Raw genomic sequence first — 72,089 nt, 5'->3', positions numbered from 1 at the left:
GTTGCACGGGAGACTGTGAAAAGTGTTCATATGTAGTAAAAACCTGAGAAATCCGTCCATTTTCGTCATTTGTTATCGAATCGACGTAAAGCTAGATCGTCACATTGGCCGCTCTGCTCTCTGAAACGGTTGTACTTATTGTCTGCAAAGCTATGTCGCGTACTGCGGTATTCGGAGACACTAAAAGCATCATAGTAGAACACAGATGAAGCTTCTAAGTTGATGTAATAGCCAGTAAGAAGTAGTACAATTCAAGTTTTAGGTATCGATTATTGACTTCTTAGCTGGCTTTGGTGTCTTGGACATGAGCTATTACCTTAAGATTCTGCATGAAAGTAGGACTAGCAGCCGAGTTGCACGGGAGACTGTGAAAAGTGTTCATATGTAGTAAAAACCTGAGAAATCCGTCCATTTTCGTCATTTGTTATCGAATCGACTTAAAGCCAGATCGTCACATTGGCCGCTCCTCTCTGAAACTGTTGTACTTATCTTCTGCAAAGCTATGTCGCGTGCTGCGGTATGTGGACACACTAATAGCACCATAGTAGAACAGAGATGAAGCTTTTAAGTTGATGTAATAGCCAGTAAGAAGAAGTACAATTCAAGTTTTAGGTATCGATTATTGACTTTTTAGCTGGCTTTGGTGCCTTGGACATGAGCGAGGACCTTAAGATTCTGCGTGAGAGGAGGACTAGCAGCCGAGTTGCACGGGAGAATGTGAAAAGTGTTCATATGTAGTAAAAACCTGAGAAATCCGTCCGTTTTCGTCATTTGTTATCGAATCGACTTAAAGCCAGATCGTCACATTGACCGCTCTTCTCTCTGAAACGGTTGTACTTATCGTCTACAAAGCTATGTCGCGTTCTGCTGTATGCTGAGACACTAAAAGCACCAAAGTAGAACACAGATGAAGCATCTAAGTTGATGTAATAGCCAGTAAGAAGTAGTCCAATTCAAGTTTTAGTTATCGATTATTGACTTTTTAGCTGGCTTTGGTGACTTGGACATGAGCTAGGACCTTAAGATTCTGCATGAAAGGAGGACTAGCAACCGAGTTGCACGGGAGAATGTGAAAAGTGTTCATATGTAATAAAAACCTGAGAAATCCGTCCGTTTTCGTCATTTGTTATCGAATCGACTTAAAGCCAGATCGTCACTTTGGCCGCTCTTCTCTCTGAAACGGTTGTACTTATCGTCTACAAAGCTATGTCGCGTGCTGCGGTATGCGGAGACACCAAAAGCACCATAGTAGAACACAGATGAAGATTCTAAATTGATGTAATAGCCAGTAAGAAGTAGTACAATTCAAGTTTTAGGTATCGATTATTGACTTCTTAGCTGGCTTTGGTGCCTTGGACATGAGCTATTACCTTAAGATTCTGCATGAAAGTAGGACTAGCAGCCGAGTTGCACGGGAGAATTTGAAAAGTGTTCATATGTAGTAAAAACCTGAGAAATCCGTCCGTTTTCGTCATTTGTTATTGAATCGACTTAAAGCCAGATCGTCACATTGGCCGCTCTTCTCTCTGAAACGATTGTACTTATCGTCTGCAAAGCTGTGTCGCGTGCTGCGGTATGCGGAGAAACTAAAAGCACCGTAGTAGAACACAGATGAAGCTTCTAAGTTGATGTAATAGCCAGTAAGAAGTTAGGTATCGATTATTGACTTTTTAGCTGGCTTTGGTGCCTTGGACATGAGCTATTACCTTAACATTCTGCATGAAAGGAGGACTAGCAGCCGCGTTGCTCGGGAGAATGTGAAAAGTGTTCATATGTAGTAAAAACCTGAGAAATCCGTCCGGTTTCGTCATTTGTTATCGAATCGACTTAAAGCCAGATCGTCACGTTGGCCGCTCTTCTCTCTGAAACGGTTGTACTTATCGTCTGCAAAGCTATGTCGCGTGCTGCGGTATTCGGAGACACTAAAAGCACCATAGTAGAACACAGATGAAGCTCCTAAGATGATGTAATAGCCAGTAAGAAGTAGTACAATTCAAGTTTTAGGTAATGAATATTGACCTTTTAGCTGGCTTTGGTGCCTTGGACATGAGCTAGGACCTTAAGATTCTGCATGAAAGGAGGACTAGCAGCCGAGTTGCACGAGAGAATGTGAAAAGTGTTCATATGTAGTAAAAACCTGAGAAATCCGTCCGTTTTCGTCATTTGCTATCGAATCGACTCAAAGCCAGATCGTCACATTGGCCGCTCTTCTCTCTGAAACGGTTGTACATATCGTCTGCAAAGCTATGTCGCGTACTGCGGTATTCGGAGACACTAAAAGCACCATAGTAGAACACAAATGAAGCTCCTAAGATGATGTAATAGCCAGTAAGAAGTAGTACAATTCAAGTTGTAGGTATCGGTTATTGACTTTTTAGCTGGCTTTGGTGCCTTGGACATGAGCTAGGACCTTAAGATTCTGCATGAAAGGAGGACTAGCAGCCGACTTGCACGGGAGAATGTGAAAAGTGTTCATATGTAGTAAAACCCTTAGAAATCCGTCCGTTTTCGTCATTTGTTATCGAATGGACTTAAAGCCAGATCGTCACATTGGCTGCTCTTCGCTCTGAAACGGTTGTACTTATCGTCTGCAAAGCTATGCCGCGTGCTGCGCTACGCGGAGGCACTAAAAGCACCATAGTAGAACACGGATGAAGCTTCTAAGTTGATGTAATAGCCAGTAAGAAGTAGTACAATTCAAGTTTTAGGTATAGATTATTGACTTCTTAGTTGGCTTTGGTGCCTTGGACATGAGCTATTACCTTAAGATTCTGCATGAAAGTAGGACTAGCAGCCGAGTTGCACGGGAGAATTTGAAAAGTGTTCATATGTAGTAAAAACCTGAGAAATCCGTCCGTTTTCGTCATTTGTTATCGAATCGACTTAAAGCCAGATCGTCACATTGGCCGCTCTTCTCTCTGAAACGGTTGTACTTATCGTCTGCAAAGCTGTGTCGCGTGCTGCGGTATGCGGAGAAACTAAAAGCACCGTAGTAGAACACAGATGAAGCTTCTAAGTTGATGTAATTGCAAGTAAGAAGTTAGGTATCGATTATTGACTTTTTAGCTGGCTTTGGTGCCTTTGACATGAGCTAGGACCTTAACATTCTGCATGAAAGGAGGACTAGCAGCCGAGTTGCACGAGAGAATGTGAAAAGTGTTCATATGTAGTAAAAACCTGAGAAATCCGTCCGTTTTCGTCATTTGCTATCGAATCGACTTAAAGCCAGATCGTCACATTGGCCGCTCTTCTCTCTGAAACGGTTGTACGTATCGTCTGCAAAGCTATGTCGCGTACTGCGGTATTCGGAGACACTAAAAGCACCATAGTAGAACACAGATGAAGCTTCTAAGATGATGTAATAGCCAGTAAGAAGTAGTACAATTCAAGTTTTAGGTAATGAATATTGACCTTTTAGCTGGCTTTGGTGCCTTGGACATGAGCTAGGACCTTAACATTCTGCATGAAAAGAGGACTAGCAGCCGAGTTGCACGAGAGAATATGAAAAGTGTTCATATGTAGTAAAAACCTGAGAAATCGGTCCGTTTTCGTCATTTGCTATCGAATCGACTTAAAGCCAGATCGTCACTTTGGCCGCTCTTCTCTCTGAAACGGTTGTACGTATCGTCTGCAAAGCTATGTCGCGTACTGCGGTATTCGGAGACACTAAAAGCACCATAGTAGAACACAGATGAAGCTCCTAAGATGATGTAATAGCCAGTAAGAAGTAGTACAATTCAAGTTTTAGGTAATGAATATTGACCTTTTAGCTGGCTTTGGTGCCTTGGACATGAGCTAGGACCTTAAGATTCTGCATGAAAGGAGGACTAGCAGCCGAGTTGCACGAGAGAATGTGAAAAGTTTTCATATGTTGTAAAAACCTGAGAAATCCGTCCGTTTTCGTCATTTGTTATCGAATCGACTTAAAGCCAGATCATCACATTGGCCGCTCTTCTCTCTGAAACGGTTGTATTTATCGTCTGCAAAGCTATGTCGCGTGCTGTGGTATGCGGAGACACTAAAACCACCATAGTAGAACACAGATCAAGCTTCTAAGTTGATGTAATAGCCAGTAAGAAGTAGTACAGTTCAAGTTTTAGGTATTGAATATTGACCTTTTAGCTGGCTTTGGTGCCTTGGACATGAGCAAGGACCTTAAGATTCTGCATGAAAGGAGGACTAGCAGCCGAGTTGCACGGGAGACTGTGAAAAGTGTTCATATGTAGTAAAAACCTGAGAAATCCGTCCATTTTCGTCATTTGTTATCGAATCGACGTAAAGCTAGATCGTCACATTGGCCGCTCTGCTCTCTGAAACGGTTGTACTTATTGTCTGCAAAGCTATGTCGCGTACTGCGGTATTCGGAGACACTAAAAGCATCATAGTAGAACACAGATGAAGCTTCTAAGTTGATGTAATAGCCAGTAAGAAGTAGTACAATTCAAGTTTTAGGTATCGATTATTGACTTCTTAGCTGGCTTTGGTGTCTTGGACATGAGCTATTACCTTAAGATTCTGCATGAAAGTAGGACTAGCAGCCGAGTTGCACGGGAGACTGTGAAAAGTGTTCATATGTAGTAAAAACCTGAGAAATCCGTCCATTTTCGTCATTTGTTATCGAATCGACTTAAAGCCAGATCGTCACATTGGCCGCTCCTCTCTGAAACTGTTGTACTTATCTTCTGCAAAGCTATGTCGCGTGCTGCGGTATGTGGACACACTAATAGCACCATAGTAGAACAGAGATGAAGCTTTTAAGTTGATGTAATAGCCAGTAAGAAGAAGTACAATTCAAGTTTTAGGTATCGATTATTGACTTTTTAGCTGGCTTTGGTGCCTTGGACATGAGCGAGGACCTTAAGATTCTGCGTGAGAGGAGGACTAGCAGCCGAGTTGCACGGGAGAATGTGAAAAGTGTTCATATGTAGTAAAAACCTGAGAAATCCGTCCGTTTTCGTCATTTGTTATCGAATCGACTTAAAGCCAGATCGTCACATTGACCGCTCTTCTCTCTGAAACGGTTGTACTTATCGTCTACAAAGCTATGTCGCGTTCTGCTGTATGCTGAGACACTAAAAGCACCATAGTAGAACACAGATGAAGCATCTAAGTTGATGTAATAGCCAGTAAGAAGTAGTCCAATTCAAGTTTTAGTTATCGATTATTGACTTTTTAGCTGGCTTTGGTGACTTGGACATGAGCTAGGACCTTAAGATTCTGCATGAAAGGAGGACTAGCAACCGAGTTGCACGGGAGAATGTGAAAAGTGTTCATATGTAATAAAAACCTGAGAAATCCGTCCGTTTTCGTCATTTGTTATCGAATCGACTTAAAGCCAGATCGTCACTTTGGCCGCTCTTCTCTCTGAAACGGTTGTACTTATCGTCTACAAAGCTATGTCGCGTGCTGCGGTATGCGGAGACACCAAAAGCACCATAGTAGAACACAGATGAAGATTCTAAATTGATGTAATAGCCAGTAAGAAGTAGTACAATTCAAGTTTTAGGTATCGATTATTGACTTCTTAGCTGGCTTTGGTGCCTTGGACATGAGCTATTACCTTAAGATTCTGCATGAAAGTAGGACTAGCAGCCGAGTTGCACGGGAGAATTTGAAAAGTGTTCATATGTAGTAAAAACCTGAGAAATCCGTCCGTTTTCGTCATTTGTTATTGAATCGACTTAAAGCCAGATCGTCACATTGGACGCTCTTCTCTCTGAAACGATTGTACTTATCGTCTGCAAAGCTGTGTCGCGTGCTGCGGTATGCGGAGAAACTAAAAGCACCGTAGTAGAACACAGATGAAGCTTCTAAGTTGATGTAATAGCCAGTAAGAAGTTAGGTATCGATTATTGACTTTTTAGCTGGCTTTGGTGCCTTGGACATGAGCTAGGACCTTAACATTCTGCATGAAAGGAGGACTAGCAGCCGCGTTGCTCGGGAGAATGTGAAAAGTGTTCATATGTAGTAAAAACCTGAGAAATCCGTCCGGTTTCGTCATTTGTTATCGAATCGACTTAAAGCCAGATCGTCACGTTGGCCGCTCTTCTCTCTGAAACGGTTGTACTTATCGTCTGCAAAGCTATGTCGCGTGCTGCGGTATTCGGGGACACTAAAAGCACCATAGTAGAACACAGATGAAGCTCCTAAGATGATGTAATAGCCAGTAAGAAGTAGTACAATTCAAGTTTTAGGTAATGAATATTGACCTTTTAGCTGGCTTTGGTGCCTTGGACATGAGCTAGGACCTTAAGATTCTGCATGAAAGGAGGACTAGCAGCCGAGTTGCACGAGAGAATGTGAAAAGTGTTCATATGTAGTAAAAACCTGAGAAATCCGTCCGTTTTCGTCATTTGCTATCGAATCGACTCAAAGCCAGATCGTCACATTGGCCGCTCTTCTCTCTGAAACGGTTGTACATATCGTCTGCAAAGCTATGTCGCGTACTGCGGTATTCGGAGACACTAAAAGCACCATAGTAGAACACAAATGAAGCTCCTAAGATGATGTAATAGCCAGTAAGAAGTAGTACAATTCAAGTTGTAGGTATAGATTATTGACTTCTTAGTTGGCTTTGGTGCCTTGGACATGAGCTATTACCTTAAGATTCTGCATGAAAGTAGGACTAGCAGCCGAGTTGCACGGGAGAATTTGAAAAGTGTTCATATGTAGTAAAAACCTGAGAAATCCGTCCGTTTTCGTCATTTGTTATCGAATCGACTTAAAGCCAGATCGTCACATTGGCCGCTCTTCTCTCTGAAACGGTTGTACTTATCGTCTGCAAAGCTGTGTCGCGTGCTGCGGTATGCGGAGAAACTAAAAGCACCGTAGTAGAACACAGATGAAGCTTCTAAGTTGATGTAATTGCAAGTAAGAAGTTAGGTATCGATTATTGACTTTTTAGCTGGCTTTGGTGCCTTTGACATGAGCTAGGACCTTAACATTCTGCATGAAAGGAGGACTAGCAGCCGAGTTGCACGAGAGAATGTGAAAAGTGTTCATATGTAGTAAAAACCTGAGAAATCCGTCCGTTTTCGTCATTTGCTATCGAATCGACTTAAAGCCAGATCGTCACATTGGCCGCTCTTCTCTCTGAAACGGTTGTACGTATCGTCTGCAAAGCTATGTCGCGTACTGCGGTATTCGGAGACACTAAAAGCACCATAGTAGAACACAGATGAAGCTTCTAAGATGATGTAATAGCCAGTAAGAAGTAGTACAATTCAAGTTTTAGGTAATGAATATTGACCTTTTAGCTGGCTTTGGTGCCTTGGACATGAGCTAGGACCTTAAGATTCTGCATGAAAGGATGACTAGCAGCCGAGTTGCACGGGAGAATGTGAAAAGTTTTCATATGCAGTAAAAACCTGAGAAATCCGTCCGTTTTCGTCATTTGTTATCGAATCGACTTAAAGCCAGATCGTCACATTGGCCGCTCTTCTCTCTGAAACGATTGTATTTATCGTCTGCAAAGCTATGTCGCGTGCTGCGGTATGCGGAGACACTAAAAGCACCATAGTAGAACACAGATCAAGCTTCTAAGTTGATGTAATAGCCAGTAAGAAGTAGTACAGTTCAAGTTTTAGGTATTGAATATTGACCTTTTAGCTGGCTTTGGTGCCTTGGACATGAGCAAGGACCTTAAGATTCTGCATGAAAGGAGGACTAGCAGCCGAGTTGCACGGGAGACTGTGAAAAGTGTTCATATGTAGTAAAAACCTGAGAAATCCGTCCATTTTCGTCATTTGTTTTCGAATCGACATAAAGCCAGATCGTCACATTGGCCGCTCTGCTCTCTGAAACGGTTGTACTTATTGTCTGCAAAGCTATGTCGCGTACTGCGGTATTCGGAGACACTAAAAGCACCATAGTAGACCACAGATGAAACTCCTAAGATGATGTAATAGCCAGTAAGAAGTAGTACAATTCAAGTTGTAGGTATCGGTTATTGACTTTTTAGCTGGCTTTGTTGCCTTGGACATGAGCGAGGACCTTAAGATTCTGCATGAAAGGAGGACTAGCAGCCGACTTGCACGGGAGAATGTGAAAAGTGTTCGCATGTAGTAAAAACCTGAGAAATCCGTCCGTTTTCGTCATTTGTTATCGAATCGAGTTAAAGCCAGATCGTCTCATTGGCCGCTCTTCTCTCTGAAACGGTTGTACTTATCGTCTGCAAAGCTATGTCGCAAGCTGCGCTAATCGGAGGCACTAAAAGCACCATAGTAGAACACAGATGAAGCTTCTAAGTTGATGTAATAGCCAGTAAGAAGTAGTACAATTCAAGTTTTAGGTATCGATTATTGACTTCTTAGCTGGCTTTGGTGCCTTGGACATGAGCTATTACCTTAAGATTCTGCATGAAAGTAGGACTAGCAGCCGAGTTGCACGGAAGACTGTGAAAAGTGTTCATATGTAGTAAAAACCTGAGAAATCCGTCCATTTTCGTCATTTGTTATCGAATCGACTTAAAGCCAGATCGTCACATTGGCCGCTCTTCTCTCTGAAACGGTTGTACTTATCTTCTGCAAAGCTATGTCGCGTGCTGCGGTATGTGGACACACTAATAGCACGATAGTAGAACAGAGATTAAGCTTCTAAGTTGATGTAATAGCCAGTAAGAAGAAGTAGAATTCAAGTTTTAGGTATCGATTATTGACTTTTTAGCTGGCTTTGGTGCCTTGGACATGAGCAAGGATTTTAAGATTCTGCATGAAAGGAGGACTAGCAGCCGAGTTGCACGGGAGAATGTGAAAAGTGTTCATATGTAGTAAAAACCTGAGAAATCCGTCCGTTTTCGTCATTTGTTATCGAATCGACTTAAAGCCAGATCGTAACATTGGCCGCTCTTCTCTCTGAAACGGTTGTACTTATCGTCTGCACAGCTATGTCGCGTGCTGCTGTATGCTGAGACAGTAAAAGCACCATAGTAGAACACAGATGAAGCATCTAAGTTGATGTAATAGCCAGTAAGAAGTAGTCCAATTCAAGTTTCAGGTATCGATTATTGACTTTTTAGCTGGCTTTGGTGACTTGGACATGAGCTAGGACCTTAAGATTCTGCATGAAAGGAGGACTAGCAACCGAGTTGCACGGGAGAATGTGAAAAGTGTTGATATGTAATAAAAACCTGAGAAATCCGTCCGTTTTCGTCATTTGTTATCGAATCGACTTAAAGCCAGATCGTCACTTTGGCCGCTCTTCTCTCTGAAACGGTTGTACTTATCGTCTGCAAAGCTATGTCGCAAGCTGCGCTAATCGGAGGCACTAAATGCACCATAGTAGAACACAGATGAAGCTTCTAAGTTGATGTAATAGCCAGTAAGAAGTAGTACAATTCAAGTTTTAGGTAATGAATATTGACCTTTTAGCTGGCTTTGGTGCCTTGGACATGAGCTAGGACCTTAAGATTCTGCATGAAAGGAGGAGTAGCAGCCGAGTTGCACGAGAGAATGTGAAAAGTGTTCATATGTGGTAAAAACCTGAGAAATCCGTCCGTTTTCGTCATTTGCTATCGAATCGACTTAAAGCCAGATCGTCACATTGGCCGCTCTTCTCTCTGAAACGGTTGTACGTATCGTCTGCAAAGCTATGTCGCGTACTGCGGTATTCGGAGACACTAAAAGCACCATAGTAGAACACAGGTGAAGCTCCTAAGATGATGTAATAGCCAGTAAGAAGTAGTACAATTCAAGTTGTAGGTATCGGTTATTGACTTTTTAGCTGGCTTTGGTGCCTTGGACATGAGCTAGGACCTTAAGATTCTGCATGAAAGGAGGACTAGCAGCCGACTTGCACGGGAGAATGTGAAAAGTGTTCATATGTAGTAAAAACCTTAGAAATCCGTCCGTTTTCGTCATTTGTTATCGAATGGACTTAATGCCAGATCGTCACATTGGCTGCTCTTCGCTCTGAAACGGTTGTACTTATCGTCTGCAAAGCTATGCCGCGTGCTGCGCTACGCGGAGGCACTAAAAGCATCATAGTAGAACACGGATGAAGCTTCTAAGTTGATGTAATAGCCAGTAAGAAGTAGTACAATTCAAGTTTTAGGTATCGATTATTGACTTCTTAGCTGGCTTTGGTGCCTTGGACATCAGCTATTACCTTAAGATTCTGCATGAAAGTAGGACTAGCAGCCGAGTTGCACGGGAGAATTTGAAAAGTGTTCATATGTAGTAAAAACCTGAGAAATCCGTCCGTTTTCGTCATTTGTTATCGAATCGACTTAAAGCCAGATCGTCACATTGGCCGCTCTTCTCTCTGAAACGGTTGTACTTATCGTCTGCAAAGCTGTGTCGCGTGCTGCGGTATGCGGAGAAACTAAAAGCACCGTAGTAGAACACAGATGAAGCTTCTAAGTTGATGTAATAGCAAGTAAGAAGTTAGGTATCGATTATTGACTTTTTTACTGGCTTTGGTGCCTTGGACATGAGCTAGGACCTTAACATTCTGCATGAAAGGAGGACTAGCAGCCGAGTTGCACGAGAGAATGTGAAAAGTGTTCATATGTAGTAAAAACCTGAGAAATCCGTCCGTTTTCGTCATTTGCTATCGAATCGACTTAAAGCCAGATCGTCACATTGGCCGCTCTTCTCTCTGAAACGGTTGTACGTATCGTCTGCAAAGCTATGTCGCGTACTGCGGTATTCGGAGACACTAAAAGCACCATAGTAGAACACAGATGAAGCTTCTAAGATGATGTAATAGCCAGTAAGAAGTAGTAGAATTCAAGTTTTAGGTATCGATTTTTGACTTTTTAGTTGGCTTTGGTGCCTTGGACATCAGCTAGGACCTTAAGATTCTGCATGAAAGGAGGACTAGCTGCCGAGTAGCACGGGAAAATGTGAAAAGTGTTCATATGTAGTAAAAATCTGAGTAATCCGTCCGTTTTCGTCATTTGTTATCGAATCGACTTAAAGCCAGATCGGCACATTGGCCGCTCTTCTCTCTGAAACGGTTGTATTTATCGTCTGCAAAGCTATGTCGCGTGCTGCGGTATGCGGAGACACTAAAAGCACCATAGTAGAACACAGATCAAGCTTCTAAGTTGATGTAATAGCCAGTAAGAAGCAGTACAGTTCAAGTTTTAGGTATTGAATATTGACCTTTTAGCTGGCTTTGGTGCCTTGGACATGAGCAAGGACCTTAAGATTCTGCATGAAAGGAGGACTAGCAGCCGAGTTGCACGGGAGACTGTGAAAAGTGTTCATATGTAGTAAAAACCTGAGAAATCCGTCCATTTTCGTCATTTGTTATCGAATCGACGTAAAGCCAGATCGTCACATTGGCCGCTCTGCTCTCTGAAACGGTTGTACTTATTGTCTGCAAAGCTATGTCGCGTACTGCGGTATTCGGAGACACTAAAAGCACCATAGTAGAACACAGATGAAGCTTCTAAGTTGATGTAATAGCCAGTAAGAAGTAGTACAATTCAAGTTTTAGGTATCGATTATTGAATTCTTAGCTGGCTTTGGTGCCTTGGACATGAGCTATTACCTTAAGATTCTGCATGAAAGTAGGACTAGCAGCCGAGTTGCACGGGAGAATTTGAAAAGTGTTCATATGTAGTAAAAACCTGAGAAATCCGTCCGTTTTCGTCATTTGTTATCGAATCGACTTAAAGCCAGATCGTCACATTGGCCGCTCTTCTCTCTGAAACGGTTGTACTTATCGTCTGCAAAGCTGTGTCGCGTGCTGCGGTATGCGGAGAAACTAAAAGCACCGTAGTAGAACACAGATGAAGCTTCTAAGTTGATGTAATAGCAAGTAAGAAGTTAGGTATCGATTATTGACTTTTTAGCTGGCTTTGGTGCCTTGGACATGAGCTAGGACCTTAACATTCTGCTTGAAAGGAGGACTAGCAGCCGAGTTGCACGAGAGAATGTGAAAAGTGTTCATATGTAGTAAAAACCTGAGAAATCCGTCCGTTTTCGTCATTTGCTATCGAATCGACTTAAAGCCAGATCGTCACATTGGCCGCTCTTCTCTCTGAAACGGTTGTACGTATCGTCTGCAAAGCTATGTCGCGTACTGCGGTATTCGGAGACACTAAAAGCACCATAGTAGAACACAGATGAAGCTTCTAAGATGATGTAATAGCCAGTAAGAAGTAGTAGAATTCAAGTTTTAGGTATCGATTTTTGACTTTTTAGTTGGCTTTGGTGCCTTGGACATCAGCTAGGACCTTAAGATTCTGCATGAAAGGAGGACTAGCTGCCGAGTAGCACGGGAAAATGTGAAAAGTGTTCATATGTAGTAAAAATCTGAGTAATCCGTCCGTTTTCGTCATTTGTTATCGAATCGACTTAAAGCCAGATCGTCACATTGGCCGCTCTTCTCTCTGAAACGGTTGTATTTATCGTCTGCAAAGCTATGTCGCAAGCTGCGCTAATCGGAGGCACTAAAAGCACCATAGTAGAACAGAGATTAAGCTTCTAAGTTGATGTAATAGCCAGTAAGAAGAAGTAGAATTCAAGTTTTAGGTATCGATTATTGACTTTTTAGCTGGCTTTGGTGCCTTGGACATGAGCAAGGATTTTAAGATTCTGCATGAAAGGAGGACTAGCAGCCGAGTTGCACGGGAGAATGTGAAAAGTGTTCATATGTAGTAAAAACCTGAGAAATCCGTCCGTTTTCGTCATTTGTTATCGAATCCACTTAAAGCCAGATCGTCACATTGGCCGCTCTTCTCTCTGAAACGGATGTACTTATCGTCTGCACAGCTATGTCGCGTGCTGCTGTATGCTGAGACACTAAAAGCAATATAGTAGAACACAGATGATGCATCTAAGTTGATGTAATAGCCAGTAAGAAGTAGTCCAATTCAAGTTTTAGGTATCGATTATTGACTTTTTAGCTGGCTTTGGTGACTTGGACATGAGCTAGGACCTTAAGATTCTGCATGAAAGGACGACTAGCAACCGAGTTGCACGGGAGAATGTGAAAAGTTTTCATATGTAATAAAAACCTGAGAAATCCGTCCGTTTTCGTCATTTGTTATCGAATCGACTTAAAGCCAGATCGTCACTTTGGCCGCTCTTCTCTCTGAAACGGTTGTACTTATCGTCTGCAAAGCTATGTCGCGTGCTGCGGTATGCGGAGACACTAAAAGCACCATAGTAGAACACACATGAAGCTTCTAAGTTGATGTAATAGCCAGTAAGAAGTAGTCCAATTCAAGTTTTACGTATCGATTATTGACTTTTTTGCTGGCTTTGGTGCCTTGGACATGAGCTAGGACCTCAAGATTCTGCATAAAAGGAGGACTAGCAGCCCAGTTGCACGGGAGAATGTGAAAAGTGCTCATATGTAGTAAAAACCTCAGAAATCCGTCCGTTTTCGTCATTTCTTATCGAATCAACTTAAAGCCAGATCGTCACATTGGCCGCTCTTCTCTCTGAAACGGTTGTACCTTTCGTCTGCAAAGCTATGTCGCGTGCTGCGGTATGCGGAGACAGTAAAAGCACCATAGTAGAACACATATGAAGCTTCAAAGTTGATGTAATAGCCAGTAACAAGTAGTACAGTTCAAGTTTTAGGTATCGATTATTGACTTTTTAGCTGGCTTTGGTGCATTGGACATGAGCTAGGACCTTAACGTTCTGCATGAAAGGAGGACTAGCAGCCGAGTTGCATGGGAGAATGTGAAAAGTGTTCATATGTAGTAAAATCCTTGTAAATCCGTCCGTTTTCGTCATTTGTTATCGAATCGACTTATAGCTAGATCGTCACATTGGCCACTCTTCTCCGTGAAACGGTTGTACTTATCGTCTGCAAAGCTATGTCGCGTGCTGCGGTATGAGGAGACACTAAAATCATCATAGTAGAACACAGCTGAAGCTTCTAAGTTGGTGTAATAGCCAGTAAGAAGTAGTACAATTCACGTTTTAGGTATCGATTATTGACTTTTTAGCTGGCTTTGGTGCTTTGGACATGAGCTAGGACCTTGAGATTCTGCGTGAAAGGAGGACTAGCAGCAGAGTTGCACGGGAGAATGTGAAAAGTGTTCGCATGTAGTAAAAACCTGAGAAATCCGTCCGTTTTCGTCATTTGTTATCGAATCGACTTAAAGCCAGATCGTCACATTGGCCGCTCTTCTCTCTGAAACGGTTGTGCTTATCGTCTGCAAAACTATGTCGCGTGGTGCGGTATGCGGAGAAACTAAAAGCACCGTAGTAGAACACAGATGAAGTTTCTAAGTTGATGTAATAGCCAGTAAGAAGTAGTACAGTTCAAGTTTTAGGTATCGATTATTGACTTTTTAGTTGGCTTTGGTGACTTGGACATGAGCTAGGACCTTAAGATTCTGCATGAAAGGAGGACTAGAAACCGAGTTGCACGGGAGAATGTGAAAAGTGTTCATATGTAATAAAAACCTGAGAAATCCGTCCGTTTTCGTCATTTGTTATCGAATCGACTTAAAGCCAGATCGTCACATTGGCCGCTCTTCTCTCTGAAACGGTTGTACTTATCGTCTGCAAAGCTGTGTCGCGTGCTGCGGTATGCGGAGAAACTAAAAGCACCGTAGTAGGACACAGATGAAGCTTCTAAGTTGATGTAATAGCAAGTAAGAAGTTAGGTATCGATTATTGACTTTTTTGCTGGCTTTGGTGCCTTGGACATGAGCTAGGACCTTAACATTCTGCATGAAAGGAGGACTAGCAGCCGAGTTGCACGAGAGAATGTGAAAAGTGTTCATATGTAGTAAAAACCTGAGAAATCCGTCCGTTTTCGTCATTTGCTATCGAATCGACTTAAAGCCAGATCGTCACATTGGCCGCTCTTCTCTCTGAAACGGTTGTACGTATCGTCTGCAAAGCTATGTCGCGTACTGCGGTATTCGGAGACACTAAAAGCACCATAGTAGAACACAGATGAAGCTTCTAAGATGATGTAATAGCCAGTAAGAAGTAGTAGAATTCAAGTTTTAGGTATCGATTTTTGACTTTTTAGTTGGCTTTGGTGACTTGGACATCACCTAGGACCTTAAGATTCTGCATGAAAGGAGGACTAGCTGCCGAGTAGCACGGGAAAATGTGAAAAGTGTTCATATGTAGTAAAAATCTGAGTAATCCGTCCGTTTTCGTCATTTGTTATCGAATCGACTTAAAGCCAGATCGGCACATTGGCCGCTCTTCTCTCTGAAACGGTTGTATTTATCGTCTGCAAAGCTATGTCGCGTGCTGCGGTATGCGGAGACACTAAAAGCACCATAGTAGAACACAGATCAAGCTTCTAAGTTGATGTAATAGCCAGTAAGAAGCAGTACAGTTCAAGTTTTAGGTATTGAATATTGACCTTTTAGCTGGCTTTGGTGCCTTGGACATGAGCAAGGACCTTAAGATTCTGCATGAAAGGAGGACTAGCAGCCGAGTTGCACGGGAGACTGTGAAAAGTGTTCATATGTAGTAAAAACCTGAGAAATCCGTCCATTTTCGTCATTTGTTATCGAATCGACGTAAAGCCAGATCGTCACATTGGCCGCTCTGCTCTCTGAAACGGTTGTACTTATTGTCTGCAAAGCTATGTCGCGTACTGCGGTATTCGGAGACACTAAAAGCACCATAGTAGAACACAGATGAAGCTTCTAAGTTGATGTAATAGCCAGTAAGAAGTAGTACAATTCAAGTTTTAGGTATCGATTATTGAATTCTTAGCTGGCTTTGGTGCCTTGGACATGAGCTATTACCTTAAGATTCTGCATGAAAGTAGGACTAGCAGCCGAGTTGCACGGGAGAATTTGAAAAGTGTTCATATGTAGTAAAAACCTGAGAAATCCGTCCGTTTTCGTCATTTGTTATCGAATCGACTTAAAGCCAGATCGTCACATTGGCCGCTCTTCTCTCTGAAACGGTTGTACTTATCGTCTGCAAAGCTGTGTCGCGTGCTGCGGTATGCGGAGAAACTAAAAGCACCGTTGTAGAACACAGATGAAGCTTCTAAGTTGATGTAATAGCAAGTAAGAAGTTAGGTATCGATTATTGACTTTTTAGCTGGCTTTGGTGCCTTGGACATGAGCTAGGACCTTAACATTCTGCTTGAAAGGAGGACTAGCAGCCGAGTTGCACGAGAGAATGTGAAAAGTGTTCATATGTAGTAAAAACCTGAGAAATCCGTCCGTTTTCGTCATTTGCTATCGAATCGACTTAAAGCCAGATCGCCACATTGGCCGCTCTTCTCTCTCAAACGGTTGTACGTATCGTCTGCAAAGCTATGTCGCGTACTGCGGTATTCGGAGACACTAAAAGCACCATAGTAGAACACAGATGAAGCTTCTAAGATGATGTAATAGCCAGTAAGAAGTAGTACAATTCAATTTTTAGGTAATGAATATTGACCTTTTAGCTGGCTTTGGTGCCTTGGACATGAGCTAGGACCTTAAGATTCTGCATGAAAGGAGGACTAGCAGCCGAGTTGCACGGGAGAATGTGAAAAGTTTTCATATGTAGTAAAAACCTGAGAAATTCGTCCGTTTTCGTCATTTGTTATCGAATCGACTTAAAGCCAGATCGTCACATTGGCCGCTCTTCTCTCTGAAACGGTTGTATTTATCGTCTGCAAAGCTATGTCGCAAGCTGCGCTAATCGGAGGCACTAAAAGCACCATAGTAGAACAGAGATTAAGCTTCTAAGTTGATGTAATAGCCAGTAAGAAGAAGTAGAATTCAAGTTTTAGGTATCGATTATTGACTTTTTAGCTGGCTTTGGTGCCTTGGACATGAGCAAGGATTTTAAGATTCTGCATGAAAGGAGGACTAGTAGCCGAGTTGCACGGGAGAATGTGAAAAGTGTTCATATGTAGTAAAAACCTGAGAAATCCGTCCGTTTTCGTCATTTGTTATCGAATCCACTTAAAGCCAGATCGTCACATTGGCCGCTCTTCTCTCTGAAACGGATGTACTTATCGTCTGCACAGCTATGTCGCGTGCTGCTGTATGCTGAGACACTAAAAGCAATATAGTAGAACACAGATGAAGCATCTAAGTTGATGTAATAGCCAGTAAGAAGTAGTCCAATTCAAGTTTTAGGTATCGATTATTGACTTTTTAGCTGGCTTTGGTGACTTGGACATGAGCTAGGACCTTAAGATTCTGCATGAAAGGACGACTAGCAACCGAGTTGCACGGGAGAATGTGAAAAGTTTTCATATGTAATAAAAACCTGAGAAATCCGTCCGTTTTCGTCATTTGTTATCGAATCGACTTAAAGCCAGATCGTCACTTTGGCCGCTCTTCTCTCTGAAACGGTTGTACTTATCGTCTGCAAAGCTGTGTCGCGTGCTGCGGTATGCGGAGAAACTAAAAGCACCGTAGTAGAACACAGATGAAGCTTCTAAGTTGATGTAATAGCAAGTAAGAAGTTAGGTATCGATTATTGACTTTTTAGCTGGCTTTGGTGCCTTGGACATGAGCTAGGACCTTAACATTCTGCTTGAAAGGAGGACTAGCAGCCGAGTTGCACGAGAGAATGTGAAAAGTGTTCATATGTAGTAAAAACCTGAGAAATCCGTCCGTTTTCGTCATTTGCTATCGAATCGACTTAAAGCCAGATCGCCACATTGGCCGCTCTTCTCTCTCAAACGGTTGTACGTATCGTCTGCAAAGCTATGTCGCGTACTGCGGTATTCGGAGACACTAAAAGCACCATAGTAGAACACAGATGAAGCTTCTAAGATGATGTAATAGCCAGTAAGAAGTAGTACAATTCAATTTTTAGGTAATGAATATTGACCTTTTAGCTGGCTTTGGTGCCTTGGACATGAGCTAGGACCTTAAGATTCTGCATGAAAGGAGGACTAGCAGCCGAGTTGCACGGGAGAATGTGAAAAGTTTTCATATGTAGTAAAAACCTGAGAAATCCGTCCGTTTTCGTCATTTGTTATCGAATCGACTTAAAGCCAGATCGTCACATTGGCCGCTCTTCTCTCTGAAACGGTTGTATTTATCGTCTGCAAAGCTATGTCGCAAGCTGCGCTAATCGGAGGCACTAAAAGCACCATAGTAGAACAGAGATTAAGCTTCTAAGTTGATGTAATAGCCAGTAAGAAGAAGTAGAATTCAAGTTTTAGGTATCGATTATTGACTTTTTAGCTGGCTTTGGTGCCTTGGACATGAGCAAGGATTTTAAGATTCTGCATGAAAGGAGGACTAGCAGCCGAGTTGCACGGGAGAATGTGAAAAGTGTTCATATGTAGTAAAAACCTGAGAAATCCGTCCGTTTTCGTCATTTGTTATCGAATCCACTTAAAGCCAGATCGTCACATTGGCCTTTCTTCTCTCTGAAACGGATGTACTTATCGTCTGCACAGCTATGTCGCGTGCTGCTGTATGCTGAGACACTAAAAGCAATATAGTAGAACACAGATGATGCATCTAAGTTGATGTAATAGCCAGTAAGAAGTAGTCCAATTCAAGTTTTAGGTATCGATTATTGACTTTTTAGCTGGCTTTGGTGACTTGGACATGAGCTAGGACCTTAAGATTCTGCATGAAAGGACGACTAGCAACCGAGTTGCACGGGAGAATGTGAAAAGTTTTCATATGTAATAAAAACCTGAGAAATCCGTCCGTTTTCGTCATTTGTTATCGAATCGACTTAAAGCCAGATCGTCACTTTGGCCGCTCTTCTCTCTGAAACGGTTGTACTTATCGTCTGCAAAGCTATGTCGCGTGCTGCGGTATGCGGAGACACTAAAAGCACCATAGTAGAACACACATGAAGCTTCTAAGTTGATGTAATAGCCAGTAAGAAGTAGTCCAATTCAAGTTTTACGTATCGATTATTGACTTTTTTGCTGGCTTTGGTGCCTTGGACATGAGCTAGGACCTCAAGATTCTGCATAAAAGGAGGACTAGCAGCCCAGTTGCACGGGAGAATGTGAAAAGTGCTCATATGTAGTAAAAACCTCAGAAATCCGTCCGTTTTCGTCATTTCTTATCGAATCAACTTAAAGCCAGATCGTCACATTGGCCGCTCTTCTCTCTGAAACGGTTGTACCTTTCGTCTGCAAAGCTATGTCGCGTGCTGCGGTATGCGGAGACAGTAAAAGCACCATAGTAGAACACATATGAAGCTTCAAAGTTGATGTAATAGCCAGTAACAAGTAGTACAGTTCAAGTTTTAGGTATCGATTATTGACTTTTTAGCTGGCTTTGGTGCATTGGACATGAGCTAGGACCTTAACGTTCTGCATGAAAGGAGGACTAGCAGCCGAGTTGCATGGGAGAATGTGAAAAGTGTTCATATGTAGTAAAATCCTTGTAAATCCGTCCGTTTTCGTCATTTGTTATCGAATCGACTTATAGCTAGATCGTCACATTGGCCACTCTTCTCCGTGAAACGGTTGTACTTATCGTCTGCAAAGCTATGTCGCGTGCTGCGGTATGAGGAGACACTAAAATCATCATAGTAGAACACAGCTGAAGCTTCTAAGTTGGTGTAATAGCCAGTAAGAAGTAGTACAATTCACGTTTTAGGTATCGATTATTGACTTTTTAGCTGGCTTTGGTGCTTTGGACATGAGCTAGGACCTTGAGATTCTGCGTGAAAGGAGGACTAGCAGCAGAGTTGCACGGGAGAATGTGAAAAGTGTTCGCATGTAGTAAAAACCTGAGAAATCCGTCCGTTTTCGTCATTTGTTATCGAATCGACTTAAAGCCAGATCGTCACATTGGCCGCTCTTCTCTCTGAAACGGTTGTGCTTATCGTCTGCAAAACTATGTCGCGTGGTGCGGTATGCGGAGAAACTAAAAGCACCGTAGTAGAACACAGATGAAGTTTCTAAGTTGATGTAATAGCCAGTAAGAAGTAGTACAGTTCAAGTTTTAGGTATCGATTATTGACTTTTTAGTTGGCTTTGGTGACTTGGACATGAGCTAGGACCTTAAGATTCTGCATGAAAGGAGGACTAGAAACCGAGTTGCACGGGAGAATGTGAAAAGTGTTCATATGTAATAAAAACCTGAGAAATCCGTCCGTTTTCGTCATTTGTTATCGAATCGACTTAAAGCCAGATCGTCACATTGGCCGCTCTTCTCTCTGAAACGGTTGTACTTATCGTCTGCAAAGCTGTGTCGCGTGCTGCGGTATGCGGAGAAACTAAAAGCACCGTAGTAGAACACAGATGAAGCTTCTAAGTTGATGTAATAGCAAGTAAGAAGTTAGGTATCGATTATTGACTTTTTTGCTGGCTTTGGTGCCTTGGACATGAGCTAGGACCTTAACATTCTGCATGAAAGGAGGACTAGCAGCCGAGTTGCACGAGAGAATGTGAAAAGTGTTCATATGTAGTAAAAACCTGAGAAATCCGTCCGTTTTCGTCATTTGCTATCGAATCGACTTAAAGCCAGATCGTCACATTGGCCGCTCTTCTCTCTGAAACGGTTGTACGTATCGTCTGCAAAGCTATGTCGCGTACTGCGGTATTCGGAGACACTAAAAGCACCATAGTAGAACACAGATGAAGCTTCTAAGATGATGTAATAGCCAGTAAGAAGTAGTAGAATTCAAGTTTTAGGTATCGATTTTTGACTTTTTAGTTGGCTTTGGTGACTTGGACATCACCTAGGACCTTAAGATTCTGCATGAAAGGAGGACTAGCTGCCGAGTAGCACGGGAAAATGTGAAAAGTGTTCATATGTAGTAAAAATCTGAGTAATCCGTCCGTTTTCGTCATTTGTTATCGAATCGACTTAAAGCCAGATCGGCACATTGGCCGCTCTTCTCTCTGAAACGGTTGTATTTATCGTCTGCAAAGCTATGTCGCGTGCTGCGGTATGCGGAGACACTAAAAGCACCATAGTAGAACACAGATCAAGCTTCTAAGTTGATGTAATAGCCAGTAAGAAGCAGTACAGTTCAAGTTTTAGGTATTGAATATTGACCTTTTAGCTGGCTTTGGTGCCTTGGACATGAGCAAGGACCTTAAGATTCTGCATGAAAGGAGGACTAGCAGCCGAGTTGCACGGGAGACTGTGAAAAGTGTTCATATGTAGTAAAAACCTGAGAAATCCGTCCATTTTCGTCATTTGTTATCGAATCGACGTAAAGCCAGATCGTCACATTGGCCGCTCTGCTCTCTGAAACGGTTGTACTTATTGTCTGCAAAGCTATGTCGCGTACTGCGGTATTCGGAGACACTAAAAGCACCATAGTAGAACACAGATGAAGCTTCTAAGTTGATGTAATAGCCAGTAAGAAGTAGTACAATTCAAGTTTTAGGTATCGATTATTGAATTCTTAGCTGGCTTTGGTGCCTTGGACATGAGCTATTACCTTAAGATTCTGCATGAAAGTAGGACTAGCAGCCGAGTTGCACGGGAGAATTTGAAAAGTGTTCATATGTAGTAAAAACCTGAGAAATCCGTCCGTTTTCGTCATTTGTTATCGAATCGACTTAAAGCCAGATCGTCACATTGGCCGCTCTTCTCTCTGAAACGGTTGTACTTATCGTCTGCAAAGCTGTGTCGCGTGCTGCGGTATGCGGAGAAACTAAAAGCACCGTAGTAGAACACAGATGAAGCTTCTAAGTTGATGTAATAGCAAGTAAGAAGTTAGGTATCGATTATTGACTTTTTAGCTGGCTTTGGTGCCTTGGACATGAGCTAGGACCTTAACATTCTGCTTGAAAGGAGGACTAGCAGCCGAGTTGCACGAGAGAATGTGAAAAGTGTTCATATGTAGTAAAAACCTGAGAAATCCGTCCGTTTTCGTCATTTGCTATCGAATCGACTTAAAGCCAGATCGCCACATTGGCCGCTCTTCTCTCTCAAACGGTTGTACGTATCGTCTGCAAAGCTATTTCGCGTACTGCGGTATTCGGAGACACTAAAAGCACCATAGTAGAACACAGATGAAGCTTCTAAGATGATGTAATAGCCAGTAAGAAGTAGTACAATTCAATTTTTAGGTAATGAATATTGACCTTTTAGCTGGCTTTGGTGCCTTGGACATGAGCTAGGACCTTAAGATTCTGCATGAAAGGAGGACTAGCAGCCGAGTTGCACGGGAGAATGTGATAAGTTTTCATATGTAGTAAAAACCTGAGAAATTCGTCCGTTTTCGTCATTTGTTATCGAATCGACTTAAAGCCAGATCGTCACATTGGCCGCTCTTCTCTCTGAAACGGTTGTATTTATCGTCTGCAAAGCTATGTCGCAAGCTGCGCTAATCGGAGGCACTAAAAGCACCATAGTAGAACAGAGATTAAGCTTCTAAGTTGATGTAATAGCCAGTAAGAAGAAGTAGAATTCAAGTTTTAGGTATCGATTATTGACTTTTTAGCTGGCTTTGGTGCCTTGGACATGAGCAAGGATTTTAAGATTCTGCATGAAAGGAGGACTAGCAGCCGAGTTGCACGGGAGAATGTGAAAAGTGTTCATATGTAGTAAAAACCTGAGAAATCCGTCCGTTTTCGTCATTTGTTCTCGAATCCACTTAAAGCCAGATCGTCACATTGGCCGCTCTTCTCTCTGAAACGGATGTACTTATCGTCTGCACAGCTATGTCGCGTGCTGCTGTATGCTGAGACACTAAAAGCAATATAGTAGAACACAGATGAAGCATCTAAGTTGATGTAATAGCCAGTAAGAAGTAGTCCAATTCAAGTTTTAGGTATCGATTATTGACTTTTTAGCTGGCTTTGGTGACTTGGACATGAGCTAGGACCTTAAGATTCTGCATGAAAGGACGACTAGCAACCGAGTTGCACGGGAGAATGTGAAAAGTTTTCATATGTAATAAAAACCTGAGAAATCCGTCCGTTTTCGTCATTTGTTATCGAATCGACTTAAAGCCAGATCGTCACTTTGGCCGCTCTTCTCTCTGAAACGGTTGTACTTATCGTCTGCAAAGCTATGTCGCGTGCTGCGGTATGCGGAGACACTAAAAGCACCATAGTAGAACACACATGAAGCTTCTAAGTTGATGTAATAGCCAGTAAGAAGTAGTCCAATTCAAGTTTTACGTATCGATTATTGACTTTTTTGCTGGCTTTGGTGCCTTGGACATGAGCTAGGACCTCAAGATTCTGCATAAAAGGAGGACTAGCAGCCCAGTTGCACGGGAGAATGTGAAAAGTGCTCATATGTAGTAAAAACCTCAGAAATCCGTCCGTTTTCGTCATTTCTTATCGAATCAACTTAAAGCCAGATCGTCACATTGGCCGCTCTTCTCTCTGAAACGGTTGTACCTTTCGTCTGCAAAGCTATGTCGCGTGCTGCGGTATGCGGAGACAGTAAAAGCACCATAGTAGAACACATATGAAGCTTCAAAGTTGATGTAATAGCCAGTAACAAGTAGTACAGTTCAAGTTTTAGGTATCGATTATTGACTTTTTAGCTGGCTTTGGTGCATTGGACATGAGCTAGGACCTTAACGTTCTGCATGAAAGGAGGACTAGCAGCCGAGTTGCATGGGAGAATGTGAAAAGTGTTCATATGTAGTAAAATCCTTGTAAATCCGTCCGTTTTCGTCATTTGTTATCGAATCGACTTAAAGCCAGATCGTCACTTTGGCCGCTCTTCTCTCTGAAACGGTTGTACTTATCGTCTGCAAAGCTATGTCGCGTGCTGCGGTATGAGGAGACACGAAAATCATCATAGTAGAACACAGATGAAGCTTCTAAGTTGGTGTAATAGCCAGTAAGAAGTAGTACAATTCAAGTTTTAGGTATCGATTATTGACTTTTTAGCTGGCTTTGGTGCTTTGGACATGAGCTAGGACCTTGAGATTCTGCGTGAAAGGAGGACTAGCAGCAGAGTTGCACGGGAGAATGTGAAAAGTGTTCGCATGTAGTAAAAACCTGAGAAATCCGTCCGTTTTCGTCATTTGTTATCGAATCGACTTAAAGCCAGATCGTCACATTGGCCGCTCTTCTCTCTGAAACGGTTGTGCTTATCGTCTGCAAAACTATGTCGCGTGGTGCGGTATGCGGAGAAACTAAAAGCACCGTAGTAGAACACAGATGAAGTTTCTAAGTTGATGTAATAGCCAGTAACAAGTAGTACAGTTCAAGTTTTAGGTATCGATTATTGACTTTTTAGTTGGCTTTGGTGACTTGGACATGAGCTAGGACCTTAAGATTCTGCATGAAAGGAGGACTAGAAACCGAGTTGCACGGGAGAATGTGAAAAGTGTTCATATGTAATAAAAACCTGAGAAATCCGTCCGTTTTCGTCATTTGTTATCGAATCGACTTAAAGCCAGATCGTCACATTGGCCGCTCTTCTCTCTGAAACGGTTGTACTTATCGTCTACAAAGCTATGTCGAGTGCTGCGGTATGCGGAGACACTAAAAGCACCATAGTAGAACACAGATGAAGCTTCTAAGTTGATGTAATAGCCAGTAAGAAGTAGTACAAGTCAAGTTTTAGGTATCGATTATTGACTTTTTAGCTGGCTTTGGTGCCTTGGACATGAGCTACGACCTTGAGATTCTGCGTGAATGGAGGACTAGCAGCAGAGTTGCACGGGAGAATGTGAAAAGTGTTCGCATGTAGTAAAAACCTGAGAAATCCGTCCGTTTTCTTCATTTGTTATCGAATCGACTTAAAGCCAGATCGTCACATTGGCCGCTCTTCTCTCTGAAACGGTTGTACTTATCGTCTGCAAAGCTATGTCGCGTGCTGCGGTATGCTGAGACACTAAAATCACCATAGTACAACACAGATGAAGCTTCTAAGTTGATGTAATAGCCAGTAAGAAGTAGTACAATTCAAGTTTTAGGTATTGAATATTGACATTTTAGCTGGCTTTGGTGCCTTGGACATGAGCTAGGACCTTAAGATTCTGCATAAAAGGAGGACTAGCAGCCCAGTTGCACGGGAGAATGTGAAAAGTGTTCACATGTAGTAAATACCTGAGACATCCGTCCGTTTTCGTCATTTGTTATCGAATCGACTTAAAGCCAGATCGCCACATTGGCCGCTCTTCTCTCTGAAACGCTTGTACTTATCGTCTGCAAAGCTATGTCGCATGCTGCGGTATGCTAAGACACTACAAGCAGCATAGTAGAACACAGATGAAGCTTCTAAGTTGATGTAATAGCCAGTAAGAAGTAGTACAATTAAAGTTTTAGGTATCGGTTATTGACTTTTTACCCTTCTTTGGTGCCTTGGACACGAGCTAGGAACTTAAGATTTTGCATGAGGGAGGACTAGCAGCCGAGTTGCACGGGAGAATGTGAAAAGTGTTCATATGTAGTAAAAACCTGAGAAATCTGTCCGTTTTCGTCATTTGTTATCGAATCGACTTATAGCCAGATCGTCACAATGGCCACTCTTCTCTCTGAAACAGTTGTACTTATCGTCTGCAAAACTATGTCACGTGCTGCGGTATGCGGAGAAACTAAAAGCACCGTAGTAGAACACAGATGTAGCTTCTATGTTGATGTAATAGCCAGTATGAAGTAGTCCAATTCAAGATTTAGGTATCGTTTATTGACTTTTTAGCTGGCTTTGGTGTGCCTTGGACATGAGCTAGGACCTTATGATTCTGCATGAAACGAAGACTAGCGGCCGCGTTGCACGGGAGTATGTGAAAAGTGTTCATATGTAGTAAAAACCTGAGAAATCCTTCCATTTTCGTCATTTGTTATCGAATCGACTTAAAGCCAGATCGTCACATTGGCCGCTCTTCTCTCTGAAACGGTTGTACTTATCGTCTGCAAAACTATGTCGCGTGCTGCGGTATGCGGACACAATAAAAGCACCATAGTAGAACACAGATGAAGCTTCTAAGTTGATGTAATAGCCAGTAAGAAGTAGTACAATTAAAGTTTTAGGTATCGGTTAATGACTTTTACCCTTGTTTGGTGCCTTGGACACGAGCTAGGAAATTAAGATTTTGCATGAAGGAGGACTATCAGCCGAGTTGCACGGGAGAATGTGAAAAGTGTTCATATGTAGTAAAAACCTGAGAAATCCGTCCGTTTTCGTCATTTGTTATCGAATCGACTTAAAGCCAGATCGTCACATTGGCCGCTCTTTTCTCTGAAACGGTTGTACTTATCGTCTTTAAAACTATGTCGCGTGCTGCTGTATGCGGAGAAACTAAAAACACCGTAGTAGAACACAGATGAAGCTTCTAAGTTGATGTAATAGCCTGGAAGAAGTAGTACAATTCAAGTTTTAGGTATCGATTATTGACTTTTTAGCTGGCTTTGGTGCCTTGGACATGAGCTAGGACCTTAAGATTCTGCATGAAACGAGGACTAGCAGCCGAGTTGCAGGGGAGAATGTAAAAAGTGTTCATATGAAGTAAAAACCTGAGAAATCCGTCCGTTTTCGTCATTTTGCTGCGGTATGTGGAGACTCTAAAAGCACCATAGTAGAACACAGATGAAACTTCTAAGATGCTGTAATAGCCAGTAAGAAGTAATACCATTCAAGTTTTAGGTATCGATTATTGACTTTTTAGCTGGCTTTGGTGCCTTGGGCATGAGCTAGGACCTTAAGATTCTGCATTAAAGGAGGACTAGCAGCCGAGTTGCACGGAAGAATGTGAAAAGTGTTCATATGTATTAAAAACCTGAGACATCCGTCCGTTTTCGTCATTTGTTATCGAATCGACTTAAAGCCAGATCGTCACATTGGCCGCTCTTCTCTCTGAAACGGTTGTACTTATCGTCTGCAAAGCTATGTCGCGTGCTGCGGTATGCGGAGACACTAAGAGCACCATAGTAGAACACAGATGAAGCTTCTAAGTTGATGTAATAGCCAGTAAGAAGTAGTAGAATTCAAGTTTTAGGTATCGATTATTGACTTTTTAGCTGGCTCTGGTGCCTTGGACATGAGCTAGGACCTTAAGATTCTGCATTAAAGGAGGTCTAGCAGCCGAGTTGCACGGGAGAATGTGAAAAGTGTTCATATGTAGTAAAAACCTCAGAACTCCGTCCGTTTTCGTCATTTGTTATCAAATCGACTTAAAGCCAGATCGTCACATTGGCCGCTCTTCTCTCTGAAACGGTTGTACTTATCGTCTGGAAAGCTATGTCGCGTGCTGCTGTATGCTGAGACACTAAAAGCACCATAGTAGAACACAGATGAAGCATCTAAGTTGATGTAATAGCCAGTAAGAAGCAGTCCAATTCAAGTTTTAGGTATCGATTATTGACTTTTTTGCTGGCTTTGGTGCCTTGGACATGAGCTAGGACCTTAAGATTCTGCATAAAAGGAGGACTAGCAGCCCAGTTGCACGGGAGAATGTGAAAAGTGTTCATATGTAATAAAAACCTGAGAAATCCGTCCGTTTTCGTCATTTGTTATCGAATCGACTTAAAGCCAGATCGTCACTTTGGCCGCTCTTCTCTCTGAAACGGTTGTACTTATCGTCTACAAAGCTATGTCGCGTGCTGCGGTATGCGGAGACACTAAAAGCACCATAGTAGAACACAGATGAAGATTCTAAGTTGATGTAATAGCCAGTAAGAAGTAGTACAATTCAAGTTTTAGGTATCGATTATTGACTTCTTAGCTGGCTTTGGTGTCTTGGACATGAGCTATTACCTTAAGATTCTGCATGAAAGTAGGACTAGCAGCCGAGTTGCAGGGGAGAATGTAAAAAGTGTTCATATGAAGTAAAAACCTGAGAAATCCGTCCGTTTTCGTCAATTTGCTGCGGTATGTGGAGACTCTAAAAGCACCATAGTAGAACACAGATGAAACTTCTAAGTTGCTGTAATAGCCAGTAAGAAGTAATACCATTCAAGTTTTAGGTATCGATTATTGACTTTTTAAATAGCTTTGATGCCTTGGACATGAGCTAGGACCTTAAGATTCTCCAATAAAGGAGGACTAGCAGCCGAGTTGCAGGGGAGAATGTAAAAAGTGTTCATAAGAAGTAAAGACCTGAGTAATCCGTCCGTTTTCGTCATTAGTTATCGAATCGACTTAAAGCCAGATCGTCACATTGGTGGCTCTGCTCTCAGAAACGGTTGTACTTATCGTCTGCAAAGCTATGTCGCGTGTTGCCGTAGGCGGAAACAGAAAAGCACCATAGTAGAACACAGGTGAAGCTTCTAAGTTGATGTAATAGCCAGTAAGAAGTAGACCAATTAGAGACTTAGGTATCGATTATTGACTTTTTAGCTGGCTTTGGTGCCTTGGACATGAGCTAGGACCTTAAGATTCTGCATGAAAGGAGGACTAGCAGCCGAGTTGCACGGGAGAATGTGAAAAGTTTTCATATGTAGTAAAAACCTAAGAAATTCGTCCGTTTTCGTCATTTGTTATCGAATCGACTTAAAGCCAGATCGTCACATTGGCCGCTCTTCTCTCTGAAACGGTTGTACTTATCGTCTGCAAAGCTATGTCGCGTGCTGCGGTATGCGGAGACACTAAAAGCACCATAGTAGAACACAGATGAAGCTTCTATGTTGACGTAATAGCCAGGAAGAAGTAGTACAATTCAAGTTTTAGGTGTCGGTTATTGACTTTTTAGCTGGCTTTGGTGCCTTGGACAAAAGTTAGGACCTTAACATTCTCTATGAAAGGAGGACTAGCAGCCGATTTGCATGGGAGAATGTGAAAAGTGTTCATATGTAGTAAAAACCCGAGAAATCCGTCCGTTTTCGTCATTTGTTATCGAATCGACTTAAAGCCAGATCGTCAAATTAGCCGCTCTTCTCTCTGAAACGGTTGTACTTATCGTTTGCAAAGCTATGTCGCGTGCTGCGGTATGCTGAGACACTAAAAGCACCATAGTAGAACACAGATCAAGCTTCTAAGTTGATGTAATAGCCAGTAAGAAGTAGTACAATTCAAGTTTTAGGTATTGAATATTGAATTTTTAGCTGGCTTTGGTGCCTCGGACATGAGCTAGGACCTTAATATTCTGCATGAAAGGAGGGCTAGCAGCCGAGTTGCACGGGAGAATGTGAAAAGTGTTCATATGTAGTAAAAACCTGAGATATCCGTCCATTTTCGTCATTTGTTATCGAATCGACTTAAAGAAAGATCGTCACATTGGCCGCTCTTCTCTCTGAAAAAGTTGTACTTATCGTCTGCAAAGCTATGTCGCGTGCTGCGGTATGCGGACACACTAAAAGCACCATAGTAGAACCCAGATGAAGCTTCTAAGTTGATGTAATAGCCAGTAAGAAGTAGTACAATTAAAGTTTTAGGTATCAGTTAATGACTTTTTACCCTTCTTTGGTGCATTGGACACGTTCTAGGAAATTAAGATTTTGCATGAGGGAGGACTATCAGCCGAGTTGCACGGGAGAATGTGAAAAGTGTTCATAAGTAGTAAAAACCTGAGAAATTCGTCCGTTTTCGTCATTTGTTTTCGAATCGACTTAAAGCCAGATCGCCACATTGGCCGCTCTTCTCTCTGAAACGCTTGTACTTATCGTCTGCAAAGCTATGTCGCATGCTGCGGTATGCTAAGACACTACAAGCAGCATAGTAGAACACAGATGAAGCTTCTAAGTTGATGTAATAGCCAGTAAGAAGTAGTACAATTAAAGTTTTAGGTTTCGGTTATTGACTTTTTACCCTTCTTTGGTGCCTTGGACACGAGCTAGGAACTTAAGATTTTGCATGAGGGAGGACTAGCAGCCGAGTTGCACGGGAGAATGTGAAAAGTGTTCATATGTAGTAAAAACCTGAGAAATCTGTCCGTTTTCGTCATTTGTTATCGAATCGACTTATAGCCAGATCGTCACAATGGCCGCTCTTCTCTCTGAAACAGTTGTACTTATCGTCTGCAAAACTATGTCACGTGCTGCGGTATGCGGAGAAACTAAAAGCACCGTAGTAGAACACAGATGTAGCTTCTATGTTGATGTAATAGCCAGTATGAAGTAGTCCAATTCAAGATTTAGGTATCGTTTATTGACTTTTTAGCTGGCTTTGGTGTGCCTTGGACATGAGCTAGGACCTTATGATTCTGCATGAAACGAAGACTAGCGGCCGCGTTGCACAAGAGTATGTGAAAAGTGTTCATATGTAGTAAAAACCTGAGAAATCCTTCCATTTTCGTTATTTGTTATCGAATCGACTTAAAGCCAGATCGTCACATTGGCCGCTCTTCTCTCTGAAACGGTTGTACTTATCGTCTGCAAAACTATGTCGCGTGCTGCGGTATGCGGACACAATAAAAGCACCATAGTAGAACACAGATGAAGCTTCTAAGTTGATGTAATAGCCAGTAAGAAGTAGTACAATTAAAGTTTTAGGTATCGGTTAATGACTTTTACCCTTGTTTGGTGCCTTGGACACGAGCTAGGAAATTAAGATTTTGCATGAAGGAGGACTATCAGCCGAGTTGCACGGGAGAATGTGAAAAGTGTTCATATGTAGTAAAAACCTGAGAAATCCGTCCGTTTTCGTCATTTGTTATCGAATCGACTTAAAGCCAGATCGTCACATTGGCCGCTCTTTATTCTGAAACGGTTGTACTTATCGTCTTTAAAACTATGTCGCGTGCTGCTGTATGCGGAGAAACTAAAAGCACCGTAGTAGAACACAGATGAAGCTTCTAAGTTGATGTAATAGCCTGGAAGAAGTAGTACAATTCAAGTTTTAGGTATCGATTATTGACTTTTTAGCTGGCTTTGGTGCCTTGGACATGAGCTTGGACCTTAAGATTCTGCATGAAACGAGGACTAGCAACCGAGTTGCAGGGGAGAATGTAAAAAGTGTTCATATGAAGTAAAAACCTGAGAAATCCGTCCGTTTTCGTCATTTTGCTGCGGTATGTGGAGACTCTAAAAGCACCATAGTAGAACACAGATGAAACTTCTAAGTTGCTGTAATAGCCAGTAAGAAGTAATACCATTCAAGTTTGAGGTATCGATTATTGACTTTTTAGCTGGCTTTGGTGCCTTGGGCATGAGCTAGGACCTTAAGATTCTGCATTAAAGGAGGACTAGCAGCCGAGTTGCACGGAAGAATGTGAAAAGTGTTCATATGTATTAAAAACCTGAGACATCCGTCCGTTTTCGTCATTTGTTATCGAATCGACTTAAAGCCAGATCGTCACATTGGCCGCTCTTCTCTCTGAAACGGTTGTACTTATCGTCTGCAAAGCTATGTCGCGTGCTGCGGTATGCGGAGACACTAAAATCATCATAGTAGAACACAGATGAAGCTTCTAAGTTGTTGTGATAGCCAGTAAGAATTATACAATTCAAGTTTTAGGTATCGACTATTGACTTTTTAGCTAGCTTTGGTGCCTTGGACATGAGCTAGGACCTTAAGATTCTGCATGAAAGGAGGACTAGCAGCCGAGTTGCACGGGAGAATGTGAAACGTGTTCATATGCAGTAAAAACCTGAGACATCCGTCCGTTTTCGTCATTTGTTATCGAATCGACTTAAAGCCAGATCGTCACATTGGCCGCTCTTCTCTCTGAAACGGTTGTACTTTTCGTCTGCAATGCTATGTCGCGTGCTGCGGTATGCGGACACACTAAAAGCACCATAGTAGAACACAGATGAAGCTTCTAAGTTGATGTAATAGCCAGTAAGAAGAAGTAAAATTCAAGTTTTAGGTATCGGTTATTGCCTTTTTACACTTCTTTGGTGCCTTGGACACGAGCTAGGAACTTAAGATTTTGCATGAAGGAGGACTAGCAGCCGAGTTGCACGGGAGAATGTGAAAAGTGTTCATATGTAGTAAAAACCTGAGAACTCCGTCCGTTTTCGTCATTTGTTATCGAATCGACTTAAAGCCAGATCGTCACAGTGGCCGCTCTTCTCTCTGAAACGGTTGTACTTATCGTCTGCAAAGCTATGTCGCGTGCTGCGGTATGCGGAGACACTAAAAGCACCATAGTAGAACACAGATGAAGCTTCTAAGTTGATGTAATAGCCAGTAAGAAGTAGTAGAATTCAAGTTTTAGGTATCGATTATTGACTTTTTAGCTGGCTCTGGTGCCTTGGACATGAGCTAGGACCTTAAGATTCTGCATTAAAGGAGGTCTAGCAGCAGAGTTGCACGGGAGAATGTGAAAAGTGTTCATATGTAGTAAAAACCTCAGAACTCCGTCCGTTTTCGTCATTTGTTATCGAATCGACTTAAAGCCAGATCGTCACATTGGCCGCTCTTCTCTCTGAAACGGTTGTACTTATCGTCTGCAAAGCTATGTCGCGTGCTGCGGTATGCGGAGACACTAAAATCACCATAGTAGAACACAGATGAAGCATTTAAGATGATGTAATAGCCAGTAAGAAGTAGTCCAATTCAAGTTTTAGGTATCGATTACTGACTTTTTAGCTGGCTTTGGTGCCTTGGACATGAGCTAGGACGTTAAGATTCTGCATGAAAGGACGACTAGCAGCGGAGTTGCCCAGGAGAATGTGAAAAGTGTTCATATGTAAAAAAATACCTGAGAAATCCGTCCGTTTTCGTCATTTGTTATCGAATCGACTTAAAGCCAGATCGTCACATTGGTCGCTCTTCTCTCTGACACGGTTGTACTTATCGTCTACAAAGATATGTCGCGTGCTGCGGTATGCGGAGACACTAAAATCATCATAGTAGAACACAGATGAAGCTTCTAAGTTGTTGTAATAGCCAGTAAGAAGTAGTACAATTCAAGTTGTAGGTATCGATTATTGACTTTTTAGCTAGCTTTGGTGCCTTGGATATGAGCTAGGACCTTAAGATTCTGCATGAAAGGAGGACTAGCAGCCGAGTTGCACGGGAGAATGTGAAACGTGTTCATATGCAGTAAAAACCTGAGACATCCGTCCGTTTTCGTCATTTGTTATCGAATCGACTTAAAGCCAGATCGTCACATTGGCCGCTCTTCTCTCTGAAACGGTTGTACTTATCGTCTGCAATGCTATGCCGCGTGCTGCGGTATGCGGACACACTAAAAGCACCATAGTAGAACACAGATGAAGCTTCTAAGTTGATGTAATAGCCAGTAAGAAGAAGTAAAATTCAAGTTTTAGGTATCGGTTATTGACTTTTTACACTTCTTTGGTGCCTTGGACACGAGCTAGGAACTTAAGATTTTGCATGAAGGAGGACTAGCAGCCGAGTTGCACGGGAGAATGTGAAAAGTGTTCATATGTAGTAAAAACCTGAGAAATCCGTCCGTTTTCGTCATTTGTTATCGAATCGACTTAAAGCCAGATCGTCACATTGGCCGCTCTTCTCTCTGAAACGGTTGTACTTATCGTCTGCAAAGCTATGTCACGTGCTGCGGTATGCGGGGACACTAAAATCACCACAGTAGAACACAGATGAAGGTTCAAAGTTGATGCAATATCCAGTAAGAAGTAGTACAATTCGCGTTTTAGGTATCGATTATTGACTTTTTAGCTGGCTTTGGTGCCTTGGACATGAGCTAGGACCTTAAGATTCTGCATGAAAGGAGGACTAGCAGCTCAGTTGCACGGGAGTATGTGAAAAGTGTTCATATGTAGTAAAAACCTCAGAAATCCGTCCGTTTTCGTCATTTGTTATCGAATCGACTTAAAGCCAGATCGACACATTGGCCGCTTTTCTCTCTGAAACGGTTGTACTTATCGATTGCAAAGCTATGTCGCGTGCTGCGGTATGCGGAGACACTAAAAGCACCATAGTAGAACACAGATGAAGCTTCTAAGTTGATGTAATAGCCAGTAAGAAGTAGTACAATTCAAGTTTTAGGTATCGATTATTGACTTTTTAGCTAGCTTTGGTGCCTTGGACATGAGCTAGGACCTTATGATTCTGCATGAAAGGAGGACTAGCAGCCGTGTTGCACGGGAGAATGTGAAAAGTGTTCATATGTAGTAAAAACCTGAGAAATCCGTCCGTTTTCGTCATTTGTTATCGAATCGACTTAAAGCCAGATCGTCACATTGGCCGCTCTTCTCTCTGAAACGGTTGTACTTATCGTCTGCAAAGCTATGTCGCGTGTGCGGTATGCTGAGACACTAAAACACCATAGTAGAACACAGATCAAGCTTCTAAGTTGATGTAATAGCCAGTAAGAAGTAGTACAATTCAAGTTTTAGGTATTGAATATTGAATTTTTAGCTGGCTTTGGTGCCTTGGACATGAGCTAGGACCTTAATATTCTGCATGAAAGGAGGGCTAGCAGCCGAGTTGCACGGGAGAATGTGAAAAGTGTTCATATGTAGTAAAAACCTGAGATATCCGTCCATTTTCGTTATTTGTTATCGAATCGACTTAAAGCCAGATCGTCACATTGGCCGCTCTTCTCTCTGAAAAAGTTGTACTTATCGTCTGCAAAGCTATGTCGCGTGCTGCGGTATGCGGAGACACTAAAAGCACCATAGTAGAACACACATTAAGCTTCTAAGTTGATGTAATAGCCAGTAAGAAGAAGTACAATTCAAGTTTTAGGTATCGGTTATTGACTTTTTACCCTTCTTTGGTGCCTTGGACACGAGCTAGGAACTTAAGATTTTGCATGAGGGAGGACTAGCAGCCGAGTTGCACGGGAGAATGTGAAAAGTGTTCATATGTAGTAAAAACCTGAGAAATCCGTCCATTTCGTCATTTGTTATCGAATCGACTTAAAGCCAGATCGTTAAATTGGCCGCTCTTCTCTCTGAAACGGTTGTACTTATCGTCTGCAAAACTATGTCGCGTGCTGCGGTATGCGGAGAAACTAAAAGCACCGTAGTAGAACACAGATGTAGCTTCTACGTTGACGTAATAGCCAAGAACAAGTAGTACAATTCAAGTTTTAGGTATTGATTATTGACTTTTTAGCTGGCTTTGGTGCCTTGGACATGAGCTAGGACCTTAAGATTCTGCATGAAAGGAGGACTAGCAGCCTAGTTGCAAGGGAGAATGTGAAAAGTGTTCATATGTAGTAAAAACCTGAGAAATTCGTCCGTTTTCGTCATTTGTTATCGAATCGACTTAAAGCCAGATCGTCACATTGGCCGCTCTTCTCTCTGAAACGGTTGTACTTATCGTCTACAAAGCTATGTCGCGTGCTGCGATTTGCGGAGACACTAAAAGCACCATAGTAGAACACAAATGATGCTTCTAAGTTGATGTAATGGCCAGTAAGAAGTAGTCCAATTCAAGATTTAGGTATCGATTATTGACTTTTTAGCTGGCTTTGGTGCCTTGGACATGAGCTAGGACCTTATGATTCTGCATGAAACGAGGACTAGCGGCCGCGTTGCACGGGAGTATGTGAAATGTGTTCATATGTAGTAAAAACCTGAGAAATCCGTCCATTTTCGTCATTTGTTATCGAATCGACTTAAAGCCAGATCGTCAAATTGGCCGCTCTTCTCTCTGAAACGGTTGTACTTATCGTCTGCAAAACTATGTCGCGTGCTGCGGTATGCGGAGAAACTAAAAGCACCGTAGTAGAACACAGATGAAGCTTCTAAGTTGATGTAATAGCCAGTAAGAAGTAGTACAATTAAAGTTTTAGGTATCGGTTATTGACTTTTTACCCTTCTTTGGTGCCTTGGACACGAGCTAGGAACTTAAGATTTTGCATGAGGGAGGACTAGCAGCCGAGTTGCACGGAAGAATGTGAAAAGTGTTCATATGTAGTAAAAACCTGAGAAATCCGTCCGTTTTCGTCATTTGTTATCGAATCGACTTAAAGCCAGATCGTCACATTGGCCGCTCTTCTCTCTGAAACGGTTGTACTTATCGTCTACAAAGCTATGTCGCGTGCTGCGAAATGCGGAGACATTAAAAGCACCATAGTAGAACACAAATGATGCTTCTAAGCTGATGTAATAGCCAGTAAGAAGTAGTCCAATTCAAGATTTAGGTATCGATTATTGACTTTTTAGCTGGCTTTGGTGCCTTGGACATCAGCTAGGACCTTATGATTCTGCATGAAACGAGGACTAGCGGCCGCGTTGCACGGGAGTATGTGAAATGTGTTCATATGTAGTAAAAACCTGAGAAATCCGTCCATTTTCGTCATTTGTTATCGAATCGACTTAAAGCCAGATCGTCACATTAGCCGCTCTGCTCTCGGAAACGGTTGTACTTATCGTCTGCAAAGCTATGTCGCGTGCTGCGGTATGCGGAGAAACTAAAAGCACCGTAGTAGAACACAGATGAAGCTTCTAAGTTGATGTAATAGCCAGTAAGAAGTAGTACAATTAAAGTTTTAGGTATCGGTTATTGACTTTTTACCCTTCTTTGGTGCCTTGGACACGAGCTAGGAACTTAAGATTTTGCATGAGGGAGGACTAGCAGCCGAGTTGCACGGAAGAATGTGAAAAGTGTTCATATGTAGTAAAAACCTGAGAAATCCGTCCGTTTTCGTCATTTGTTATCGAATCGACTTAAAGCCAGATCGTCACATTGGCCGCTCTTCTCTCTGAAACGGTTGTACTTATCGTCTACAAAGCTATGTCGCGTGCTGCGAAATGCGGAGACATTAAAAGCACCATAGTAGAACACAAATGATGCTTCTAAGCTGATGTAATAGCCAGTAAGAAGTAGTCCAATTCAAGATTTAGGTATCGATTATTGACTTTTTAGCTGGCTTTGGTGCCTTGGACATCAGCTAGGACCTTATGATTCTGCATGAAACGAGGACTAGCGGCCGCGTTGCACGGGAGTATGTGAAAAGTGTTCATATGTAGTAAAAACCTGAGAAATCCGTCCATTTTCGTCATTTGTTATCGAATCGACTTAAGCCAGATCGTCACATTGGCCGCTCTTCTCTCTGAAACGGTTGTACTTATCGTCTACAAAACTATGTAGCGTGCTGCGGTATGCGGACACACTAAAAGCACCATAGTAGAACCCAGATGAAGCTTCTAAGTTGATGTAATAGACAGTAAGAAGTAGTACAATTAAAGTTTTAGGTATCAGTTAATGACTTTTTACCCTTCTTTGGTGCCTTGGACACGTTCTAGGAAATTAAGATTTTGCATGAAGGATGACTATCAGCCTAGTTGCACGGGAGAATGTGAAAAGTATTCATATGTAGTAAAAACCTGAGACATCCGTCCGTTTTCGTCATCTGTTATCGAATCGACTTAAAGAAAGATCGTCAAATTGGCCGCTCTTCTCTCTGAAACGCTTGTACTTATCGTCTGCAATGCTATGTCGCGTGCTGCGGTATGCAAAGGCACTAAAAGCACCATAGTAGAACACAGATGAAGCTCCTAAGTTGATGTAATAGCCAGTAAGAAGTAGTACAATTCAAGTTTTAGGTATTGATTATTGACTTTTTAGCTGGCTTGGGTGCCTTGGACATGAGCTAGGACCTTAAGATTCTGCATGAAAGGAGGACTAGCAGCCCAGTTGCACGGGAGAATGCGAAGAGTGTTCATATGTAGTAAAACCATAGAAATTCGTCCGTTTTCGTCATTTGTTATCCAATCGACTTAAAGCCAGATCGTCACATTGGCCGCTCTTCTCTCTGAAACGGTTGTACTTATCGTCTGCAAAGCTATGTCGCATGCTGCGGTATGCGGAGACAATAAAAGCACCATAGTAGAACACAGATGAAGCTTCTAATTTGACGTAATAGCCAGGAAGAAGTAGTACAATTCAAGTTTTAGGTATCGACTATTGACTTTTTAGCTGGCTTTGGTGCCTTGGACATGAGCTAGGACCTTAACATTCTGCATGAAAGGAGGACTAGCAGCCGATTTGCATGGGAGAATGTGAAAAGTGTTCATATGTAGTAAAAACCCGAGAAAACCGTCCGGTTTCGTCATTTGTTATCGAATTGTCTTAAAGCCAGATCGTCACATTTGCCGCTCTTCACTCTGAAACGGTTGTACTTATCGATTGCAAAGCTATGTCGCGTGCTGCGGTATGCGGAGACACTAAAAGCACCATAGTAGAACATAGATGAAGCTTCTAAGTTGATGTAATAGCCAGTAAGAAGTAGTACAATTAAAGTTTTAGGTATCGGTTTTTGACTTTTTACCCTTCTTTGGTGCCTTGGACACGAGCTAGGAACTTAAGATTTTGCATGAGGGAGGCCTAGCAGCCGAGTTGCACGGGAGAATGTGAAAAGTGTTCATATGTAGTAAAAACCTGAGAAATCCGTCCGGTTTCGTCATTTGTTATCGAATCGACTTAAAGCCAGATCGTCACAATGGCCGCTCTTCTCTCTGAAACGGTTGTACTTATCGTCTGCAAAACTATGTCGCGTGCTGCGGTATGCGGAGAAACTAAAAGCACCGTAGTAGAACACAGATGTAGCTTCTACGTTGACGTAATAGCCAGGAAGAAGTAGTACAATTCAAGTTTTAGGTATTGATTATTGATTTTTTAGCTGGCTTTGGTGCCTTGGACATGAGCTAGGACCTTAAGATTCTGCATGAAAGGAGGAGTAGCAGCCTAGTTGCAAGGGAGAATGTGAAAAGTGTTCATATGTAGTAAAAACCTGAGAAATCGGTCCGTTTTCGTCATTTGTTATCGAATCGACTTAAAGCCAGATCGTCACATTGGCCGCTCTTCTCTCTGAAACGGTTGTACTTATCGTCTACAAAGCTATGTCGCGTGCTGCGATATGCGGAGACACTAAAAGCACCATAGTAGAACACAAATGATGCTTCTAAGTTGATGTAATAGCCAGTAAGAAGTAGTCCAATTCAAGATTTAGGTATCGATTATTGACTTTTTAGCTGGCTTTGGTGCCTTGGACATGAGCTAGGACCTTATGATTCTGCATGAAACGAGGACTAGCGGCCGCGTTGCACGGGAGTATGTGAAAAGTGTTCATATGTAGTAAAAACCTGAGAAATCCGTCCATTTTCGTCATTTGTTATCGAATCGACTTAAAGCCAGATCGTCACATTAGCCGCTCTGCTCTCGGAAACGGTTGTACTTATCGTCTGCAAAGCTATGTCGCGTGCTGTGGTATGCGGAGGCTCTAAAAGCACCATAGTAAAACACAGATGAAACTTCTAAGTTGCTGTAATAGCCAGTAAGAAGTAATACCATTCAAGTTTTAGGTATCGATTATTGACTTTTTAGCTGGCTTTGGTGCCTTGGACATGAGCTAGGACTTTAAGATTCTGCATAAAAGGAGGACTAGCAGCCCAGTTGCACGGGAGAATGTGAAAAGTGTTCATATGTATTAAAAACCTAAGACATCCGTCCGTTTTCGTCATTTGTTATCGAATCGACTTAAAGCCAGATCGTCACATTGGCCGCTCTTCTCTCTGAAACGGTTGTACTTATCGTCTGCAAAGCTATGTCGCGTGCTGCGGTATGCGGAGACACTAAAAGCACCATAGTAGAACACAGATATAGTTTCTAAGTTGATGTAATAGAAAGTAAGAAGTAGTACAATTAAAGTTTTAGGTATCGGTTATTGACTTTTTACCCTTCTTTGGTGCCTTGGACACGAGCAAGGAACTTAAGATTTTGCATGAGGGAGGACTAGCAGCCGAGTTGCACGGGAGAATGTGAAAAGTGTTCATATGTAGTAAAAACCTGAGAAATCCGTCCGTTTTCGTCATTTGTTATCGAATCGACTTAAAGCCAGATCGTCACATTGGCCGCTCTTCTCTCTGAAACGGTTGTACTTATCGTCTACAAAGCTATGTCGCGTGCTGCGATATGCGGAGACATTAAAAGCACCATAGTAGAACACAAATGATGCTTCTAAGTTGATGTAATAGCCAGTAAGAAGTAGTCCAATTCAAGATTTAGGTATCGATTATTGACTTTTTAGCTGGCTTTGGTGCCTTGGACATGAGCTAGGACCTTATGATTCTGCATGAAACGAGGACTAGCGGCCGCGTTGCACGGGAGTATGTGAAAAGTGTTCACATGTAGTAAAAACCTGAGAAATCCGTCCATTTTCGTCATTTGTTATCGAATCCACTTAAAGCCAGATCGTCACATTGGCCGCTCTTCTCTCTGAAACGGTTGTACTTATCGTCTGCAAAACTATGTCGCGTGCTGCGGTATGCGGAGACACTAAAAGCACCGTAGTAGAACACAGATGAAGCTTCTAAGTTGATGTAATGGCCAGGAAGAAGTAGTACAATTCAAGTTTTAGGTATTGATTATTGACTTTTTAGCTGGCTTTGGTGCCTTGGAAAATGAGCTAGGACCTTAAGATTCTGCATGAAAGGAGGACTAGCAGCCGAGTTGCAAGGGAGAATGTGAAAAGTGTTCATATGTAGTAAAAACCTGAGAAATCGGTCCGTTTTCGTCATTTGTTACCGAATCGACTTAAAGCCAGATCGTCACATTGGCCGCTCTTCTCTCTGAAACACTTGTACTTATCGTCTGCAAAGCTACGTCGCGTGCTGCGGTATGCGGAGACACTAAAAGCACCATAGTAGAACACAGATGAACCTTCTAAGTTGATGTAATAGCCAGTAAGAAGTAGTACAATTCAAGTTTTAGGTATCGATTATTGACTTTTTAGCTGGCTTTGGCGCCTTGGACATGAGCTAGGACCTGAAGATTCTGCATGAAACGAGGATCAGCAGCCGAGTTGCAGGGGAGAATGTAAAAAGTGTTCATATGAAGTAAAAACCTGAGAAATCCGTCCGTTTTCGTCATTTGTTATCCAATCGACTTAAAGCCAGATCGTCACATTGGCCGCTCTTCTCTCTGAAACGGTTGTACTTATCGTCTGCAAAGCTATGTCGCATTCTGCGGTATGCGGAGACAATAAATGCACCATAGTAGAACACAGATGAAGCTTCTAATTTGACGTAATAGCCAGGAAGAAGTAGTACAATTCAAGTTTTAGGTATCGACTATTGACTTTTTAGCTGGCTTTGGTGCCTTGGACATGAGCTAGGACCTTAACATTCTGCATGAAAGGAGGACTAGCAGCCGATTTGCATGGGAGAATGTTAAAAGTGTTCATATGTAGTAAAAACCCGAGAAAACCGTCCGTTTTCGTCATTTGTTATCGAATTGTCTTAAAGCCAGATCGTCACAATGGCCGCTCTTCTCTCTGAAACGGTTGTACTTATCGTCTGCAAAACTATGTCGCGTGCTGCGGTATGCGGAGAAACTAAAAGCACCGTAGTAGAACACAGATGTAGCTTCTACTTTGACGTAATAGCCAGGAAGAAGTAGTACAATTCAAGTTTTAGGTATTGATTATTGACTTTTTAGCTGGCTTTGGTGCCTTGGACATGCGCTAGGACATTAAGATTCTGCATGAAAGGAGGACTAGCAGCCTAGTTGCAAGGGAGAATGTGAAAAGTGTTCATATGTAGTAAAAACCTGAGAAATCGGTCCGTTTTCGTCATTTGTTATCGAATCGACTTAAAGCCAGATCGTCACATTGGTTTCTCTTCTCTCTGAAACGGTTGTACTTATCGTCTACAAAGCTATGTCGCGTGCTGCGATATGCGGAGACACTAAAAGCACCATAGTAGAACACAAATGATGCTTCTAAGTTGATGTAATAGCCAGTAAGAAGTAGTCCAATTCAAGATTTAGGTATCGATTATTGACTTTTTAGCTGGCTTTGGTGCCTTGGACATGAGCTAGGACCTTATGATTCTGCATGAAACGAGGACTAGCGGCCGCGTTGCACGGGAGTATGTGAAAAGTGTTCATATGTAGTAAAAACCTGAGAAATCCGTCCATTTTCGTCATTTGTTATCGAATCGACTTAAAGCCAGATCGTCACATTGGCCGCTCTGCTCTCGGAAACGGTTGTACTTATCGTCTGCAAAGCTATGTCGCGTGCTGCGGTATGCGGAGGCTCTAAAAGCACCATAGTAGAACACAGATGAAACTTCTAAGTTGCTGTAATAGCCAGTAAGAAGTAATACCATTCAAGTTTTAGGTATCGATTATTGACTTTTTAGCTGGCTTTGGTGCCTTGGACATGAGCTGGGACTTTAAGATTCTGCATAAAAGGAGGACTAGCAGCCCAGTTGCACGGGAGAATGTGAAAAGTGTTCATATGTATTAAAAACCTGAGACATCCTTCCGTTTTCGTCATTTGTTATCGAATCGACTTAAAGCCAGATCGTCACATTGGCCGCTCTTCTCTCTGAAACGGTTGTACTTATCGTCTGCAAAGCTATGTCGCGTGCTGCGGTATGCGGAGACACTAAAAGCACCATAGTAGAACACAGATGAAGCATCTACGTTGATGTAATAGCCAGTAAGAAGTAGTACAATTCAAGTTTTAGGTATTGATTATTGACTTTTTAGCTGGCTTTGGTGCCTTGGACATGAGCTAGGACCTTAAGATACTGCATGAAAGGAGGACTAGCAGCCGAGTTGCAAGGGAGAATGTGAAAAGTGTTCATATGTAGTAAAAACCTGAGAAATCGGTCCGTTTTCGTCATTTGTTATCGAATCGACTTAAAGCCAGATCGTCACATTGGCCGCTCTTCTCTCTGAAACACTGGTACTTATCGTCTGCAAAGCTATGTCGCGGGCTGCGGTATGCGGAGACACTAAAAGCACCATAGTAGAACACAGATGAACCTTCTAAGTTGATGTAATAGCCAGTAAGAAGTAGTACAATTCAAGTTTTAGGTATCGATTATTGACTTTTTAGCTGGCTTTGGTGCCTTGGACATGAGCTAGGACCTTAAGATTCTGCATGAAACGAGGACAAGCAGCCGAGTTGCAGGGGAGAATGTAAAAAGTGTTCATATGAAGTAAAAACCTGAGAAATCCGTCCGTTTTCGTCATTTGTTATCGAATCGACTTAAAGCCAGATCGTCACATTGGCCGCTCTGCTCTCGGAAACGGTTGTACTTATCGTCTGCAAAGCTATGTCGCGTGCTGCGGTATGCGGAGGCTCTAAAAGCACCATAGTAGAACACAGATGAAACTTCTAAGTTGCTGTAATAGCCAGTAAGAAGTAATACCATTCAAGTTTTAGGTATCGATTATTGACTTTTTAGCTGGCTTTGGTGCCTTTACATGAGCTAGGACTATAAGATTCTGCAAAAAAGGTGGACTAGCAGTCCAGTTGCACGGGAGAATGTGAAAAGTGTTCATATGTATTAAAAACCTGAGACATCCGTCCGTTTTCGTCATTTGTTATCGAATCGACTTAAAGCCAGATCGTCACATTGGCCGCTCTTCTCTCTGAAACGGTTGTACTTATCGTCTGCAAAGCTATGTCGCGTGCTGCGGTATGCGGAGACACTAAAAGCACCATAGTAGAACACAGATGAAGCTTCTAAGTTGATGTAATAGAAAGTAAGAAGTAGTAGAATTAAAGTTTTAGGTATCGGTTATTGACTTTTTACCCTTCTTTGGTGCCTTGGACACGAGCAAGGAACTTAAGATTTTGCATGAGGGAGGACTAGCAGCCGAGTTGCACGGGAGAATGTGAAAAGTGTTCATATGTAGTAAAAACCTGTGAAATCCGTCCGTTTTCGTCAGTTGTTATCGAATCGACTTAAAGCCAGATCGTCACATTGGCCGCTCTTCTCTCTGAAACGGTTGTACTTATCGTCTACAAAGCTATGTCGCGTGCTGCGATATGCGGAGACATTAAAAGCACCATAGTAGAACACAAATGATGCTTCTAAGTTGATGTAATAGCCAGTAAGAAGTAGTCCAATTCAAGATTTAGGTATCGATTATTGACTTTTTAGCTGGCTTTGGTGCCTTGGACATGAGCTAGGACCTTATGATTCTGCATGAAAGGAGGACTAGCAGCCGAGTTGCAAGGGAGAATGTGAAAAGTGTTCATATGTAGTAAAAACCTGAGAAATCGGTCCGTTTTCGTTATTTGTTATCGAATCGACTTAAAGCCAGATCGTCATATTGGCCGCTCTTCTCTCGGAAACGCTTGTACTTATCGTCTGCAAAGCTATGTCGCGTCCTGCGGTATGCGGAGACACTTAACTCACCATAGTAGAACACAGATGAAGCTTCTAAGTTGATGTAATAGCCAGTAAGAAGTAGTACAATTGAAGTTTTAGGTATCGATTATTGACTTTCTAGCTGGCTTTGGTGCCTTGAACATGAGCTAGGACCTTAAGATTCTGCATGAAAGGAGGACTAGCAGCCGAGTTGCACGGGAGAATGTGAAAAGTGTTCATAAGAAGTAAAAACCTGAGAAATCCGTCCGTTTTCGTCATTTGTTATCGAATCGACTTAAAGCGAGATCGTCACATTGGCCGCTCTACTCTCGGAAACGGTTGTACTTATCGTCTGCAAAGCTATGTCGCTTGTTGCCGTAGGCGGAAACAGAAAAGCACCATAGTAGAACACAGATGAAGCTTCTAAGTTGATGTAATAGGAAGTAAGAAGTAATCCAATTCAAGTTGTAGGTATCGATTATTGACTTTTTAGCTGGCTTTGGTGCTTTGGACATGAGCTAGGACCTTAAGATTCTGCATGAAAGGAGGACTAGCAGCCGAGTTGCACGGGAGAATGTGAAAAGTGTTCATATGTAACAAAAACCTGAGAAATCCGTCCGTTTTCGTCATTTGTTATCGAATCGACTTAAAGTCAGATCGTCACATTGGCCGCTCTTCTCTCTGAAACGGTTGTACTTATCGTCTACAAAGCTATGTCACGTGCTGCGGTATGTGGAGACACTAAAAGCACCATATGAGATCACAGATGAAGCTTCTAAGTTGATGTAATAGCCAGTAAGAAGTAGTACAATTCATGTTTTAGGTATCGATTATTGACTTTTTAGCTGGCTTTGGTGCCTTGGACATGAGCTAGGACCTTAAGATTCTGCATGAAAGGAGGACTAGCAGCCGAGTTGCAGGGGAAAATGTGAAAAGTGTTCATATGTAGAAAAAACTTGAGAAATCCGTCTGTTTTCGTCATTTGTTATCGAATCGACTTAAAGCCAGATCGTCACATTGGCCGCTCTTCTCTCTGAAACGGTTGTACTTATCGTCTGCAAAGCTATGTCGCGTGTTGCCGTAGGCGGAAACAGGAAAATCACCATAGTAGAACACAGATGAAGCTTCTAAGTTGATGTAATAGCCAGTAAGAAGTAGTAGAATTCAAGTTTTAGGTATCGATTTTTGACTTTTTAGTTGGCTTTGGTGCCTTGGACATCAGCTAGGACCTTAAGATTCTGCATGAAAGGAGGACTAGCTGCCGAGTAGCACGGGAAAATGTGAAAAGTGTTCATATGTAGTAAAAACCTGAGAAATCCGTCCGTTTTCGTCATTTGTTATCGAATCGACTTAAAGCCAGATCGTCACATTGGCCGCTCTTCTCTCTGAAACGGTTGTACTTATCGTCTACAAAGCTATGTCGCGTGCTGCGGTATGCGGAGACACTAAAATCACCATAGTAGAACACAGATGGAGCTTCTAAGTTGATGTAATAGCCAGTAAGAAGTAGTACAATACAAGTTTTATGGTATCGATTATTGACTTTTTAGCTAGCATTGGTGCCTTGGACATGAGCTAGGACCTTAAGATTCTGCATGAAAGGAGGACTAGCAGCCGAGTAGCATGGGAGAATGTGAAAAGTGTTCATATGTAGTAAAAACCTGGGAAATTCGTCCGTTTTCGTCATTTGTTATCGAATCGACTTAAAGCCAGATCGTCACATTGGCCGCTCTTCTCTCTGAAACGCTTGTACTTATCGTCTGCAAAGCTATGTCGTATGCTGCGGTATGCTGAGACACTACAAGCAGCATAGTAGAATACAGATGAAGTTTCTAAGTTGATGTAATAGCCAGTAAGAAGTAGTACAATTCAAGTTTTAGGTATCGATTATTGACTTTTAAGCTAGCTTTGGTGCCTTGGACATGAGCTAGGACCTTAAGATTCTGCATGAAAGGAGGACTAGCAGCCGAGTTGCAGGGGAGAATGTAAAAAGTGTTCATATGAAGTAAAGACCTGAGTAATCCGTGCGTTTTCGTAATTTGTTATCGAATCGACTTAAAGCCAGATCGTCACATTGGTCGCTCTGCTCTCAGAAACGTTTGTACTTATCGTCTGCAAAGCTATGTCGCGTGTTGCCGTAGGCGGAAACAGAAAAGCACCATAGTAGAACACAGATGAAGCTTCTAAGTTGATGTAATAGCCAGTAAGAAGTAGACCAATTATAGATTTAGGTATCGATTATTGACTTTTTAGCTGGCTTTGGTGCCTTGGACATGAGCTAGCACTTTAAGATTCTGCATAAAAGGAGGACTAGCAGCCCAGTTGCACGGGAGAATGTGAAAAGTGTTCATATGTATTAAAAACCTGAGACATCCGTCCGTTTTCGTCATTTGTTATCGAATCGACTTAAAGCCAGATCGTCACATTGGCCGCTCTTCTCTCTGAAACGGTTGTACTTATCGTCTGCAAAGCTATGTCGCATGCTGCGGTATGCGGAGACACTAAAAGCACCATAGTAGAACACAGATAAAGCTTCTAAGTTGATGTAATAGCCAGTAAGAAGTAGTACAATTCAAGTTTTACGTATCGATTATTGACTTTTTAGCTGGCTTTGGTGCCTTCGACATGAGCTAGGACCTTAAGATTCTGCATGAAAGGAGGACTAGCAGCCGAGTAGCACGGGAAAATGTGAAAAGTGTTCATATGTAGTAAAAACCTGAGAAATCCGTCCGTTTTCGTCATTTGTTATCGAATCGACTTAAAGCCAGATCGTCACATTGGCCGCTCTTCTCTCTGAAACGGTTGTACTTATCGTCTGCAAAGCTATTTCGCGTGCTGCGGTATGCGGAGACACTAAAATCACCATAGTAGAACACAGATGAAGCATCTAAGTTGACGTAATAGCCAGTAAGATGTAGTCCAATTCAAATTTAGGTATCGATTATTGACTTTTTAGCTGGCTTTGGTGCCTTGGACATGAGCTAGGACCTTAAGATTCTGCATGAAAGGAGGACTAGCAGGCGAGTTGCACGGGAGAATGTGAAAAGTGTTCATATGTAATAAATTCCTGAGAAATCCGTCCGTTTTCGTCATTTGTTATCGAATCGACTTAAAGCCAGATCGTCACATTGGCCGCTCTTCTCTCTGAAACGGTTGTACTTATCGTCTACAAAGCTATGTCACGTGCTGCGGTATGCGGAGACACGAAAATCATCATAGTAGAACACAGATGAAACTTCTAAGTTGATGTAATAGCCAGTAAGAAATAGTACAATTCAAGTTTTATGTATCGATTATTGACTTTTTAGCTGGTTTTGGTGCCTTGGCCATGAGCTAGGACCTTAAGATTCTGCATGAAAGGAGGACTAGCAGCCGAGTTGCACGGGAGAATGTGGAAAGTGTTCATATGTAGTAAAAACCTGAGAAATCCGTCCGTTTTCGTCATTTGTTATCGAATCGACTTAAAGCCAGATCGTCACATTGGCCGCTCTTCTCTCTGAAACGGTTGTACTTATCGTCTGCAAAGCTATGTCACGTACTGCGGTATTCGGAGACACTAAAAACACCATAGTAGAACACAGATGAAGCTTCTAAGATGATGTAATAGCCAGTAAGAAGTTGTACAATTCAATTTTTAGGTATCGGTTATTGACTTTTTGGCTCGCTTTGGTCCCTTGGACATGAGCTAGGACCTTAGGATTCTGCATGAAAGGAGGACTAGCAGCCGAGTTGCACGGGAGAATGTGAAAAGTGTTCATATGTAGTAAAAACCTGAGACATCCGTCCGTTTTCGTCATTTGTTATCGAATCGACTTAAAGCCAGATCGTAACATTGGCCGCTCTTCTCTCTAAAACGGTTGTACTTATCGTCTGCAAAGCTGTGACGCGTGCTGCGGTATGCGGAGAAACTAAAAGCACCGTAGTAGAACATTGATGAAGGTTCTAAGTTGATGTAATAGCCAGTAAGAAGTAGTCCAATTCAAGTTTTAGGTATCGATTATTGACTTTTTAGCTGGCTTTGGTGACTTGGACATGAGCTAGGACCTTAAGATTCTGCATGAGAGGAGGACTAGCAGCCGAGTTTCACGGGAGAATGTGAAAAGTGTTCATATGTAGTAAAAACCTCAGAAATCCGTCCGTTTTCGTCATTTGTTATCGAATCGACTTAAAGCCAGATCGTCACATTGGCCGCTCTTCTCTCTGAAACGGTTGTACTTATCGTCTGCAAAGCTATGTCACGTACTGCGGTATTCGGAGACACTAAAAACACCATAGTAGAACACAGATGAAGCTTCTAAGATGATGTAATAGCCAGTAAGAAGTTGTACAATTCAATTTTTAGGTATCGGTTATTGACTTTTTGGCTCGCTTTGGTCCCTTGGACATGAGCTAGGACCTTAAGATTCTGCATGAAAGGAGGACTAGGAGCAGAGTTGCACGGGAGAATGTGAAAAGTGTTCATATGTAGTAAAAACCTGAGAAATCCGTCCGTTTTCGTCATTTGTTATCGAATCGACTTAAAGCCAGATCGTCACATTGGTCACTCTTCTCTCTGAAACGGTTGTACTTATTGTCTGCAAAGCTATGTCGCGTGCTGCGGTATGCGGAGACACGAAAATCATCATAGTAGAACACAGATAAAGCTTCTAAGTTGATGTAATAGCCAGTAAGAACTAGTACAATTCAAGTTTTAGGTATCGATTATTGACTTTTTAGCTGGCTTTGGTGCCTTGGACATGAGCTAGGACCTTACGATTCTGCATGAAAGGAGGACTAGCAGCCGAGTTGCACGGGAGAATGTGAAAAGTGTTTATATGTAGTAAAAACCTGAGAAATCCGTCCGATTTCGTCATTTGTTATCGAATCGACTTAAAGCCAAATCGTCACATTGGCCGCTCTGCTCTCTGAAACGGTGTACTTATCGTCTGCAAAGCTATGTCGCGTGCTGCGGTATGCGGAGAAACTAAAAGCACCGTAGTAGAACATAGATGAAGGTTCTAAGTTGATGTAATAGCCAGTAAGAAGTAGTCCAATGCAAGTTTTAGGTATCGATTATTGACTTTTTAGCTGGCTTCGGTGCCTTGGACATGAGCTAGGACCTTAAGATTCTGCATAAAAGGAGGACTAGCAGCCGAGTTGCACGGGAGAATGTGAAAAGTGTTCATATGTAGTAAAAACCTGAGACATCCGTCCGTTTTCGTCATTTGTTATCGAATCGACTTAAAGCCAGATCGTAACATTGGCCGCTCTTCTCTCTAAAACGGTTGTACTTATCGTCTGCAAAGCTATGTCGCGTGCTGCGGTATGCGGAGACACTAAAATCACCATAGTAGAACACAGATGAAGCTTCTAAGTTGATGCAATAGCCAGTAAGAAATAGTACAATTCAAGTTTTATGTATCGATTATTGACTTTTTAGCTGGCTTCGGTGCCTTGGACATGAGCTAGGACCTTAAGATTCTGCATGAAAGGAGGACTAGCAGCCGAGTTGCACGGGAGAATGTGGAAAGTGTTCATATGTAGTAAAAACCTGAGAAATCCGTCCGTTTTCGTCATTTGTTATCGAATCGACTTAAAGCCAGATGGTCACATTGGCCGCTCTTCTCTCAGAAACGATTGTACTTATCGTCTGCAAAGCTATGTCACGTACTGCGGTATTCGGAGACACTAAAAACACCATAGTAGAACACAGATGAAGCTTCTAAGATGATGTAATAGCCAGTAAGAAGTTGTACAATTCAATTTTTAGGTATCGGTTATTGACTTTTTGGCTCGCTTTGGTCCCTTGGACATGAGCTATGACCTTAAGATTATGCATGAAAGGAGGACTAGGAGCAGAGTTGCACTGGAGAATGTGAAAAGTGTTCATATGTAGTAAAAACCTGAGAAATCCGTCCGTTTTCGTCATTTGTTATCGAATCGACTTAAAGCCAGATCGTCACATTGGTCACTCTTCTCTCTGAAACGGTTGTACTTATTGTCTGCAAAGCTATGTCGTGTGCTGCGGTATGCGGAGACACGAAAATCATCATAGTAGAACACAGATAAAGCTTCTAAGTTGATGTAATAGCCAGTAAGAACTAGTACAATTCAAGTTTTAGGTATCGATTATTGACTTTTTAGCTGGCTTTGGTGCCTTGGACATGAGGTAGGACCTTACGATTCTGCATGAGAGGAGGACTAGCAGCCGAGTTGCACGGGAGAATGTGAAAAGTGTTTATATGTAGTAAAAACCTGAGAAATCCGTCCGATTTCGTCATTTGTTATCGAATCGACTTAAAACCAAATCGTCACATTGGCCGCTCTGCTCTCTGAAACGGTTGTACTTATCGTCTGCAAAACTATGTCGCGTGCTGCGGTATGCGGAGAAACTAAAAGCACCGTAGTAGAACATAGATGAAGGTTCTAAGTTGATGTAATAGCCAGTAAGAAGTAGTCCAATTCAAGTTTTAGGTATCGATTATTGACTTTTTAGCTGGCTTTGGTGCCTTGGACATGAGCTAGGACCTTAAGATTCTGCATAAAAGGAGGAGTAGCAGCCGAGTTGCACGGGAGAATGTGAAAAGTGTTCATATGTAGTAAAAACCTGAGATATCCGTCCGTTTTCGTCATTTGTTATCGAATCGACTTAAAGCCAGATCGTAACATTAGCCGCTCTTCTCTCTAAAACGGTTGTACTTATCGTCTGCAAAGCTGTGTCGCGTGCTGCGGTATGCGGAGAAACTAAAAGCACCGTAGTAGAACATAGATGAAGCATCTAAGTTGATGTAATAGCCAGTAAGAAGTAGTCCCATTCAAGTTTTAGGTATCGATTATTGACTTTTTAGATGGCTTTGGTGACTTGGACATGAGCTACGACCTTAAGATTCTGCATGAAAGGAGGACTAGCAGCCGAGTTGCACGGGAGAATGTGAAAAGTGTTTATATGTAGTAAAAACCTGAGAAATCCGTCCGTTTTCGTCATTTGTTATCGAATCGACTTAAAGCCAAATCGTCACATTGGCCGCTCTGCTCTCTGAAACGGTTGTACTTATCGTCTGCAAAGCTATGTCGCGTACTGCGGTATTCGAAAACACTAAACGCACAATAGTAGAACACAGATGAAGCTTTTAAGTTGATGTAATAGCCAGTAAGAAGTAGTACAATTCAAGTTTTAGATATTGATGATTGACTTTTTAGCTGGCTTTGGTGCCTTGGACATGATCTAGGACCTTAAGTTTCTGCATGAAAGAAGGACTAGCAGCCGAGTTGCCCGGGAGAATGTGAAAAGTGTTCATATGTAGTAAAAACCTTAGAAATCCGTCCGTTTTCGTCATTTATTTATCCAATCGACTTAAAGCCAGATCGTCACATTGGCCGCTCTTCTCTCTGAAACGGTTGTACTTATCGTCTGCAAAACTATGTCGCGTGCTGCGGTATGCGGAGAAATTAAAAGCACCGTTGTAGAACATAGATGAAGGTTCTAAGTTGATGTAATAGCCAGTAACAAGTAGTCCAATTCAAGTTTTAGGTATCGATTATTGCCTTTTTAGCTGGCTTTGGTGCCTTGGACATGAGCTAGGACCTTAAGATTCTGCATGAAAGGAGGACTAGCAGCCGCGTTGCACGGGAGAATGTGAAAAGTGTTCATATGTAGTACAAACCTGAGACATCCGTCCGTTTTCGTCATTTGTTATCGAATCGACTTAAAGCCAGATCGTAACATTGGCCGCTCTTCTCTCTAAAACGGTTGTACTTATCGTCTGCAAAGCTGTGTCGCGTGCTGCGGTATGCGGAGAAACTAAAAGCACCGTAGTAGAACATAGATGAAGCATCTAAGTTGATGTAATAGCCAGTAAGAAGTAGTCCAATTCAAGTTTTAGGTATCGATTATTGACTTTTTAGCTGGCTTTGGTGCCTTGGACATGAGCTAGGACCTTAAGATTCTGCATAAAAGGAGGACTAGCAGCCGAGTTGCACGGGAGAATGTGAAAAGTGTTCATATGTAGTAAAAACCTGAGAAATCCGTCCGTTTTTGTCATTTGTTATCGAATCGACTTAAAGCCAGATCGTAACATTGGCCGCTCTTCTCTCTAAAACGGTTGTACTTATCGTCTGCAAAGCTATGTCGCATACTGCGGTATTCGGAGACACTAAACGCACCATAGTAGAACACAGATGAAGCTTCTAAGATGATGTAATAGCCAGTAAGAAATAGTACAATTCAAGTTTTAGATATCGTTATTGACTTTTTAGCTGGCTTTGGTGCCTTGGACATGAGCTATGACCTTAAGATTATGCATGAAAGGAGGACTAGCAGCCGAGTTGCACGGGAGAATGTGAAAAGTGTTCATATCTAGTAAAAAACTGAGAAATCCGTCCGTTTGCGTCATTTGTTATCGAATCGACTTAAAGCCAGATCGTCACATTTGCCGCTCTTCTCTCTGAAACCGTTGTACTTATCGTCTGCAAAGCTATGTCGCGTGCTGCGATATGCGGAGACACTAAAAGCACCATAGTAGAACACAGATGAAGCTTCTAAGTTGATGTAATAGCCAGTAAGAAGTAGTACAATTCAAGTTTTAGATATTGATTATTGACTCTTTAGCTGGCTTTGGGGCCTTGGACATGATCTAGGACCTTAAGATTCTGCATGAAAGAAGGACTAGCAGCCGAGTTGCACGGGAGAATGTGAAAAGTGTTCATATGTAGTAAAAACCTGAGAAATCCGTCCGTTTTCGTCATTTGTTATCCAATCGACTTAAAGCCAGATCGTCACATTGGCCGCTCTTCTCTCTGAAACGGTTGTACTTATCGTCTGCAAAACTATGTCGCGTGCTGCGGTATGTGGAGAAACTAAAAGCACCGTAGTAGAACACAGATGAAGGTTCTAAGTTGATGTAATAGCCAGTAAGAAGTAGTCCAATTCAAGTTTTAGGAATCGATTATTGACTTTGTAGCTGGCTTTGGTGCCTTGGACATGAGCTAGGACCTTAAGATTCTGCATAAAAGGAGGACTAGCAGCCGATTTGCACGGGAGAATGTGAAAAGTGTTCATATGTAGTAAAAACCTGAGACATCCGTCCGTTTTCGTCATTTGTTATCGAATCGACTTAAAGCCAGATGGTCATATTGGCCGATCTTCTCTCTGAAACGGTTGTACTTATCGTCTGCAAAGCTATGTCGCGTGCTGCGGTATGCGGAGACACTAAAATCACCATAGTAGAACACAGATGAAGCTTTTATGTTGATGTAATAGCCAGTAAGAAGTAGTAGAATTCAAGTTTTAGGTATCGATTATTGATTTTTAGCTGGCTTCGGTGCCTTGGACATGAGCTAGGACCTTAAGATTCTGCATGAAATTAGGACTAGCAGCAGAGTTGCACGGGAGAATGTGGAAAGTGTTCATATGTAGTAAAAACCTGAGAAATCCGTCCGTTTTCGTCATTTGTTATCGAATCGACTTAAAGCCAGATGGTCATATTGGCCGCTCTTCTCTCTGAAACGGTTGTACTTATCGTCTGCAAAGCTATGTCACGTACTGCGGTATTCGGAGACACTAAAAACACCATAGTAGAACCCAGATGAAGCTTCTAAGATGATGTAATAGCCAGTAAGAAGTTGTACAATTCAATTTTTAGGTATCGGTTATTGACTTTTTGGCTCGCTTTGGTCCCTTGGACATGAGCTAGGAACTTAAGATTCTGCATGAAAGGAGGACTAGGAGCAGAGTTGCACGGGAGAATGTGAAAAGTGTTCATATGTAGTAAAAACCTGAGAAATCCGTCCGTTTTCGTCATTTGTTATCGAATCGACTTAAAGCCAGATCGTCACATTGGTCACTCTTCTCTCTGAAACGGTTGTACTTATTGTCTGCAAAGCTATGTCGCATGCTGCGGTATGCGGAGACACGAAAATCATCATAGTAGAACACAAATAAAGCTTCTAAGTTGATGTAATAGCCAGTAAGAACTAGTACAATTCAAGTTTTAGGTATCGATTATTGACTTTTTAGCTGGCTTTGGTGCCTTGGACATGAGCTAGGACATTACGATTCTGCATGAAAGGAGGACTAGCAGCCGATTTGCACGGGAGAATGTGAAAAGTGTTCATATGTAGTAAAAACCTGAGAAATCCGTCCGATTTCGTCATTTGTTATCGAATCGACTTAAAGCCAAATCGTCACATTGGCCGCTCTGCTCTCTGAAACGGTTGTACTTATCGTCTGCAAAGCTATGTCGCGTGCTGCGGTATGCGGAGAAACTAAAAGCACCGTAGTAGAACATAGATGAAGGTTCTAAGTTGATGTAATAGCCAGTAAGAAGTAGTCCAATTCAAGTTTTAGGTATCGATTATTGACTTTTTAGCTGGCTTTGGTGCCTTGGACATGAGCTAGGACCTTAAGATTCTGCATGAAAGGAGGACTAGCAGCCGAGTTGCACGGGAGAATGTGAAAAGTGTTTATATGTAGTAAAAACCTGAGAGATCCTTCCGTTTTCGTCATTTGTTATCGAATCGACTTAAAGCCAAATCGTCACATTGGCCGCTCTGCTCTCTGAAACGGTTGTACTTATCGTCTGCAAAGCTATGTCGCGTACTGCGGTATTCGGAGACACTAAACGCACCATAGTGGAACACAGATGAAGCTTTTAAGTTGATGTAATAGCCAGTAAGAAGTAGTACGATTCAAGTTTTAGATATTGATGATTGACTTTTTAGCTGGCTTTGGTGCCTTGGACATGATCTAGGACCTTAAGATTCTGCATGAAAGAAGGACTAGCAGCCGAGTTGCCCGGGAGAATGTGAAAAGTGTTCATATGTAGTAAAAACCTTAGAAATCCGTCCGTTTTCGTCATTTATTTATCCAATCGACTTAAAGCCAGATCGTCACATTGGCCGCTCTTCTCTCTGAAACGGTTGTACTTATCGTCTGCAAAGCTATGTCGCGTGCTGCGGTATGCGGAGACACTAAAATCACCATAGTAGAACACAGATGAAGCTTTTATGTTGATGTAATAGCCAGTAAGAAGTAGTAGAATTCAAGTTTTAGGTATCGATTATTGATTTTTAGCTGGCTTCGGTGCCTTGGACATGAGCTAGGACCTTAAGATTCTGCATGAAATTAGGACTAGCAGCCGAGTTGCACGGGAGAATGTGATAGGTGTTCATATGTAGTAAAAACCTGAGAAATCGGTCCGTTTTCGTCATTTGTTATCGAATCGACTTATAGCCAGATCGTCACATTGGCCGCTCTTCTCTCTGAAACGGTTGTACTTATCGTCTGAAAAGCTATGTCGCGTGCTGCGGTAAGCAGGGACGCTAAAATCACCATAGTAGAACACAGATGAAGCTTCTAAGTTGATGCAATAGCCAGTAAGAAATAGTACAATTCAAGTTTTATGTATCGATTATTGACTTTTTAGCTGGCTTCGGTGCCTTGGACATGAGCTAGGACCTTAAGATTCTGCATGAAAGGAGGACTAGCAGCCGAGTTGCACGGGAGAATGTGGAAAGTGTTCATATGTAGTAAAAACCTGAGAAATCCGTCCGTTTTCGTCATTTGTTATCGAATCGACTTAAAGCCAGATGGTCACATTGGCCGCTCTTCTCTCTGAAACGATTGTACTTATCGTCTGCAAAGCTATGTCACGTACTGCGGTATTCGGAGACACTAAAAACACCATAGTAGAACACAGATGAAGCTTCTAAGATGATGTAATAGCCAGTAAGAAGTTGTACAATTCAATTTTTAGGTATCGGTTATTGACTTTTTGGCTCGCTTTGGTCCCTTGGACATGAGCTAGGACCTTAAGATTCTGCATGAAAGGAGGACTAGGAGCAGAGTTGCACGGGAGAATGTGAAAAGTGTTCATATGTAGTAAAAACCTGAGAAATCCGTCCGTTTTCGTCATTTGTTATCGAATCGACTTAAAGCCAGATCGTCACATTGGTCACTCTTCTCTCTGAAACGGTTGTACTTATTGTCTGCAAAGCTATGTCGCGTGCTGCGGTATGCGGAGACACGAAAATCATCATAGTAGAACACAGATAAAGCTTCTAAGTTGATGTAATAGCCAGTAAGAACTAGTACAATTCAAGTTTTAGGTATCGATTATTGACTTTTTAGCTGGCTTTGGAGCCTTGGACATGAGGTAGGACCTTACGATTCTGCATGAGAGGAGGACTAGCAGCCGAGTTGCACGGGAGAATGTGAAAAGTGTTTATATGTAGTAAAAACCTGAGAAATCCGTCCGATTTCGTCATTTGTTATCGAATCGACTTAAAGCCAAATCGTCACATTGGCCGCTCTGCTCTCTGAAACGGTTGTACTTATCGTCTGCAAAACTATGTCGCGTGCTGCGGTATGCGGAGAAACTAAAAGCACCGTAGTAGAACATAGATGAAGGTTCTAAGTTGATGTAATAGCCAGTAAGAAGTAGTCCAATTCAAGTTTTAGGTATCGATTATTGACTTTTTAGCTGGCTTTGGTGCCTTGGACATGAGCTAGGACCTTAAGATTCTGCATAAAAGGAGGAGTAGCAGCCGAGTTGCACGGGAGAATGTGAAAAGTGTTCATATGTAGTAAAAACCTGAGATATCCGTCCGTTTTCGTCATTTGTTATCGAATCGACTTAAAGCCAGATCGTAACATTAGCCGCTCTTCTCTCTAAAACGGTTGTACTTATCGTCTGCAAAGCTGTGTCGCGTGCTGCGGTATGCGGAGAAACTAAAAGCACCGTAGTAGAACATAGATGAAGCATCTAAGTTGATGTAATAGCCAGTAAGAAGTAGTACCATTCAAGTTTTAGGTATCGATTATTGACTTTTTAGATGGCTTTGGTGACTTGGACATGAGCTACGACCTTAAGATTCTGCATGAAAGGAGGACTAGCAGCCGAGTTGCACGGGAGAATGTGAAAAGTGTTTATATGTAGTAAAAACCTGAGAAATCCGTCCGTTTTCGTCATTTGTTATCGAATCGACTTAAAGCCAAATCGTCACATTGGCCGCTCTGCTCTCTGAAACGGTTGTACTTATCGTCTGCAAAGCTATGTCGCGTACTGCGGTATTCGGAGACACTAAACGCACCATAGTAGAACACAGATGAAGCTTTTAAGTTGATGTAATAGTTAGTAAGAAGTAGTACAATTCAAGTATTAGATATTGATGATTGACTTTTTAGCTGGCTTTGGTGCCTTGGACATGATCTAGGACCTTAAGTTTCTGCATGAAAGAAGGACTAGCAGCCGACTTGCCCGGGAGAATGTGAAAAGTGTTCATATGTAGTAAAAACCTTAGAAATCCGTCCGTTTTCGTCATTTATTTATCCAATCGACTTAAAGCCAGATCGTCACATTGGCCGCTCTTCTCTCTGAAACGGTTGTACTTATCGTCTGCAAAGCTATGTCGCGTGCTGCGGTATGCGGAGACACTAAAATCACCATAGTAGAACACAGATGAAGCTTTTATGTTGATGTAATAGCCAGTAAGAAGTAGTAGAATTCAAGTTTTAGGTATCGATTATTGATTTTTAGCTGGCTTCGGTGCCTTGGACATGAGCTAGGACCTTAAGATTCTGCATGAAATTAGGACTAGCAGTCGAGTTGCACGGGAGAATGTGATAGGTGTTCATATGTAGTAAAAACCTGAGAAATCGGTCCGTTTTCGTCATTTGTTATCGAATCGACTTATAGCCAGATCGTCACATTGGCCGCTCTTCTCTCTGAAACGGTTGTACTTATCGTCTGAAAAGCTATGTCGCGTGCTGCGGTAAGCAGGGACGCTAAAATCACCATAGTAGAACACAGATGAAGCTTCTAAGTTGATGCAATAGCCAGTAAGAAATAGTACAATTCAAGTTTTATGTATCGATTATTGACTTTTTAGCTGGCTTCGGTGCCTTGGACATGAGCTAGGACCTTAAGATTCTGCATGAAAGGAGGACTAGCAGCCGAGTTGCACGGGAGAATGTGGAAAGTGTTCATATGTAGTAAAAACCTGAGAAATCCGTCCGTTTTCGTCATTTGTTATCGAATCGACTTAAAGCCAGATGGTCACATTGGCCGCTCTTCTCTCTGAAACGATTGTACTTATCGTCTGCAAAGCTATGTCACGTACTGCGGTAATCGGAGACACTAAAAACACCATAGTAGAACACAGATGAAGCTTCTAAGATGATGTAATAGCCAGTAAGAAGTTGTACAATTCAATTTTTAGGTATCGGTTATTGACTTTTTGGCTCGCTTTGGTCCCTTGGACATGAGCTAGGACCTTAAGATTCTGCATGAAAGGAGGACTAGGAGCAGAGTTGCACGGGAGAATGTGAAAAGTGTTCATATGTAGTAAAAACCTGAGAAATCCGTCCGTTTTCGTCATTTGTTATCGAATCGACTTAAAGCCAGATCGTCACATTGGTCACTCTTCTCTCTGAAACGGTTGTACTTATTGTCTGCAAAGCTATGTCGCGTGCTGCGGTATGCGGAGACACGAAAATCATCATAGTAGAACACAGATAAAGCTTCTAAGTTGATGTAATAGCCAGTAAGAACTAGTACAATTCAAGTTTTAGGTATCGATTATTGACTTTTTAGCTGGCTTTGGTGCCTTGGACATGAGGTAGGACCTTACGATTCTGCATGAGAGGAGGACTAGCAGCCGAGTTGCACGGGAGAATGTGAAAAGTGTTTATATGTAGTAAAAACCTGAGAAATCCGTCCGATTTCGTCATTTGTTATCGAATCGACTTAAAGCCAAATCGTCACATTGGCCGCTCTGCTCTCTGAAACGGTTGTACTTATCGTCTGCAAAACTATGTCGCGTGCTGCGGTATGCGGAGAAACTAAAAGCACCGTAGTAGAACATAGATGAAGGTTCTAAGTTGATGTAATAGCCAGTAAGAAGTAGTCCAATTCAAGTTTTAGGTATCGATTATTGACTTTTTAGCTGGCTTTGGTGCCTTGGACATGAGCTAGGACCTTAAGATTCTGCATAAAAGGAGGAGTAGCAGCCGAGTTGCACGGGAGAATGTGAAAAGTGTTCATATGTAGTAAAAACCTGAGATATCCGTCCGTTTTCGTCATTTGTTATCGAATCGACTTAAAGCCAGATCGTAACATTAGCCGCTCTTCTCTCTAAAACGGTTGTACTTATCGTCTGCAAAGCTGTGTCGCGTGCTGCGGTATGCGGAGAAACTAAAAGCACCGTAGTAGAACATAGATGAAGCATCTAAGTTGATGTAATAGCCAGTAAGAAGTAGTCCCATTCAAGTTTTAGGTATCGATTATTGACTTTTTAGATGGCTTTGGTGACTTGGACATGAGCTACGACCTTAAGATTCTGCATGAAAGGAGGACTAGCAGCCGAGTTGCACGGGAGAATGTGAAAAGTGTTTATATGTAGTAAAAACCTGAGAAATCCGTCCGTTTTCGTCATTTGTTATCGAATCGACTTAAAGCCAAATCGTCACATTGGCCGCTCTGCTCTCTGAAACGGTTGTACTTATCGTCTGCAAAGCTATGTCGCGTACTGCGGTATTCGGAGACACTAAACGCACCATAGTAGAACACAGATGAAGCTTTTAAGTTGATGTAATAGTTAGTAAGAAGTAGTACAATTCAAGTTTTAGATATTGATGATTGACTTTTTAGCTGGCTTTGGTGCCTTGGACATGATCTAGGACCTTAAGTTTCTGCATGAAAGAAGGACTAGCAGCCGAGTTGCCCGGGAGAATGTGAAAAGTGTTCATATGTAGTAAAAACCTTAGAAATCCGTCCGTTTTCGTCATTTATTTATCCAATCGACTTAAAGCCAGATCGTCACATTGGCCGCTCTTCTCTCTGAAACGGTTGTACTTATCGTCTGCAAAACTATGTCGCGTGCTGCGGTATGCGGAGAAATTAAAAGCACCGTTGTAGAACATAGATGAAGGTTCTAAGTTGATGTAATAGCCAGTAACAAGTAGTCCAATTCAAGTTTTAGGTATCGATTATTGCCTTTTTAGCTGGCTTTGGTGCCTTGGACATGAGCTAGGACCTTAAGATTCTGCATGAAAGGAGGACTAGCAGCCGCGTTGCACGGGAGAATGTGAAAAGTGTTCATATGTAGTACAAACCTGAGACATCCGTCCGTTTTCGTCATTTGTTATCGAATCGACTTAAAGCCAGATCGTAACATTGGCCGCTCTTCTCTCTAAAACGGTTGTACTTATCGTCTGCAAAGCTGTGTCGCGTGCTGCGGTATGCGGAGAAACTAAAAGCACCGTAGTAGAACATAGATGAAGCATCTAAGTTGATGTAATAGCCAGTAAGAAGTAGTCCAATTCAAGTTTTAGGTATCGATTATTGACTTTTTAGCTGGCTTTGGTGCCTTGGACATGAGCTAGGACCTTAAGATTCTGCATAAAAGGAGGACTAGCAGCCGAGTTGCACGGGAGAATGTGAAAAGTGTTCATATGTAGTAAAAACCTGAGAAATCCGTCCGTTTTCGTCATTTGTTATCGAATCGACTTAAAGCCAGATCGTCACATTGGTCACTCTTCTCTCTGAAACGGTTGTACTTATTGTCTGCAAAGCTATGTCGCGTGCTGCGGTATGCGGAGACACGAAAATCATCATAGTAGAACACAGATAAAGCTTCTAAGTTGATGTAATAGCCAGTAAGAACTAGTACAATTCAAGTTTTAGGTATCGATTATTGACTTTTTAGCTGGCTTTGGTGCCTTGGACATGAGGTAGGACCTTACGATTCTGCATGAGAGGAGGACTAGCAGCCGAGTTGCACGGGAGAATGTGAAAAGTGTTTATATGTAGTAAAAACCTGAGAAATCCGTCCGATTTCGTCATTTGTTATCGAATCGACTTAAAGCCAAATCGTCACATTGGCCGCTCTGCTCTCTGAAACGGTTGTACTTATCGTCTGCAAAACTATGTCGCGTGCTGCGGTATGCGGAGAAACTAAAAGCACCGTAGTAGAACATAGATGAAGGTTCTAAGTTGATGTAATAGCCAGTAAGAAGTAGTCCAATTCAAGTTTTAGGTATCGATTATTGACTTTTTAGCTGGCTTTGGTGCCTTGGACATGAGCTAGGACCTTAAGATTCTGCATAAAAGGAGGAGTAGCAGCCGAGTTGCACGGGAGAATGTGAAAAGTGTTCATATGTAGTAAAAACCTGAGATATCCGTCCGTTTTCGTCATTTGTTATCGAATCGACTTAAAGCCAGATCGTAACATTAGCCGCTCTTCTCTCTAAAACGGTTGTACTTATCGTCTGCAAAGCTGTGTCGCGTGCTGCGGTATGCGGAGAAACTAAAAGCACCGTAGTAGAACATAGATGAAGCATCTAAGTTGATGTAATAGCCAGTAAGAAGTAGTCCCATTCAAGTTTTAGGTATCGATTATTGACTTTTTAGATGGCTTTGGTGACTTGGACATGAGCTACGACCTTAAGATTCTGCATGAAAGGAGGACTAGCAGCCGAGTTGCACGGGAGAATGTGAAAAGTGTTTATATGTAGTAAAAACCTGAGAAATCCGTCCGTTTTCGTCATTTGTTATCGAATCGACTTAAAGCCAAATCGTCACATTGGCCGCTCTGCTCTCTGAAACGGTTGTACTTATCGTCTGCAAAGCTATGTCGCGTACTGCGGTATTCGGAGACACTAAACGCACCATAGTAGAACACAGATGAAGCTTTTAAGTTGATGTAATAGTTAGTAAGAAGTAGTACAATTCAAGTTTTAGATATTGATGATTGACTTTTTAGCTGGCTTTGGTGCCTTGGACATGATCTAGGACCTTAAGTTTCTGCATGAAAGAAGGACTAGCAGCCGAGTTGCCCGGGAGAATGTGAAAAGTGTTCATATGTAGTAAAAACCTTAGAAATCCGTCCGTTTTCGTCATTTATTTATCCAATCGACTTAAAGCCAGATCGTCACATTGGCCGCTCTTCTCTCTGAAACGGTTGTACTTATCGTCTGCAAAACTATGTCGCGTGCTGCGGTATGCGGAGAAATTAAAAGCACCGTTGTAGAACATAGATGAAGGTTCTAAGTTGATGTAATAGCCAGTAACAAGTAGTCCAATTCAAGTTTTAGGTATCGATTATTGCCTTTTTAGCTGGCTTTGGTGCCTTGGACATGAGCTAGGACCTTAAGATTCTGCATGAAAGGAGGACTAGCAGCCGCGTTGCACGGGAGAATGTGAAAAGTGTTCATATGTAGTACAAACCTGAGACATCCGTCCGTTTTCGTCATTTGTTATCGAATCGACTTAAAGCCAGATCGTAACATTGGCCGCTCTTCTCTCTAAAACGGTTGTACTTATCGTCTGCAAAGCTGTGTCGCGTGCTGCGGTATGCGGAGAAACTAAAAGCACCGTAGTAGAACATAGATGAAGCATCTAAGTTGATGTAATAGCCAGTAAGAAGTAGTCCAATTCAAGTTTTAGGTATCGATTATTGACTTTTTAGCTGGCTTTGGTGCCTTGGACATGAGCTAGGACCTTAAGATTCTGCATAAAAGGAGGACTAGCAGCCGAGTTGCACGGGAGAATGTGAAAAGTGTTCATATGTAGTAAAAACCTGAGAAATCCGTCCGTTTTTGTCATTTGTTATCGAATCGACTTAAAGCCAGATCGTAACATTGGCCGCTCTTCTCTCTAAAACGGTTGTACTTATCGTCTGCAAAGCTATGTCGCATACTGCGGTATTCGGAGACACTAAACGCACCATAGTAGAACACAGATGAAGCTTCTAAGATGATGTAATAGCCAGTAAGAAATAGTACAATTCAAGTTTTAGATATCGTTATTGACTTTTTAGCTGGCTTTGGTGCCTTGGACATGAGCTATGACCTTAAGATTATGCATGAAAGGAGGACTAGCAGCCGAGTTGCACGGGAGAATGTGAAAAGTGTTCATATCTAGTAAAAAACTGAGAAATCCGTCCGTTTGCGTCATTTGTTATCGAATCGACTTAAAGCCAGATCGTCACATTTGCCGCTCTTCTCTCTGAAACCGTTGTACTTATCGTCTGCAAAGCTATGTCGCGTGCTGCGATATGCGGAGACACTAAAAGCACCATAGTAGAACACAGATGAAGCTTCTAAGTTGATGTAATAGCCAGTAAGAAGTAGTACAATTCAAGTTTTAGATATTGATTATTGACTCTTTAGCTGGCTTTGGGGCCTTGGACATGATCTAGGACCTTAAGATTCTGCATGAAAGAAGGACTAGCAGCCGAGTTGCACGGGAGAATGTGAAAAGTGTTCATATGTAGTAAAAACCTGAGAAATCCGTCCGTTTTCGTCATTTGTTATCCAATCGACTTAAAGCCAGATCGTCACATTGGCCGCTCTTCTCTCTGAAACGGTTGTACTTATCGTCTGCAAAACTATGTCGCGTGCTGCGGTATGTGGAGAAACTAAAAGCACCGTAGTAGAACACAGATGAAGGTTCTAAGTTGATGTAATAGCCAGTAAGAAGTAGTCCAATTCAAGTTTTAGGAATCGATTATTGACTTTGTAGCTGGCTTTGGTGCCTTGGACATGAGCTAGGACCTTAAGATTCTGCATAAAAGGAGGACTAGCAGCCGATTTGCACGGGAGAATGTGAAAAGTGTTCATATGTAGTAAAAACCTGAGACATCCGTCCGTTTTCGTCATTTGTTATCGAATCGACTTAAAGCCAGATCGTAACATTGGCCGCTCTTCTCTCTAAAACGGTTGTACTTATCGTCTGCAAAGCTATGTCGCGTGCTGCGGTATGCGGAGACACTAAAATCACCATAGTAGAACACAGATGAAGCTTTTATGTTGATGTAATAGCCAGTAAGAAGTAGTAGAATTCAAGTTTTAGGTATCGATTATTGATTTTTAGCTGGCTTCGGTGCCTTGGACATGAGCTAGGACCTTAAGATTCTGCATGAAATTAGGACTAGCAGCAGAGTTGCACGGGAGAATGTGGAAAGTGTTCATATGTAGTAAAAACCTGAGAAATCCGTCCGTTTTCGTCATTTGTTATCGAATCGACTTAAAGCCAGATGGTCATATTGGCCGCTCTTCTCTCTGAAACGGTTGTACTTATCGTCTGCAAAGCTATGTCACGTACTGCGGTATTCGGAGACACTAAAAACACCATAGTAGAACCCAGATGAAGCTTCTAAGATGATGTAATAGCCAGTAAGAAGTTGTACAATTCAATTTTTAGGTATCGGTTATTGACTTTTTGGCTCGCTTTGGTCCCTTGGACATGAGCTAGGAACTTAAGATTCTGCATGAAAGGAGGACTAGGAGCAGAGTTGCACGGGAGAATGTGAAAAGTGTTCATATGTAGTAAAAACCTGAGAAATCCGTCCGTTTTCGTCATTTGTTATCGAATCGACTTAAAGCCAGATCGTCACATTGGTCACTCTTCTCTCTGAAACGGTTGTACTTATTGTCTGCAAAGCTATGTCGCATGCTGCGGTATGCGGAGACACGAAAATCATCATAGTAGAACACAAATAAAGCTTCTAAGTTGATGTAATAGCCAGTAAGAACTAGTACAATTCAAGTTTTAGGTATCGATTATTGACTTTTTAGCTGGCTTTGGTGCCTTGGACATGAGCTAGGACATTACGATTCTGCATGAAAGGAGGACTAGCAGCCGATTTGCACGGGAGAATGTGAAAAGTGTTCATATGTAGTAAAAACCTGAGAAATCCGTCCGATTTCGTCATTTGTTATCGAATCGACTTAAAGCCAAATCGTCACATTGGCCGCTCTGCTCTCTGAAACGGTTGTACTTATCGTCTGCAAAGCTATGTCGCGTGCTGCGGTATGCGGAGAAACTAAAAGCACCGTAGTAGAACATAGATGAAGGTTCTAAGTTGATGTAATAGCCAGTAAGAAGTAGTCCAATTCAAGTTTTAGGTATCGATTATTGACTTTTTAGCTGGCTTTGGTGCCTTGGACATGAGCTAGGACCTTAAGATTCTGCATGAAAGGAGGACTAGCAGCCGAGTTGCACGGGAGAATGTGAAAAGTGTTTATATGTAGTAAAAACCTGAGAGATCCTTCCGTTTTCGTCATTTGTTATCGAATCGACTTAAAGCCAAATCGTCACATTGGCCGCTCTGCTCTCTGAAACGGTTGTACTTATCGTCTGCAAAGCTATGTCGCGTACTGCGGTATTCGGAGACACTAAACGCACCATAGTGGAACACAGATGAAGCTTTTAAGTTGATGTAATAGCCAGTAAGAAGTAGTACGATTCAAGTTTTAGATATTGATGATTGACTTTTTAGCTGGCTTTGGTGCCTTGGACATGATCTAGGACCTTAAGATTCTGCATGAAAGAAGGACTAGCAGCCGAGTTGCCCGGGAGAATGTGAAAAGTGTTCATATGTAGTAAAAACCTTAGAAATCCGTCCGTTTTCGTCATTTATTTATCCAATCGACTTAAAGCCAGATCGTCACATTGGCCGCTCTTCTCTCTGAAACGGTTGTACTTATCGTCTGCAAAGCTATGTCGCGTGCTGCGGTATGCGGAGACACTAAAATCACCATAGTAGAACACAGATGAAGCTTTTATGTTGATGTAATAGGCAGTAAGAAGTAGTAGAATTCAAGTTTTAGGTATCGATTATTGATTTTTAGCTGGCTTCGGTGCCTTGGACATGAGCTAGGACCTTAAGATTCTGCATGAAATTAGGACTAGCAGCCGAGTTGCACGGGAGAATGTGATAGGTGTTCATATGTAGTAAAAACCTGAGAAATCGGTCCGTTTTCGTCATTTGTTATCGAATCGACTTATAGCCAGATCGTCACATTGGCCGCTCTTCTCTCTGAAACGGTTGTACTTATCGTCTGAAAAGCTATGTCGCGTGCTGCGGTAAGCAGGGACGCTAAAATCACCATAGTAGAACACAGATGAAGCTTCTAAGTTGATGCAATAGCCAGTAAGAAATAGTACAATTCAAGTTTTATGTATCGATTATTGACTTTTTAGCTGGCTTCGGTGCCTTGGACATGAGCTAGGACCTTAAGATTCTGCATGAAAGGAGGACTAGCAGCCGAGTTGCACGGGAGGATGTGGAAAGTGTTCATATGTAGTAAAAACCTGAGAAATCCGTCCGTTTTCGTCATTTGTTATCGAATCGACTTAAAGCCAGATGGTCACATTGGCCGCTCTTCTCTCTGAAACGGTTGTACTTATCGTCTGCAAAGCTATGTCACGTACTGCGGTATTCGGAGACACTAAAAACACCATAGTAGAACCCAGATGAAGCTTCTAAGATGATGTAATAGCCAGTAAGTAGTTGTACAATTCAATTTTTAGGTATCGGTTATTGACTTTTTGGCTCGCTTTGGTCCCTTGGACATGAGCTAGGAACTTAAGATTCTGCATGAAAGGAGGACTAGGAGCAGAGTTGCACGGGAGAATGTGAAAAGTGTTCATATGTAGTAAAAACCTGAGAAATCCGTCCGTTTTCGTCATTTGTTATCGAATCGACTTAAAGCCAGATCGTCACATTGGTCACTCTTCTCTCTGAAACGGTTGTACTTATTGTCTGCAAAGCTATGTCGCGTGCTGCGGTATGCGGAGATACGAAAATCATCATAGTAGAACATAAATAAAGATTCTAAGTTGATGTAATAGCCAGTAAGAACTAGTACAATTCAAGTTTTAGGTATCGATTATTGACTTTTTAGCTGGCTTTGGTGCCTTGGACATGAGCTAGGACATTACGATTCTGCATGAAAGGAGGACTAGCAGCCGATTTGCACGGGAGAATGTGAAAAGTGTTCATATGTAGTAAAAACCTGAGAAATCCGTCCGATTTCGTCATTTGTTATCGAATCGACTTAAAGCCAAATCGTCACATTGGCCGCTCTGCTCTCTGAAACGGTTGTACTTATCGTCTGCAAAGCTATGTCGCGTGCTGCGGTATGCGGAGAAACTAAAAGCACCGTAGTAGAACATAGATGAAGGTTCTAAGTTGATGTAATAGCCAGTAAGAAGTAGTCCAATTCAAGTTTTAGGTATCGATTATTGACTTTTTAGCTGGCTTTGGTGCCTTGGACATGACCTAGGACCTTAAGATTCTGCATGAAAGAAGGACTAGCAGCCGAGTTGCCCGGGAGAATGTGAAAAGTGTTCATATGTAGTAAAAACCTTAGAAATCCGTCCGTTTTCGTCATTTATTTATCCAATCGACTTAAAGCCAGATCGTCACATTGGCCGCTCTTCTCTCTAAAACGGTTGTACTTATCGTCTGCAAAGCTGTGTCGCGTGCTGCGGTATGCGGAGAAACTAAAAGCACCGTAGTAGAACATAGATGAAGCATCTAAGTTGATGTAATAGCCAGTAAGAAGTAGTCCAATTCAAGTTTTAGGTATCGATTATTGACTTTTTAGCTGGCTTTGGTGCGTTGGACATGAGCTAGGACCTTAAGATTCTGCATAAAAGGAGGACTAGCAGCCGAGTTGCACGGGAGAATGTGAAAAGTGTTCATATGTAGTAAAAACCTGAGAAATCCGTCCGTTTTCGTCATCTGTTATCGAATCGACTTAAAGCCAGATCGTAACATTGGCCGCTCTTCTCTCTAAAACGGTTGTACTTATCGTCTGCAAAGCTATGTCGCGTGCTGCGGTATGCGGAGACACTAAAATCACCATAGTAGAACACAGATGAAGCATCTAAGTTGATGTAATAGCCAGTAAGAAGTAGTCCAATTCAAGTTTTAGGTATCGATTATTGACTTTTTAGCGGGCTTTGGTGACTTGGACATGAGCTACGACCTTAAGATTCTGCATGAAAGGAGGACTAGCAGCCGAGTTTCACAGGAGAATGTGAAAAGTGTTCATATGTAGTAAAAACCTGAGAAATCCGTCCGTTTTCGTCATTTGTTATCGAATCGACTTAAAGCCAGATCGTCACATTGGCCGCTCTTCCCTCTGAACGGTTGTACTTATCGTCTGCAAAGCTATGTCGCGTACTGCGGTATTCGGAGACACTAAACGCACCATAGTAGAACACAGATGAAGCTTCTAAGATGATGTAATAGCCAGTAAGAAATAGTACAATTCAAGTTTTAGATATCGTTATTGACTTTTTAGCTGGCTTTGGTGCCTTGGACATGAGCTATGACCTTAAGATTATGCATGAAAGGAGGACTAGCAGCCGAGTTGCACGGGAGAATGTGAAAAGTGTTCATATCTAGTAAAAAACTGAGAAATCCGTCCGTTTGCGTCATTTGTTATCGAATCGACTTAAAGCCAGATCGTCACATTTGCCGATCTTCTCTCTGAAACCGTTGTACTTATCGTCTGCAAAGCTATGTCGCGTGCTGCGATATGCGGAGACACTAAAAGCACCATAGTAGAACACAGATGAAGCTTCTAAGTTGATGTTATAGCCAGTAAGAAGTAGTACAATTCAAGTTTTAGATATTGATTATTGACTCTTTAGCTGGCTTTGGGGCCTTGGACATGATCTAGGACCTTAAGATTCTGCATGAAAGAAGGACTAGCAGCCGAGTTGCACGGGAGAATGTGAAAAGTGTTCATATGTAGTAAAAACCTGAGAAATCCGTCCGTTTTCGTCATTTGTTATCCAATCGACTTAAAGCCAGATCGTCACATTGGCCGCTCTTCTCTCTGAAACGGTTGTACTTATCGTCTGCAAAACTATGTCGCGTGCTGCGGTATGCGGAGAAACTAAAAGCACCGTAGTAGAACACAGATGAAGGTTCTAAGTTGATGTAATAGCCAGTAAGAAGTAGTCCAATTCAAGTTTTAGGAATCGATTATTGACTTTGTAGCTGGCTTTGGTGCCTTGGACATGAGCTAGGACCTTAAGATTCTGCATAAAAGGAGGACTAGCAGCCGATTTGCACGGGAGAATGTGAAAAGTGTTCATATGTAGTAAAAACCTGAGACATCCGTCCGTTTTCGTCATTTGTTATCGAATCGACTTAAAGCCAGATCGTAACATTGGCCGCTCTTCTCTCTAAAACGGTTGTACTTATCGTCTGCAAAGCTATGTCGCGTGCTGCGGTATGCGGAGACACTAAAATCACCATAGTAGAACACAGATGAAGCTTTTAAGTTGATGTAATAGCCAGTAAGAAGTAGTAGAATTCAAGTTTTAGGTATCGATTATTGATTTTTAGCTGGCTTCGGTGCCTTGGACATGAGCTAGGACCTTAAGATTCTGCATGAAATTAGGACTAGCAGCCGAGTTGCACGGGAGAATGTGATAGGTGTTCATATGTAGTAAAAAACTGAGAAATCCGTCCGTTTGCGTCATTTGTTATCGAATCGACTTAAAGCCAGATCGTCACATTTGCCGCTCTTCTCTCCGAAAGCGTTGTACTTATCGTCTGCAAAGCTATGTCGCGTGCTGCGATATGCGGAGACACTAAAAGCACCATAGTAGAACACAGATGAAGCTTCTAAGTTGATGCAATAGCCAGTAAGTAGTAGTACAATTCATGTTTTAGGTATCGGTTATTGACTTTTTAGCTGGCTTCGGTGCCTTGGACATGAGCGAGGACCTTAAGATTCTGCATGAGAGGAGGACTAGGAGCCGAGTTGCACGGGAGAATGTGAAAAGTGTTCATATGTAGTAAAAACCTGAGAAATCCGTCCGTTTTCGTCATTTGTTATCGAATCGACCTAAAGCCAGATCGTCACATTGGCCACTCTTCTCTCTGAAACGGTTGTACTTATTGTCTGCAACGTTATGTCGCGTGCTGCGGTATACGGAGACACGAAAATCATCATAGTAGAACACAGATAAAGCTTCTAAGTTGATGTAATAGCCAGTAAGAAGTAGTACAATTCAAGTTTTAGGTATCGATTATTGACTTTTTAGCTGGCTTTGGTGCCTTGGACGTGAGCTAGGACCTTAAGATTCAGCATGAAAGTAGGACTAGCAGCCGAGTTGCACGGGAGAATGTGAAAAGTGTTCAAATGTAGTAAAAACCTGAGAAATCCGTCCGTTTTCGTCATTTGTTATCGAATCGACTTAAAGCCAAATCGGCACATTGGCCGCTCTGCTCTCTGAAACGTTTGTACTTATCGTCTGCAAAGCTATGTCGCGTAATGCGGTATTCGGAGACACTAAACGCACCATAGTAGAACACAGATGAAGCTTCTAAGATGATATAATAGCCAGTAAGAAATAGTACAACTCAAGTTTTAGGTACAGTTGTTGACTTTTTAGCTGGCTTTGGTGCCTTGGACATGAGCTATGACCTTAAGATTCTGCATGAAAGGAGGACTAGCTGCCGAGTTGCACGGGAGGATGTGAAAAGTGTTCATATGTAGTAAAAACCCAAGAAATCCGTCCGTTTTCGTCATTTGTTATCGAATCGTCTTAAAGCCAGATCGTCACATTGACCGCTCTTCTCTCTGAAACGGTTGTACTTATCGTCTGCAAAGCTATGTCGCGTGCTGCGGTATGCGGAGACATTAAAAGCACCATAGTAGAACACAGATGAAGCTTCTAAGTTGATGTAATAGCCAGTAAGAAGTAGTACAATTCAAGTTTTAAGTATTGATTATTGACCTTTTAGCTGCCTTGGTGCCTTGGACATGAGCTAGGACCTTGAGATTCTGCATGAAAGGAGGACTAGCAGCCGAGTTGCACGGGAGAATGTGAAAAGTGTTCGCATGTAGTAAAAACCTGAGAAATCCGTCCGTTTTCGTCATTTGTTATCGAATCGACTTATAGCCAGATCGTCACATTGGCCGCTCTTCTCTCTGAAACGGTTGTACTTATCGTCTGCAAAGCTATGTCGCGTGCTTCGGTATGCGGAGACACTAAAATCACCATAGTAGAACACAGATGAAGCATGTAAGTTGATGTAATAGCCAGTAAGAAGTAGTCCAATTCAAGTTCTAGGTATCGATTATTGACTTTTTAGCTGGCTTTGGTGACTTGGACATGAGCTAGGACCTTAAGGTTCTATATGAAAGGAGGACAAGCAACCGAGTTGCACGGGAGAATGTGAAAAGTGTTCATATGTAATAAAAACCTGAGAAATCAGTCCGTTTTCGTCATTTGTTATCGAATCGACTTAAAGCCAGATAGTCACATTGACCGCTCTTCTCTCTGAAACGGTTGTACTTATCGTCTGCAAAGCTATGTCGTGTGCTGCGTTATGCGGAGACACTAAAAGCACCATAGTAGAACACAGATGAAGCTTCTAAGATGATGTAATAGCCAGTAAGAAATAGTACAATTCAAGTTTTAGATATCGTTATTGACTTTTTAGCTGGCTTTGGTGCCTTGGACATGGGCTATGACCTTAAGATTCTGCATGAAAGGAGGACTAGCAGCCGAGTTGCACGGGAGAATGTGATAAGTGTTCATATGTAGTAAAAACCTGAGAAATCCGTCCGTTTGCGTCATATGTTATCGAATCGACTTAAAGCCAGATCGTCCCATTTGCCGCTCCTCTCTCTGAAACCGTTGTACTTATCGTCTGCAAAGCTATGTCGCGTGCTGCGTTATGCGGAGACACTAAAAGCACCAGTGTAGAACACAGATGAAGCTTCTAAGATGATGTAATAGCCAGTAAGAAATAGTACAATTCAAGTTTTAGATATCGTTATTGACTTTTTAGCTGGCTTTGGTGCCTTGGACATGGGCTATGACCTTAAGATTCTGCATGAAAGGAATACTAGCAGCCGAGTTGCACGGGAGAATGTGAAAAGTGTTCATATGTAGTAAAATCCTGAGAAATCCGTCCGTTTGCGTCATTTGTTATCGAATCGACTTAAAGCCAGATCGTCACATTGGCCTCTCTTCTCTCTGAAACGGTTGTACTTATTGTCTGCAAAGTTATGTCGCGTGCTGCGGTATGCGGAGACACGAAAATCATCATAGTAGAACACAGATAAAGCTTCTAAGTTGATGTAATAGCCAGTAAGAAGTAGTCCCATTCAAGTTTTAGGTTTCGATTATTGACTTTTTAGCTGGCTTTGGTACCTTGGACGTGCGCTAGGACCTTAAGATTCAGCATGAAAGTAGGACTAGCAGCCGAGTTGCACGGGAGAATGTGAAAAGTGTTCAAATGTAGTAAAAACCTGAGAAATGCGTCCGTTTTCGTCATTTGTTATCGAATCGACTTAAGGCCAAATCGGCACATTGGCCGCTCTGCTCTCTGAAACGTTTGTACTTATCGTCTGCAAAGCTATGTCGCGTACTGCGGTATTCGGAGACACTAAACGCACCATAGTAGAACACAGATGAAGCTTCTAAGATGATATAATAGCCAGTAAGAAATAGTACAATTCAAGTTTTAGGTATAGTTGTTGACTTTTTAGCTGGCTTTGGTGCCTTGGACATGAGCTATGACCTTAAGATTCTGCATGAAAGGAGGACTAGCTGCCGAGTTGCACGGGAGGATGTGAAAAGTGTTCATATGTAGTAAAAACCCAAGAAATC

Source organism: Schistocerca gregaria, unplaced genomic scaffold (genome assembly GCF_023897955.1).
Source record: "Schistocerca gregaria isolate iqSchGreg1 unplaced genomic scaffold, iqSchGreg1.2 ptg000198l, whole genome shotgun sequence".
In the NCBI taxonomy this organism is placed as follows: domain Eukaryota; kingdom Metazoa; phylum Arthropoda; class Insecta; order Orthoptera; family Acrididae; genus Schistocerca; species Schistocerca gregaria.
This window is presented reverse-complemented; position numbering follows the sequence as displayed.